The sequence below is a fragment of the Vicugna pacos genome, chromosome 15, assembly GCF_048564905.1.
Source record: "Vicugna pacos chromosome 15, VicPac4, whole genome shotgun sequence".
NCBI classification, from domain to species: Eukaryota; Metazoa; Chordata; class Mammalia; order Artiodactyla; family Camelidae; genus Vicugna; species Vicugna pacos.
Genome location: NC_133001.1, coordinates 11,170,140 through 11,230,166, shown reverse-complemented (window position 1 = coordinate 11,230,166; position 60,027 = coordinate 11,170,140). Strand labels below are relative to the sequence as shown.

Sequence of the window (60,027 nt, the reverse complement as noted above, 5' to 3'; positions counted from 1 at the left end):
CAAGCATTTGCTAATTTAGCTAAGTTGTTCAGACTTCTCTAGAAGATAAGGAGTAAGACTGGAGGGAATGGCTTGAAAATGTTCCTGGCAGCAGAAGTAATTTGTGCAGTGATTAAGCCCAGAAGCACTACAATCAAACTTGTTAAAATCCCCACTCTACCACTTTGGCAGGCGTGTGACCTTGGGTAAATTTCATAATCTCTTGGAAATGGTTTTCTCATCTGTAAAATGGGTGGAGGGAAGCAGGTGCTATCTCTTTGGTAGAGTTGTTGTGAGGATCAAATGAGATAATGCATATTCCAGTTCCCGATTCTAATATTAGCAATTATTCTTAAGTGGAAATGCAAATGGTCAATAAGCATATATAAGGACGTTCACCATCTCTAGCAGAAGAGCCAGAGGATGCAAATTAAATCAGTAACATTGAACTATTTGGCCTATCAGCTTGGCAAAATTTTAAGAGACTTAAAATTCACTGTTGGTAAAAATGTAGGGAAATCAGTGCTCTTAGAAGAAATCAGATGAATCTATTAAATTAAAATCAAAATCAAAATCAAATTAAACTACATATATATCTCATCAGAAATCCTACTTTTAAATATGTATCCTTCAGAAGAAGTAAAAGCATCGTTACACTGTATATAATTGTAATACAGGTGTTTATTGTAGTGTTGATTGTAAAGATCAAAACCAACCATAAATTGAAGGTTAACCAATAAATAAATGGCTGAAAAAAATTCTCATATACCCACACTATAGAATTTATGCCACTGTTAAAATAATAAATTATACGTTGTATTGGCAAACATGTATGCTTAAAACTGTTAATGATAAAAGTGGGGTGGTTCCACAGTGGCAAGTTGTGGAAACCCAAGGCCAGGTATTTTTGCTTGTGTTGTTCATTGTTGTACCCCCAGAGTGCACAGAACAGTGTGTGCCACACAGGAGGCACTCCATAAATATTTGTTGAATTGAATTTCTGTCCTTGCTTTAAACATGTCTTTATGTGGTTTTTCTGCATATCTTGAAAAGTAATTGGATCCAAATGATTTATCTGGAACAATGTTAAGAGGAAAAAAATCTAATTGTAAATAATATCTATGGTATGATATTATTTAAAACACATATACATTTGTTTATGTTTTTATTAGCACTTTTAAAAGAATCAGAGGGTATATAGCACACTTAATGTTGGTTACGCTGGTGGATGGGGACTAGAAAGAAAGTGATACCCTTTTGGAATTGTTTTAAAGTCTTTTTGAAAATGTCATTTTTTCTCAACTTTTTGAGCAATCCTACAGTCTAGTCAACTTCCAACTGTGTATTGAAGACAGTGTTGGACATCTAGTAAGATGACTTCAGTTTGAGTCCTGGCTCAGCCACTAATTGGTTTTTTAATGCAAGGCACTTACATCTTTGCATTTCAATTTTCATTATTTGTAAAATGGGAGTGAAAATACTTCTTTCTCAGTGTTGTAAGAATTAAATGAGAAAATGGAAAGCATTTGAAAAAATATATTACTTTTCAAATACGAGGTGTTACAAATACTGGGCAACTTGCATTAGGACTGACCTTTTCAGAACAAGTAAATGCAACTTCTTAGAATGGAATAAGTAGATGTCAAAGTAACGGGACAATTTCTCATTATTGATACAAATGTGCAAAGGATACAGGTATAGTGTCTAATGGATGTGTTTGTGTCCCAGTTCTGTTGATTACAAGCTGGGTGACCTTGAACAAACCAAGCTACTTAGCCTCTCAGAGCCCTGGTTTTTCTGTATTTTCAATGGTAATGGTAATATATACAATGCTCATAGAACCAAATGAGATTATATAAAACACACAAGTATCAGTCATATATAGACACTCAGTAAATTGTAGCTATTATTGCTTATATGACAATATATTACTACAGTTTTAAGGTGTCTAGCAGTATTACCTCAAATTGGTGACCTTAAATGGCAACCATTATTACCATTCTTTTGGAAACTGGTAAATTATGCCCAAGTAAATGGTGGGCTTGGCAGAGGAACTGGGCTAACATTTCATGTTCACTGTCCCAGTCGCAGTGCTGAATTCATGTCATAGACTTCAGGAACAATCAGAATTACGACCCGGGGCATAGCAATGTGTGTGTGTGTGTGTGTGTGTGTGTGTGTGTGTGTGTGTGTGTAAGGCAATCCTAGCAGACACTTTATTGCGTTTATCATTCAATCTATATTCATGTGCAGCTTAACAACTGCTGGAGCTATTTCATTCTTCTTTTATTTATTTTTTTTAAAGTGGGTTTCAATGTGCCAGATTCCTTCCCTTCTCTAGCCTCAGGATGCCTTGGCATCAGAGATTTTTAACTAGATCACTGTACGTTTATGTTAAGGCTTCCTCTCCTAGCTTCACTTGCTCGACTTGAAGACAAAGCCATCCTCCTGGACCAGTTCTGAAGAATCTAGGTCCTACCTTAGGCCTAGAGGATCTTGTAGCCATGGCAATGAGCAGCACACCTCCTGTTTGCCTGCTAGACTCTTGAGGGAATATGGTTACCTCCTCCTACAGTCACAGGGCAGACTCTGTCTCAGCAGTGTTGAGCTTAATACCAGTTCTTTCTTGCATTTGTTCTGGACCAATTTAGCATAGAAATTGACATCCAAATAAAACTCCTGCTTTTTTCTGCCACAGATGTTATCTGAACAACCAGGACAACAGGACTCACTTTTTCTCCACAGATGTAAATAAATATTCCATTAAAACTAGGTTCCTTGAAGGTGGCTTTCTATTTCTTCTGATACTTTCAAAAATAACATCTTGTTTTAAAATTGTAGTTAAAATATGCATAACAGAAAATTGACTATTTAAATCATTTTGAAGTGTACAGCTCTGTGGCATTAAGTACATTATTGTTGTGTGATCTTTACCAACATCCGGCTCCAGGATGTTTTCATCTTCCCTAATTCAAGGTTTTTAACTCAATGAATGCACAGAACAACGGCAGAATGTCTGGTTGTAACACAGCATTATAGGTTGTATCTCATTAGTGAGGGGTTTGTTTAATGCTAAGCATATGATCATAACTAATAGGTGTTGTGTTAATTTTTAATGATTTTTTTCACAAATGCAATATTGTTTTTATTTATTTATTTTTATTTTACTTTTTATGTTTGCAATATTGTTCTTTAAATGCACTTTAGCTGAAAACTACCTAAGACACCACCAGATAATTCATTATTATAATTATTATAATTACTGTATTATATTACTACAATATAATTATATATTATATATGTAGTGTATATATCATAATACAATATATGTATATTTAATGCAGTACATATACCGATATATTTATTATATGTAGTTTTACATATAATTATTATATTATATTTACATATAACTATTATGTACTACATATTGTACATAATAATTATATGCATTCACTTTCGGACATAAGTCTCTACTTTTTTACCTTTTCATATACCTTGTATTTCTTATTCTTTTATTTACACCACAACACCTAGCACAGTTGAATTAGCTGGGATTCATTTGCAACTGGTTGCACGTAAAATAACTCAGTTCTAACCAGTTTAGGGAAAGACTATCTGCGTATATAATGTAACAAAAGGAAGAATGGATGAGGCAGTATACAGTGGAGGGAAAGGCTCAGCTGGACCTCAGCATAACTGGAACTAGAAGTTTTAGAACCAGATACTTGGAGAGAATCATTTCCCCAAATAAGGGGGTGCTGGTTCCCAAAGAAGGACCAGGGAAGGTTCTGGGCAGGCAAAAGGAAAAATAAGAACAAAATAAGTGACAGAAGGGGATGTGAGCTGAAATGGTCCAAGTCCGGCACCTGAGCTCTGATTGCGGTGCCTGGCAACCCTGTCATCACTGAGAGCCCATCTCAAGTTAGTCAAATTTGGCTCCCATGATTCTGTTCAACTTCATAGAAGACATAGTTATGGGGTTTGAAGACCAGATGGGAATTTTTAATGAGCTCTTGTAGTTTATTCTGCATTTAGAGGTCCCTGATTAATTAAGAAACAAGTTGAATAAAGGAAGTTAGAACAACTGGGTATTTTCCAATTCCCACCCTTTGCCTCTCTTCCTCATGCACACGTGTGCCCACAGGCTCAGGTGCCTGAAACCCCTTCACACTGAGACAGAATGCAGAGATCCAGTCATTTTCTAAGTATATAGAAGGTATTTGTGGACAAGAAGAAATTTAAATACCCTGACATCACAAAATACAAGATGTTTTCATGCTAGTGATGACTGGCCCGGCTCTAAGCTTCTCTCAGGAGCATGTGACTGGCTTAGCAGAGTGATCACTATTTTCTTGCTTTTCCTGCCTTATGTTTTACAAAATGTGATCTCGAACATTCACAAGACCTTTAATACTGATGAGAAAGAAGCAATAAACAGTGGAATAGATTGTTCATTACAAAGGAAAATCAGGGGACTAACTGAAAAACAGAACACAATTCTTAAAAACAAAATTGTCACTCAAAGCACCACATACTGTCTGGAAAGACACTGGAAAGTTAATTGAGAAGAGATAAGGTGTTACTGGGCAGGTTAGGAAGCAGTGAATGAACATTTTTTTTTTCTTTAGAGGGAAAGATGCAATTAAACCACAAGTTTCAGAAAATCTGACCAGTGTTTTATGGAAAATAATGTGCAGGAAAATATCCCCCTTCTTTTACTAGTTCCATATGTGACACACAGACATTCCAACGGCTGGAGTTAAGTCTCTGTTTCAGGGAGTGTTTTAGTACAGCAGGGTTCATAGACGGGGCACCCAGACAAGGGATTGGGTTTTGAGTCAGAACAGCAGTATGTGAGGGGTTAGTGTTTGGAGTCCAACAGATCTGGTCTAACACAGGTGCTGTATTAATGATCTATGACTGTGTAAAAAATTACCCCCGAAACTTAGCAGTTAAAAACAACACACATTGATTATTCTACAGTTCCTGTGGGGTTGGGAGTCTAGGGGGGTAGAGGGTGACTTTGTTGCAGAGTCTCCCAGGAGGTTGCATGAGGCTGCAGTCATCTGAAGGCTCGATCGGGAGAGGAAGATCTGCTTCCAAGCTCACTCACATGGGTGTGGTCTGGAGTCCTCGGTTCCTCTCTGACTGTTGGCTGGAGCCTTCAGTTCCTTGCTGTGTGGACCTCACCACACAGCATGGCAGAGATCCGAGAGCGAGTGAGCGAGCATCCAAGACAGAAATTGCAGTTTTTACGACCTCATCTTAGGAAGGACATCCCATCACTTCTCCCATATGCTACTGTGATGTGAGCGGGGACCACACATGGCCCTTGAACTGAAAATGATTTTACATTTTTAAATGGTTAGAGAAAAAAAAGTAATTATACTTAATGAGTTGAGAAGTACATGATTCAAATTTTAGTGTCCAAAATAAACTTTAACTGGAACACAGCTATACTCATTTATTTAGGTATTGTCTAGAGCTGCTCTCATACTAAAACAGCAGAATTGAATAATTGCAACCAAGACTGTATGGCCTGCAAATTCTAAAAGATTTACTATTTAGCTTTTTGCGTAAAAAGTTGTTACTTGTAATGGTAAAAGAATATAAGGAACTTTTAAAATTGATACTGTCTTAGGGATGAATATTTGTGTAATGTCACTGGGATATTATGTTAAATCTTATAGACACCCTGATATTGCTGTATTCATATATCCAATTCAGATATTTACTGAATAATGTGGTGTACTTTAAAGATAATGGGAGACATTATCAAACACTTCTGTTGTTTGATGAGAGCAAATTCTCCTTATTTCTTGTATTTAACAGATATTTAACCTTTAAATTGTCATCTATTTCATATAGATTTTTAACTTTTTAAATATATAAGTTACAGAAAAATCAGAATATAGTATCAAAATCAGAATATGATATCAAGGGTGGTCAGAATACAATGACAAACAAAAAAAAAATGTCTACAGTTCCACTTACCCCATGGAATATAATCATTGGATATTTTAGTGTATGTATTTACACATTAAAGAGACAGCGTGAGCAAAGGAATTGCAGAATTTCCTAGAGCCTTTAGTTTGATACAGTGTATTTTGCATATCCAAAAATATAACGTAGTATGCAATGTTTCCCAAATGTATTTTGGCTGCCAAAACTCTTTCCTCAAAATTAACAGTAATATCACTGAGTGTACTAGCGTTCTATAAATGAGTATTCCCATAAGTACTAAGAAACACTGCCTTAGATACGCATCTGAGGATGTTGCCTTTATGTCTCATTTGCTGAGGACATAGCACAGACTCACAGCATCTACCAGTGATTTTTAAAATAAATACTGCCAGCCTTTATTTTGCTTTAATTACATGTAATGCACTTAGGGGGATTATGGCCTCCTGTCCAGTGTGGACTCCTTCTTCTCTCTCCTCTGGGCCCCCCAGCAACCTTTGGTGGGACAAGGGGCAGGAAGGGCACAGAGGCAGCGGAAAGCCAGTCCTCAGCGATGGGCATCTGATCAGGAAATCCACCAGAATGAGAGTCAGCCTGGGGCTTCCTTTTCATAGCAGCATAAATTCCTGAACAGTTGGATGTGACCATACAGACAGGAGAAAAAGCAGATGGCTCCGTGGTCTGAACCACTCCTTTTTATCTACACCATTTTTATGGTAACAGAATCACCCCACGCTCATTTGCACTGGCTCCCTGGCCCTGCCCCATTCCTCGCGGTCTTAGTGGGATCGCGGAATGCGGTTTTTCATCCTGGCAGGAAGAAAAGCAGTTTGGAGATGAGTCCTCGAGAGATTGTGATTTTCATTGCTGGGGGCTGAAAGCTACTAAGGTTCCTGTGCATCCTGAGACCCGGGCGTTCTATTTGAATTATGGGAGCTTACGAGTAACCTTCTAATAAATACTTTTTATTGTTTAAGTAACTGAAGGGTAGTAGAATTTGCCACCCCCCATATATGCCACGTTGGCATAACGGTTAACTTGAGCTGAAGGCAACTGAGAAGAGCAGATACAAGAGAAGCTCTCTGCCCTCCCCTATTCGCCTACAAGCAGGACAGATGTAAATTTGTAAAGATGTTCCCCACTCCTCTTTCTATCAGGAAGGTCAGAAGTTAATCATCAAGACTGTGCTAGACCCTTATCAACCCAGAGAAGGCACCAGAGGGATCCACATAACGAACTTTGCTGACATTAGCCTTTATCTACTATTCATGTCCCCGGACGTTGGTCTTCCCATAATTTGCTGCCCCTAGAAACTCAGTCTTTTTCTTTTGTCTTATTAATTCTCCACAAAATTATTGTTCTCTGCTAACATGCTATATAAGTTCACTGGAGTCTCCCAGGTGTAAATGTGATGCACCTGTTAATAAACCTCTATTTGTTTTCCCTCGTTAACCTATCTGTCGTCAGTCTAATTTGCAGGGCTGCACTCAAGGAACCTAAGATGTATAGAAGAAAAAGAAAAACTCCCTTCCCTGCGTAAGTCAGAGTCAGTTTTCCTTTCTGGCAGCCAAATATTAATAATAAAGCTGGGGTGGGGGTGGGGCTGGTATAACCAGGGGAATGTGCATTAAGGCTTCAGAAGTAACAGTTGATTTTTTTCCATATTTTTGTGTCTATATTTCCTACAATGAATAATGAGTATGTATTACTTTTATGATACAATATGGCAGGATGATCAAACTACTTTTACAAACAGAATCAGAGACAGAGGTGAGACCAGAGGATGCACTGGTTACCACAAGTGAGCTTAGTTTAGATCTGACTTTTTGGGGGGTTAATGAAAAAAGTTGAGACAGGAAACATATGGGTTATTTAGTCTGATAAAAAGAAGCAAACATATTTTTCTAAAAAGACAATGTTTTTCCTGGCATTGAATTTAAGGAAAAATTTGGTATGTGTGGGTTCTTGTTTAAGGTACACTGAGGAATTTAATACATATCTTAAAATGTGTTTTTGCAAAAGACAGAATGTTCTTCCGTTGAGTTTCTTATATTAGTATTCTATAAAACTATGAAGCTTACATGACATCTTAATATAGTGAAGGCATTTCTGCAAGAGACCAAAATAATAAGATTGAGATAAGTTTCATTCTCCAGATATTACCTAATGTAGGTAATACATCCTGTCTCTCACTCTCACCTGCCTCAGAGCCAAACACAGACATTCATTACTTCTTCCAAAACAGATCCAAATTCACATTATTTTTTTTAAACGGTCATATTTGTGAGTCACATTCCTCACCAAACAGCAAAAACTTAATCAAACTCACCCAGTAGAATTGGTTCCTCTTTCCAGGTACCCCTTTTTCGTCTTCCTTTTCTCCAAATTACTACAAGTCCTCTGTGGTCTAGATTCAGCTTTTGTCCTCAGCCGAGGACAGTCCAGCTCTTGTCTACTGTATTCAAGAAAACCAAAGCCTGGTTTGGTTAGTGGAATAACTTTTATTGTTCTCAAGCAAGACTGTAATGCCTTACCAACCTACCAAAAAACGTCATCTGAAGGTCTTCTGCTGTTGCCGTGATGGTGGACCAGAGAGTCTCCACTTACAAACCACCTAGAACTTACATAAAACACAATTTTTTATTATATTGCTTGTATCACAGCAAATAGGGAATTTTCCAAAGGAAAAAACCCAAAATCCCAATGAATCTCATGCCTCTGAGAAGGTAGACTTGGACAGGAGGCGAATGAAAGTACAGTATCCGGCCTGTAATCCAGAAACAAAGCTGTTAGATCAGGGGCGAGATGGAGGTGGGGGGAGGGGGGAAGGGGTGATCCTGGGACTCCTGATGCTCCAAATATGGGTTAAAAGTTGTTCCAGGTTTGCAGCAGTCCCAGGCTCCTTGTAGATGTGAATAGAAATTGTATCTGGAGGAAGCAGCCTCAATTTGGACCACAGATTTTTTAAACAGGTGAATTTCAACCAAATGTCAGCTTACAGTCAAAGATCACCAAACCCACGTAGAGAAGAGAAAAGAATGAGATTCCACACAAACAATAAACAACAAATTTAGACCACCAAGAACTTCAGAAATTAGAGTATCAGACAGGCACTATAAAATAGCCATGAATGAAATGCTTAAAGAAACAAAAGGTGAAATCACAATGATGTAGTAGGTCACAAGCGACTGTAAAATAGACCCGTGTGGCTACGAAAAAGGATTTAAAACTCAATGAGACTAAGTAGCAGCAATCCATTTCCAAAAAATAATTGGAGAAAGAATCAAATATTCACCAGGAGTAGAATGGATACACTTTGGACAATAGAATATTATACTTCAATAAAAGCAGACTCTGCAACAATGTAAATGTATCTCTCAGTGCTAAACAAAGAAACAAGATCCTCAAGAATACAAATAGGGTTGTAATAAAAGTTCTAGTTCTAAACTAGTTCTAAAACAAGCACAATTAAGCTACAATAATCAAAACCGTGTGGTACTGGCATAAAGACAGACGTATAGACAGATGGGATGGAATAGAGAGCCCAGAAATAAACCCTTGCATATATACTCAGACGCTTTTCAGTGGGGCGAAGAACAGTCTACAACAAATGGTGTTAGGAAAACTGGTTATCCACATGCGAAAGAATGAAGTTGGACTCTTAACTGACACAATAAAAAATTTAACTAAAAATGGGTCAAAGATCTAAATGTAAAGATCTAAAACTATAGAATCCTTAGAACAAAACCTAGGGGAAAAGCTCTATGGCATTGGATTTGGCAATGACTTCTTGAATATAACACCAAAAGCAGAGGCAGTAAAAGTAAAAATAGATTAATTGGACTACACCAAAATTAACAACTTCTCTGTGTGAAAGGGCACAGTCAACAGAATGAAAAGGCAGCTCAAGAAATGGGAGAAAATATTTGTAAATCATATATGTGATAGAGGTTCATATTCAAGATATGTAAAGAACTTGTACAACTCAACAACAAAAACTCAAATAACTATTACAAAATGGGCAAATGGCTTGAATAAACATTTCTTTAAAGAAGATAGAAAAATGACCAAAAAACATATGAAAAGATGCTCAACATCACTAATCATTAGAGAAATGCAAATCAGAAACACAATATCATCTGATACCCAGTATGGTGACTGCTATTTTAAAAAGAAGGACAGGAAATAACAAGTGTTGGAGAGGATGTGGAGAGATTGGAACCCTGTAGGAGTATACAATGGTGCAGATGCTATGGGAAACTGTATGGTGTCTCTTCAAGAAATTAAAATAGAATTAAATTACCATGTGGCCCAGTAACACCCCTAATGGGTTTATACCCAAAAGAACTGAAAGCAGGGTCTTGAAGAGATAATTGTACAACCATGTTTGTAGCAGCATTAGTCACCAGAGCCGAAAGGTGAAAGCAGCCCAAATGCCTGCTGACAGGTAATTAGATAAGCAAAATGTGATTTATACATACTGTGGAATAATATTTAGCCTTAAAAAGGAAAATTCGGACACATTCCACAACACAGATGACCCTTGAGGGCATTACGGTATGTGAAATACACTAGTCACACAAAAGACAAATATTGTATCACTTCGCTTACTGAGCTATTTAAAGTAGTCAAAATCATATAAACAAAGCATGGTGGTTAGCAAGGGTTGGGAGAAGGAGGGGATGCGAGTTGTTTAATGAGTGTAAAGCTTCAGTTTTGCAAGATGAAAAATTCTGGAGCTCTGTTGCACAACATGTGAATGAAATAGTTAAGATGGAGGGTTTTATGTTACTTTTTATGTTACTTGTATTTTACCACAATTAAAAATTTCAGAAGACAAAGTTACTATACTGGCTAGAAACACACTTCTACACGTGCATTACAAATGACAAAGGAAAACAAGAAAGTTATGTATCGTGCAGTCAAGATCACGGTGATTTCTGGGAGAAAGGAGAAGGATACGATCTGGAGGGGCATATGGGGTTTCTAGGCTGCTGGAAATATTCTATTTCTTGACTTGGATGGTGGTTACACAGTATCCACTTTGTAATTTTTCTTTAAACTGTTTATATGTTTTATGCATATATATAAAAATTTTAACTTTTTCTTTAAGATGTGTGTATACATATATACATATATGTGTGTGTATATATATATACACACAGAGTAGTGCATAAAATATATAAACAGTTTAAAGAAAAATTACAAAATGAATATGTGTGCATATATGTATATGCAGGTATCTACGTATATGCATATGTATATATACATATATCCATGTACATATATAAGTGTGTTTTTTTTTCTTTTTCCTGTGGTAACAAATTATAACAAAATTAGTGGCTTCAAACAATATAAACTTATAATCTTACAGTTTGGAGGTCAAAGTATAAAATAAGGTGTTGACAGGACTGCGTTTCTTCTGACGACTCTGGGAGGGACCCTTCCTTGTCTCTTCTAGCTTCTAGAGGCTGCCTGTACTCTTGGCTTGTGTCCACAACATCCTTCTTCAAAACCAGCAGCATAGCATCTTCCTGTCTCTCTGCTTCTGTCATTACATTGCCTTTTCCTGATTCTGACCCTCCTGCCTCCCTTTTATAAAGACCCTTGGGATTACATCGGGCATAACTGAATAATTCAGGATAACCTCCCATCCCAAGATCCTTAGTCACATTTACAAAGTTTCTTCTGCCAGGTAAGGTAGTGGTACCAGTCACAGGTACCTGGGACTAGGATGTGGGCATCTTTGGGAGGTCATTGCTCATCCTACCACAAAGTGGTGAATTTTTCCCCCAGCTTCTGTATTGGCTTTCTTTATTACTAAATTCTGAGAGTTCTTCATATATTCTAGATATAATACAGAATTGTTATCTGCAGATATTTTCTCCCCATATATGCCTTGTTTTGTCATTTCCTTAGTGGTGCCTTTTGAAGAGAAGCGTTGTTAATTTTGAAGAACTCCAATTTACTTTTCTTATGGGTCATGATTTGCTGTCATATCTAAGAAATCTTTGCCTAATCTAAGGTCTCACAAATTTTTTACCTGTGTTTCTTCTGCAAGTTTCCTAGTTTTAGGCTTTGCATTTAGAGCTATTGTCCATGTTGAGTTAATTTTAACATAAAGTGTGAGGCATAGGTCTTTTTACATCATTTAAACATTTTTTGGGATTTAAATCTTGAGTGAATGAGACAGAGACTGAACTACGGTGAGAATTCATCAGCTGCAATGGTGGTCAGCGCTGGGTATTCTGTGCTGGTAGTAGCCTCTCGGTCATGGCGCTCCTCCCAGAATACCCTTAATTTCTATCTTCAAGCATGACAGGGCAACTAGACTGAAGATAAAAATTGCATTTGTGTTCAACAAAACCTAAAAAACCCCTAAACAAACAAAGTCCGCCAAATAACATCAACAACAAACAAAAACTCCTTCCTTAGAAACCAGTTTGTGATGGTAAATATCCTTTTCTTCGCCACATTTTAAAATGTTTTGATAAAAGATTTTTTTTATTATAGATCCTGACCCAGACTAATTTACATTGTACTCTTTGTTCGAGGAGTTATATGAGGAGGCCTGAATGAAACGGTGTAATTTTTATTTAGCCCGATGATATTTAAATAAATAGATTGATGTCTTAGAATATTGCTTGCTTGGTCCATCTCTTAATGCAGCTCTTTGTTTATGTGTCTCTTCTCAGGTTTCTATGATGGAAAGAGATTTCCCCCTTGTTATTATATTCCAATGTTATGCTCTTATTTGGTTGAAATTTGGGAGAGGAGGGAAATGAAATATGAGTTCTTATGTGTACCTTTGCCTTTTTGATATGGTCCATTGTGTTCATTTTATAAGTGATGACTGACCGGTTTACATGGATAATTTCTAGATGAGCGCTCTCAGATGCTGAATGCTACAGGATCAGAGATGGGAGAGCACGGGCCCTGGCACTAGGCAGATGGGGGCTTCAGTCTCCGCTTTGGCTCTGATTAGACTTTAGAGACTTTCTTCCTCTCTCTGAGCCTCAGTTTTCCCTTCTGTAAAATGGAGATAATGATACTTTCCTTGAATGCAAAGACTAGCTGCTTTATAAATGTAGTTATATAGAGGAGGCCGTGGTATAATAGGGAAGAACAAATCTGACTCCATATTAGATCTGTTCCTCCAGCTCTAACCCCGTGCTCTGTCCCCTGTGCTTAGTCACGCTGGTTCTGCAGCTTTTGCAAAGAATGTTGCCTATAGCCTGAAATAGACAGGATGGCCCATCCTCAATGCTCTGATCTTTAAAGGTGTAACATTATCCTATTCTTATGGAGATAAAAAGTTGCAGAACAGAGAATACCGTTTGTCTTGCTGGAGGTTTTTACAGGAACATCATGACCTGACCTACGTGGACAGCTGCGAGAACAAAGGATCCAGACACCAAGAAGTTTGCAGCAACCAACCACATTCCTTCCCCTTTTAGTATAGAAGGAGCCTGAATTCTGACTCGAGGAAGATGGCTCTCCAGGACATTAGTCTGCCATCCATCTTCTTGGTCTGCTGGCTTTCTGAATAAAGTCATTATTCCTTGCCCCAACACCTCGTCTCCCGATTTATTGATCTGTCCTGAGGAGAGCAGAATGTGTTTGGACTCGATGGCAATGAGGGTTGAGCGGAGACAGAAATCTGGGCTGAATATGGAGGAATGCACAGGCTGCTTTCTCTGACTTCTGCTTTTCACCAGCTTTTTTGTCTCTGTGACAAAGTAGCATCCGTCCTGCACTGCCTGCCTTGGCTGTTGCCATGGTGATCCAGGTTCTATTTAGCCAGGGTTTGTGACAGGACAGATTGGTTTTGCGATTTGTGAAATCGCACTCTCTAAAATAAGGACCAGGCAGTCACGGCAGCAGGAACAACATGGAGCTGGGTGGAGCTCCAGCCACCTCTCAGTCACACGTGTAAGTGGAGAAACTATTGTCAGCGTGGCTTGGTGCCAGGTCCTGGATACCTGGGTTGATCAGGAGGGGCTGTCGTCTGAACTGATAAGATACAGCAGTTGAAGATGGCCATTAGCTTTTCAGTCTCCCTTTCCTTCAGTTTCTTTTTTACATCGCATGCCTTCATGTTCTGCCCTTTCTACCATCCAAGGCCTGCCCTGAGATTATTTGTTCTCACCAAGCTGACGTAGTAGAAGTCGTGTTGCGGGCATTAAACATAGAGGGTCTTAGCACTGATTTCAGAAAGCTTTTTATTATGGAAAATTTCAAACATTACAAAGCAGACAGCACTCATCACCTAACCTCAATGTTATCAATTCATGGCCAATGGTTATCCTGTTGCAAGTCAACCTCACCCATATTTTTGAAGCAAATACCAGCAATCATATCACTTAGTCCTGAAATACTTCAACAGAATCCCAAAAAGAAAAGAATCAGAGTGTGTGTGTTGTTATCTATGATCGGAAAGCTTAATACAAACTCCTTAAAACTTGTTATTTTTCAACCAGCATCCCTTCCCTCAAAACCTATGGACGGATATTCAACAACTTCACAGGGAACAGCAACATGATTAATTACTTTCGGCTGTGTTACTTTGTTTTGCGATTTGTGAAATCTCACTTTCCAACCTTCTGTCCTGGTGGGATCAGTATGATCGTATGTTGCTTGATATCTGCCTGTTTCCTGTCTACCACTCCCAGCTTTGCCCAGGGCCTTTTTTTTTTCTCAGTGTGGCATGAGAGCGTCCCTCAGAGCGTCTAGAACACTATGCTTCTGAAAGCAGACAATGGAGCTATTTCAGTAATGTCTGTTTGATACTTTTCTAGTTCAAAATCATTGCCTATGATTTACAACATTGATGAATCATTCACGTGTTTATAAATATGGCAGTGCAGACCAACACCTGTTATCCAAGAAGAATCTCCATCCTTGTGTAAAAAAATCTTGTAACCATCAAATGCAGAAGTGGGATATTCATCTATTGAGGTGTGAATTATTTGTGCATTTGATCAGGGTTAGCCTGTGCAGATGCAAGCAGTATGATCTCTTTACACAAATGATAACGTGCAGTGTCACCCTTGTGTACCCTGCTGTGTTCCACTTAACAATATATTCATTCACCCATTCATTCATCACTTAAATACAATTGATAGCGTTCTCAATGTGTGCCAGGCATTGCTGCACATGCTGGGCATGCAGCCTGCCTTTCGGTGCTTTGTCCTGTCCCCTGCAGTAGCTCCAGGTTCAGACGGGCAATCCAACTGGCAGGACTCAATGGGACTGAGTCTGGTGCTTAGTTTTCTCTGTATATGGAAACGGGTCATGGAGAGCAGCACGCAAAGCATCTCGGGGCTCATCAGGGATCCAGCGACTCCATGCAGGGAGCACGAGCATAGCTTCCACGAACAAGGTCACGGTACGTGTGATTCAGCTTGAAACAGAGAACGTGATGCCCTAGTCCCCCGCCTGTCTCCAGTATGTTCCCCCAGGGCTTGAGCGCCCATTCACTGCTTTCTCAGTAAACAAGACAGATGAGAAAAACGTAGTATGTGATAGTGCACATTTATGCAAGGAAGAGGGGCTTTGAGAAAGCAAACCCAGGGTTATGTTTTCAAGCAAGCCTGCTGCTCACCTCGTACTCACATGCACACTCTTGAGGGGGAGACAGACAAAACAAACAGAACGTCGTAAGGACAGTATTGGTAAGTGATGACCGGTGAGAAGGAAGAAGTGGAGAGTAATGGAAGGTACTACTTTATGCTTTGATGGGGGAAGTCCTTGTACATTTGTTTTATGCACACAGGTAAGTACATTCATAGGATTTCTGCTCAGAAGCACCCAAAGGATATGTGATTTTTATAATTTTTGATAAATATTGCCAAATTTCCTTCTGTAGAGTTTACTATACGTTGCTTCCAGCCACATACCTATTTCCCCACATCTTCAACACAGGGTGCAATCTAGGTTTTGATCAGAGCCATCTGATGCATAAAGAATAGTGTCTCATTTGTCTTTTTGTGACTCCTTTTATCACAAATGGGTTCATGCATTTTCCCGTAAGTTTAAGAATCATTTCAACTCCCTTTCCCGTGAACTGCTCAAGTTCTCTGACCATTTCCTATTGTCTTTCTCTTTGTGTGAGTTTTTAGTGCATCAAGGGAATAAGTCTTTTGTCTAGAATATGTAACACATTTATTTTTCAGTTTGACTCTTGTCTTTTTGCTTTGTGGTTCTTTTCTCATAGTTTTATTTTTGTTTTTGTTTTTAAACTTTCCTGTAATTTATCAGTTTCTTCCGGCATCACCACTCTGGGATTATAAAACTAATTTTACTCACATTTTCTGATAGAACTTTTCTGATATAATTTTTAATATTTACATTTTCAATCCATCTGGAATTTATTTTGATATAAGGTGTGAGATGCAGAATCTAAATACATCTGGTTTTTTCTATATGGTTATCATCACTTTGTTTTATTGAATAACAACTTGATATTATTTCAGAGCATATGTATCTGCTCTTAATTGGCCACCTAGAACATACACACTTTAAGCCTTTGCCAAAGACTGACCTCAAATTTTCACTACTCAACTTTTATCTTAAGCACTGTGATGGAAGATAATTTACATGGAAAACTGTTTAAAGGCTATTCATCTGAGATTTTATGTGTGTGTGTGTGTGTGTGTGTGTTTTCAAGTTTTCTTTCTGGACTAAGACAGGGTTTTATCTATAACTCCTATTGTTTTAACACCTTTTGGAAGGTGAACACTTACTTCCTTTCGTCAGATTTGTTGAGAGATTTTAACAAATTTCTTTACAAAATCCAAGATTGCATTTATTTCAGGGATATTTTATTCAGTGACTTCTATATAAAAATACACAGTAACTTTTCATGTGCCTATTGACCACCTATATGTCTTCATTGGAGAAATGTCAGTTTAACTGTTCTGCCCATTTTTTGATTGGGTTGTTTGTTTTTTTGTTATTGAGTTGTCTGTGCTGTTTGTATATTCTGGAAGTTAAGCCCTTGTCAGTCTCACCATTTGCAAATATTTTCTCCCATTCCTTAGGCTGTCTTTTCATTTTGTTTATGGTTTCCTTTGCTGCGCAAAAGCTTATAAGTTTAATTAGGTCCCATTAATTTGGCTTTTATTTCTGTTGCCTTGGTAGACTGACCTAGGAAAACACTGCTAGGATTTATGTCAGAGGATGTTTTGCCTATGTTCTCTTCTAGGAGATTTATGGTGCCCTGTCTTATGTTTATGTCTTTAAGCTATTTTGAGTTTATTTTTGTGTATGGTGTGAGGGAGTGTTCTAACTTCATTGATTTACACACAGCTGTCTAGCTTTTCCCTGCATCACTTGCCAAAGAGACAGTCTTTTCTCCATTGTATATTAAAGCCTCCTCTGTCAAAGATTAATTGACTGTACCAGCAATCCCACTCTTGGGCATATGTCTGGAGAAAACTCCAATTTGAAAAGATACATGCACCTCAGTGTTCATAGCAGTACTATTTACAATAGCCAAGTCATGGAAGCAACCTAAATGTCCATCGACAGATGAATGGATAAAGAATATGTGGCATATATATATATATATATATATACACAATGGAATACTACACAGCCATAAAAAGAATGAAATAATGCCATTTGCAGCAATGTGGATGGACCTAGAGATTATTATACTAAGTGAAGTAAGTCAGACAGAGAAAGATGAATATCATATGGTATCATTTATATGGTGAACCTAAAAAGATGACACAAATGAACTTATTTACAAAACAGAAACAGATTCACAGACGTAGAAAACAAACTTATGTTTACCAAAGAGAAAAAGGTTGGGGGAGGGATAAATTAGGAGTTTGGGATTAGCAGATACAAACGACTATATACAAAATGTAGAAACAACAAGGATCTACTGTATAGCACAGGGAACTATATTCAAAATCTTATAATAGCCTATAATGAAAAAGAATATGAAGAGGAATATATATATAATTGAATCACTATGCTGTACACTAGAAACTAACACAACATTATAAATCAACTATACGTCAATAAAAAATACACAGCATTTTTTTTAAAAAATGAAGAGTCAGTGAAGCTTTTTTTTCTTATGTTGAAATGGTGGCTCTTTTGAGGGGGTTGATTTGAATTTAATGATGGATTTCTCCTGGCTGCCAAGCGCCAGAGCTTAGAGGGGACTGTATGCCAGGTGTTGTGTGGAGCATGCAGGCTCTGGAATGAGACAGACCTGGATCAAATCTCAGCCCATTGTCCTTATGACCTGAGCCACCTTGGGTAAGTCATTTAACTTCTCTGTGCTTGCTGCCTCAACAGTACATCAAGGGTAATAATAATAGTTCATTAGATTGGGAGGATTAGATAAGATTAAAATAAATGAAGGATGTAGCACAATGCAAAAACATAGTAAGCATTCAATAAATCTTAGCTCTTCTTCTTATGGATTCATGTTGATCAAAGTGTAAAGGACCATTGCCGTTTTAAAAATGGTTGATGGCATTTGCAAGATAAACACAAGCCTTAGCTGCACTGCAATCCGTCTTTCCCATGAAGAGGTGAATTATTTCTCTTTTTTTTATTGTTGTTAACATCCTAGAAACTGAGGGCCTGAAAAAGATCAAACTATCAACAAACAAACACAAGGCAAATGTGACTGAATCTTACTCATTTCACAGAATTACAAAATCTAGGTGTTGGAAAGGAACTTAGATGTTACCTGGTTTTCCTTCCCAGAGTTATTTGCTAAATATTTAAACAAATCCAAATTTTAACTTTTTTTCCCTATAAGTGAGACTAAGGTGTCTTCTAAAGAAATAAGAAGTCAGTCTGAATCATTCATATTATTTCTTAAGTGTCAAGTATTTTCAGAATCAAATGATCATCCGATACTTCATTTGCTTTAAATTCTCTTGGGACACAGTTTCCTCCATCTGTTATGGGAGGTTAGCTGCTAGAGGGTGCGAGATCTCACCTTGCCCATGGCACCCACTCAGGTCTGGTACCCACCACTGTTCTGCGCAGTCAGGCAGTAACATCACTCTGCACCATGGCCACTGCCGCAGAGACGACGTTGTGCTGACCTGGGAATAACAGCTCTGAGCTGATGATGTCAGTAACTTTTAAAATAGCTCATTTAAAAATCTCTTCAGTGACCTCAGCTACACTCAATGCCACTTAGCTCATCTGGACACAGGCAGGAAATGTAAGAAGGATGGGTGACAACTGGAACTTCAAGCAGCTGTATCTTCAGAAGCCCATTTTAGGAAAGAACTTGTCTGAACAAGCTGAAGATTGAAGATACCCTTGGCATCCAGTGACCGCGGTGCAGATATAGAACTTGTGTATCCCCAGCCGAGCATGTCTGGGGAAAATCTAGTTACACAACGACAGTTGCACATGGTATTTCTCGAGCTCAGCACATACCTTCTGTGATGGGAGCTCTGGCTCCCTTCCCTGGTCCCCTGTGTATTTTGGGAATTCTGCAGGAGATGATTCACGTGGACCCATGGACAGCCCTATCAGTTACCATGGGTTTCCCCTGTTGCTGCCACCGCAGCAGGTGATGCCTGCCCATGTCTGCTGCATCCTGGATGCATGACGCCGAGGATGCTGATGTCTGGACTGAGAGCACATCCCCTCTTTGCAGAGCCCAGGTGAGGGGGCTGCTGCCAGCAGAAGTGCTGGTGGGTTTGAGCCCCTGAAAAACTGTGCTTAGTCTTCTGGAGCCTTCAGGGTAGCTGAAGCCACACCAACAGTGGAGGGCACTTTGGCATTTGTTAATGCTATTCATCTGGACCCCGAAGCTATACACTAAAATCTCTAGCACTCTATGCCTGTTACTACCGAAATCTTTAGACCTTTATCAAACATGCTCTTTTAAAAATTCAACAATTGACACAACGTCATAAACTGACTATTCTTCTATTTAAAAAAATTCGACGGTTTATTCCACAGCACCTAGATCATCAGAGAACTCAACACCTTTTCAGACTAATAAAAAAGTTTCAAGTTTGTTGTGCAAAAATTAGCACATAAACTTTTGAACTGGTTCATGTCCTAATTTTTCCACTTATTTCTATCTAGTGCCTTTATTTCAGTCTATACATGTTTTATAATTTATTTAACCAACTTTTTATTCTTGCACATTTAGATTTCCTTCTAACTTCTCATTACAGTTGTTCCTTGGTACCCACAGGGGACTGGTTCCAGGACCCTCTCAGATACCAAAATTAGCAAATGGTCAAGTCCCTTATATAAGATGGCATGGCATGTCATTTGCATATAACCTATGCATATCTTCCCTTATAATTTAGATCATCTCTAGATTACTTATAACACCTAATACAATATAAATGCTCCTGGTGGGAATGCAGTTTGGTGCAGCCACCATGGAAAACAGTATGCAGATTCCTCAAAAGACTAGGAATAGACTTACCATATGACCCAGGAATCCTGCTCCTGGGCATATATCCAGAAGGAACCCTACTTCAAAAAGACACCTGCACCCCAATGTTCATAGCAGCACTATTTACAGTAGCCAAGACATGGAAACAGCCTAAATGTCCATCAACAGATGACTGGATAAAGAAGATGTGGTATATTTGTACAATGGAATATTATTCAGCCATAAAAACAGACAACATAACGTCATTTGCAGCAATATGGATACTCCTGGAGAATGTCATTCTAAGTGAAGTAAGCCAGAAAGAGAAAGAAAAACACCATATGAGATCACTCATATGCAGAATCTAAAAAAAAAAAAACCCCAAAGCCAAAAAACACATAAATACAAAACAGAAACAGACTCATAGCCATAGAATACAAACTTGTGGTTGCCAAGGGGCCAGGGGTGGGAAGTGACACACTGGGATTTCAAAATGTAGAATAGATACACAAGATTGTACTGTGTAGCACAGGGAAATATATACAGGATCTTGTGGTGGCTCACATCAAAAGAGAATGTGACAATGAATGTATGTACATTCATGTACAACTGAAAAATTGTGCTCTAAACTGGAACTTGACACAACATTGTAAAATGACTATAACTCAATAAAAATGTTAAAAAAACAATATAAATGCTATGTAAGCACTCAGCAAAGCAAATTTTACTTTTTGGAAATTTCTGGAAATTTTTTTTCTGAATATTTTCTTTCTGTGCTTGGTTGAATCCTCAGATTTGGAACCCGTAGATTTGGAGGGCCAACTGTATTATATATAAACCACGCAGCAAAAAACATCCTCATGGTTATACTTCCTCCCCACAACTATAGTTCTTCTCAAGGTGTGGGGGATCCTGACTGCTGAGTCAAAGGAGTTGTATATTTTCTTTTGTTGGGGGTAGGGTGGTAATTAGGTTTGTTTGTTTAATTAATTAATTAATTAATTAATTATTAATAAAAATACCATATGATATCTCACATGTGTAATCTGAAAAAAAGTGAACTTATTTACAAAACAGAAGCGGACATACAGACATAGAAAACTAACATGATAACCAGTGGGGAAAGGGGAGAGAAGGGGTAAGTTGCGACCATGAGATTTGCAGATACTAACTACTATATATGAAATAGGAAAACAAGTTTCTTCTGTGTAGCGCAGGGAATTATATTCAATATCTTGTAGTTAACCTATAATGAAAAAGAATATGAAAACGTATATATGTATGTATATGTATGACTGAAACATTAGGCTGTAGACCAGAAATTGACATAACATTGTCAACTGACTATATCTCAATTAAAAAGAAAGTCACTTTAGTTTCTGAAAAAAAAAATGCTACTTTATGTATTTTGTTGCCCAACTTTTCCCAGCTTTGGCCACTGGGACCTCTTTCAGCTGGCACCTGTGTTCCTTCGACATAACCCATCATTGTGGTTTTATTTATTTATTTAGCACTTCCTTACTTTCTGACACTGCAAGACAGGCTCATCTCGTATATTTCCTGCCCCAATCCTAGAATCATCTCACTCTCCAAAGAGCCCTAGTTCCTTTCATAGGAGATGGTGTATCAAGATCTGGGGCACTGGGTGTATGTCTCAGTCAGTTTAGGCTGCTGTAACAAGCTACTGCAGACTGAGTGTCTGATAAATGACAGAAATTTGTTTCTCACAGCTCTGAGGGCTGCAAGTCTGATTGGGGTGGAGCATAGTTCGGTTCTGATGAGGGCCTTCTTCCAGGCTGCAGACTACCGTCTCCTCATTGTGTCTCCATGTGGCAGGAGAGCAGAGAGAGAGGAAGCAAGATTTCTGGTGTCTTTTCATTGGGCACTAATCCCATTCATGAGGGCTCCACCCTCATGGCCTCATTACCTCTCAGAGGCCCCATCTCCTAACACCATCACACTGGGAATTAGAACTGCAACCTAGGAATTTTGGAGCCACGTACGTCTACAGCCTTGTGCCTGTTGCTATCAGAGAGTTGTTGCTCCTGGGCCTTCTCAGCTGATGAAGGAAGGAAACAGATGTGTGGAAATGCTTTCATTGAAGAAACTGGGCACATGCATGTGCACACTTTTATATTTCTTTTTTCATTTCCACATGAATTTTGTGTCACGTGTCTGTTGGGAGGAGCGTCTTAGTATGTGTGCTTAGTTACCTATTTTGAGCCGGTTGCCCATTGGGCAGCAACCAGGTATTCTCTAATGGATTTAAATAAATGAACAACTTAAGGCTTTCCTCTGGTCAGGAGATAATTCTTCGTGGATCGCCTGTGTTTCTCTACAACTTGCAAGAGGAAGCTCTATCTTTTCATGGACGGTTGTATAGTGAACAACAGCCTTGGAGGGTAGAGATAGTGTCTCTCTGCAGAGCACGGGCAGATTTGTGTACTGGCCAGTATAATTGTTACTGAAGTCAACTTGGGGCCGTGCACCCACGTGCAGTAAAGGCAATCTACCACCACTGGGTTGTGGTGAAGGGAAGTGCAGCATTTACTGTAGCATCAAGCAAGGAGTATGGGCGGGTGGCTAATACTCAAAAGGCCCTGATGGCTTTCGGGGAAAGGTTTTAAAAGACAGGGTGAGGGAGAGGGTTGTGGGGTGCATGATCGGCTCATGGACATTCTTCTGATGGGCTGGTGGTGAGGTTATCAGGAGCGAACATCATCAACCTTCTGGTTCCAACCAGTCTGAGGTCTACGTCCTTGTGGTCAGAATGCAGTTAGCTTCTTGCACGTGGTGAGGGTTTCAGTATTGGCAAAACAGCTCAGAGGACATGGTCCAGAATGTTATCTATAGCCCTTGAGGAGGAACTAAATGTTCTTGACTTTGTTTAATGGCTAGACTATGATTATTTTGTCTCGCTTGACTGTTTTCCTGTTTCTGCATTTTCTCACCTCTCTGATTAAATTTTTTCTTTGGAACTCAGGGAACACTGAGAAGGCTAAATTTTTTCTGCAAACAAGAGGCAGGCAGAGGACATGGGGTCCCCCATGGGGTCCTGCTTGGTTACATAATAAAGATAATATCTCCCAATGAGGCAAAGTTCAAGCAGGTTTGCTTGCAGTGCATGACCAAAAATTTGGATTCCCTATTCTCGGGGATCCTCAGCTGTGATGCGAACCTTCTGCACTTGCAGCATCCTTCTGGACTACTTCATCTTGCCTCACAGCAGTTGAGGCAGGAGGAACAACACAAACGTGAAGCTTATCTTGCCCATTGTGTTGTAACAAAGCTCTTCGTCCCATTGTAAGTTCCGGAAGTCTGGTGTCTTCTGGTAAGTTCCACAAAACTGTGCAGACTGCTTGTTAGTTTGCATGTAGGTAGACCTCAGACTCTTCCCTGGTTTATTCCCTTTATTTAGGTTGAGCATGAACAGTATTCTGATATTTCTCAGCCAGACATAAGACCTTTTTGGAGTTACCAACTCTGAAGCATACCTTTTAAAAAATTTAATTTAAAAAACAAATTAAAACATGTTTAAAAATAAAATCATGACTCACATATAATATAATGAAAATTTTTCTTAGCTCATGATTTGAAGAGGGACCTTGTTAGAGATCACAACTGGTTCAAAGGAGAAGTCAAAGACAAATTCATATGGAGTAGAGGAACATAAAAATCAGTTTCCAAATGGGCAAACAATTTGGCTTTTTCCATGGGGGGTGGGGTAGGGTAGTGGAGTAGCATGGAGTCTATTGAAACTTCATCAGACAGAATTTATTTGCATGTTCATAGACAAGAATTATTTGCATTGGAATCAGTTAGCCACAATTTATAGGGTTGTAAAATAATTCAAATGCAAGGAAAATCGTAAAACTACATAGAATCGGATAACCTGGAAAGGTGTGAAAATGATGCATAGTCTTCTACTGGAGATGCACGTAATCCTTTTTTTTTTTTTTTAACTAGTTCCAAAGTCTTAAATTTTCCTTACACCAATAAAATGTACTATACGAATGTTTTCAAGGTATTGACCCGATGTGGGAGAATTAAAAGTAGGAAAGTAGGACAGAAAGGGATTTTTAAAAGTAAGCCTACACACATGCACATAAAAAAAGATATTGGAAGAGATCTAATGATTTGATCTGGGAATGGGAGCTGCCAGAGCGGAAGAGCATTTTTTGCTCAAGACTCTCGTAAGAGAAGGGGAAAGTCCTAATACGTCGTTGATTCAGACAGGTCCCTCTACTGACCAGTAGGGGTCGCTAAGCAGGCGCGAGACCCCCCCCCCCCCCCCCGGCAGGAGGAGGAGGAGCGGATGTGGCAGCGTCTAACCCATCCATGGTAAGTTGTTTAGCTGATTAACACATTTGGGAAGCTCCTGAGTGGCAAGGCATTTTTACACTGTAAGCATTCAATACGTATTTCTTGAAATGAATTCTTCAGAACGCGGGGGATGCTTTTACACTGTCAGCATCCAAGAGTTAAGGTATTTTGGAGTTAGGATTTGTTAAGACCTCTGGTCATATGAGGATAAGGAAAAGAAAACATAGATTAGAAGTCACTAGGTTAATTAAACAAAAAGAGATACATTTAGCCGTGAAATTAGACTTGGTAAATCTGTGAACGGTTTCCATTGCCTGTCCAAACACAAACATAGCAAGATACTTGTTTCAATGCGGACATGACAAGTTACCCTTTATTTGATTCTCTTCTGCCCAGTTGCCATCAAATGTTGACTCTTCCACTCTTACCCTCCACAAGTTTCTAATAATTTCTTATTAATTTTGGTGCAGTGAGAAACTGATGGAAAGCCATCTATAATTTTTACACCATCGATTAGCATAAAATACAAAGTGGAGAATAGAGGGCAGTGACTGCTGGTTAGATCCACAGCTGGGAGGAAGGAGAAGCATGAATCAGGAATCTCTTAGGAAACCCCCAAAACAGAGGTTCTTCCTGCCCTTGACTTTCCTGGTTCCTTTCATGCTGTCTTTGTACATCTGTTGGTTTTGCCTGCATAGGAACATTTCATTCTTCTACTGTTAATAGCATCTTGGTGGGGAGGGGAGGGTAGAGCTCAGTGGCAGAGCACATGCTTAGCATGCATGAGGTCCTGGGTCCAATCCCCAGTACCTCAGTTAAAAGCAATAAATACATGAATCTAATTATCTCCCCGGCTAAAAAAATTTTAAAGTTAATTTTAAAAAATAGTACCTTGATTTCTCCCCTTGGGGATGAACGCTTCCCACGTTGGGCACTACCCTGATGGGGCTGTCAGTTCACATGCTCCCCCTTCGGATGGCTGATGGGTAAGCACTAAGCCAAGTGAGGCCAACCAAGAGCCCAGTCCCTGGAAACCCTTGGGAAGCCTGAAAACCACTGGGATTCTTTCAGCTTGGTGTCTCAAAGAGATGGGCCGTTAGTTCTTGTTTCCTGGAACCCCACAACTGTCCTAGTTCCTGTTCTTTCAAAGACCTGGGTCTTTCCTTTTTCCTTCAAGTCTATGAGCCACCCCACTCTCTTCTAGTAAATTCCTATTTGCCTAGACAAGCCAGAGTTGGTGTCCATTGGCTGCAGTCAAAGGATACTGACTGATGTAATGCAGAAGCGGAACTAATCAAAAATCTAGTCCTATGTTACGTCTTTAATCTCTGCTGGGCTTATTGAAAAGGACTAGCCATAAAGAAATGGAGATTCCTTGAAAATGAGGCATTACTAACATATATGGACACGTACTGGGCTCCAGACACTTTTCTAAGCATTTACCTGTATTCTTATTTAATCTTCCAAATGACCCCATTGAATAGATGTTATTACTCCCATTCTACAGGTGAGAAAACTGAGGCACAGATGATTAAATAGCCTGCCCGTTTTCACACGACAAGATTAACACTCTCGAAGTCTGTTCTGTAGAACACTAGGTTTTCCAAAGTGTAGCAGTGTCCTGGGGCTGCTCTGGAAAAATACCATAAACTGGATGACTTAGAACAACAGACATTTATTGTCTCACAGATCTAGAGGCTAGAAGTCAGAAATCAAGGCATTGGCCAGGCCACGCTCTCTCTGACTGCTTTAGAAGGGAATCCTAGCCTGCTTCTTCTAGCTGTTGGTATTTGCTGGCAATCCTTGGCATTTTTTGGCATGTAGAGAAATGCTCCAATCTCTGCCTCTGCTGTTACATGGCCGTCTTCTCTCTCTGTGTCTCACTCCTCTTCTTTTTTAAAAAAAAAAAACACAACAGAATCATTGTTCTTTATTCTCTCTAAACCACAATGGAAACAAAAATCAAACAGTAAGATTTTTTTTCTACTATAAACATTTTAATCAAAGTAATACATAAAGAAAATGGCACAACTATAAAGATACAGCTGGATAAATGATCAGAGTGAACACACATGTGTAATCACCACATAGTTCAGGACCTAGAATGTTTCCAGTATCTCTCCATCACTAGCCTCTCCCATCACATCCCATTTTTAATCACTATTCATTTTTTCCTCTCCAAAGGAAAGAGCTTTCCTGACTTACAACCCCATGGGTGATTTTTACTTATTTTTGAATGAAAATAAGTGAGTGATACTGCACATTTTTGTTTCTGTGTATCTTGCTTCTTTCCCTCAGCTGTATATGGAGATTCAGACATATTTTACAAGGGACCATGCTTTTCACTGGTGTATAATATTCCACGGTATGATTATAAACTTCCCTCCTCTTCTTCTAAGGACACTAGTCATATTGGATATTTAAGGACCCACCTACTTCAGTGTAACCTCATCTTAACTGATTACATCTGCAATAACACTGTTGCCAAATGAAGTCACATTCTAAGGTACAGAGGGTTAGTAGGACTGTTGTAGGGGGTGGGGGAGGAAACACAATTCAACTCATAACAAGAATGTTCATAGAAACTGCTCAAAAAAGAATTCTGCGGTCAAATAAATTTGGAAAGCACAGGATTAAACACCATTACAATAGGATGCTCAGCCGTAGTATCTTGGGAGGGTCTTTAATTTGTTAATCTGAGAGGGGGGCCACCAAACTGGGGCTATAGCATACAATTTGTCTAACATGCTTGAGTGTGGACTTCTTTTCACAGTCCTGTTGTGGGGTTAGCGTTCTGTGTGACACTCGGATCTCAGGTGCGATGGGAGGCAGTGCCACCCGGGTGGGGACCCTCCCTACGCTTCTGTTCTATCTCTTACCTGCAATTTCACCTTAAGACAACTGCTTTCTTCTCTGACCATGAGATTCCTTATGTCTAAGATACAGACAACAATGTACCTTCCCCTGGGGGTTTCTTGTAAGAACTATGTTAAATGAGGTCGGCTGAGAAACACCAAGCAGAATACCTGAGATAGAAGCAGGTGTTCACTTACTAGCTTGTGCCTTTGTTATGCTAACCAGACGGTTCTGAATTTCTTGGCCTTTTTATTAAGCGTTTCTGGGATCTCAGGACCAATTCCTCAGCCAGGGCCATTTCCACCAGTAGCGTTTTCTTGTTCATTTTCCTCTTCCTTTTATCATATATTTTTTATTTTTTAATTTTTTAAAGTATAGTTGATTTACAAGATTGCGTTTTATTTTTTGTTTTTTATTTTTCATTTTTTCTTCTCTTCAGGAGAATGATTTTTTTTTAATGGCCATAAAAATTTACCTTGAATAAATATTCAACCCGGTTGTACTTTCAATGTTTCCAACATTAGCAAAGAGTGGGTTGTTTTGCTCTGCAGTTCCTTTTTCTGATCTTCCACCCGGGTGAGGGGAAGAGGGTGTGATCACGCGGTCACCAGCCTACGGGAAATTGTGAAAGGGCTGTGGCTCTAGAAAAGCCACCAACATCGGCCCCAGCTCTCAGAGGAGGGCGAGCTTCTGGGACGACGTGTCTGAGACGGGACCCGGCCGTCTGTTTGTCCATCCGACATGGAGCCGAAGCGGATCAGGGAGGGCTACCTTGTGAAGAAGGTAAGCGGGGTGCCACCTACAGGGGCGTCCCTGGAGGGAGGGTTGGGGACGATTGGGGTCCAGCTTGGCACTCACTGCCCGCTGAACCTGTTGGGCTGAAACAGGAGCGCATCGCAGCACGTAGAGTGTGAGGTTGGCTGGGAGAAGCCAGCACGTGTTCCACTGCTTTTTGGTTCTTAAAGGTGAACTAATCCAGCTCAGGTGCCAGTACAGCTTGATTTTGTGTGGCTGAGAATTCCAGGCGGCAGGGTCTGGAAGGTGAGGTCCTAGGCAACGTCCCCCATGACTTAGAGCATCCTTTGTAAGAGTCACGCAGGTATGTTATGCTCCAAGACTCAGACTGGTCTGCTAGAGCGGTTACTCCATGAGACCATTCATTCGTGATTTAAATTCCCCTCCGCCTCTTTTTATTTTATGGAGAGGAGGAAGAAGAAAATGATAAAAGATGAGCTAACATAGTGATACAGTAATTGTATCTTCTTTATCTTTTCTTTATTGGACTGAAATCTCTTCATTCACAGTTCATAGTCAGTTTGTACTGTGTGCCGTTGAGATGGCAGGTAGAGGTACCCTGTTGAAGATTAGAAAACAGACATGCGTTTACTCGTAATTGCTGAGTCTCACTGGCGTGGCATCAGGAAATTGAATTTTGGTAGCACTGCTGGTTTTTATCCTGACGCCCAGTGAATGTGGTGTTGCTGTAAGACTCCCACTAGGGTGGGTTCGCACGCCGCTTGTTGGCATCCTGTGGACAACACCTATGTGAACACGTACCCTCACATTGACCCACGTGATGAGCTCAGGGTGCCAGAACTGAGCTAAATTTAGTCCGTTCCTGCAGAGGTTCAGCTTTTTAATTAACTGAGAGTGTCACGGGGCTCTGTTTCAGGCCATTCATGGTTTAACATTTTAGCCTGAAATGTCCTACATATGAGGGGGTTAAACAGCACGTATGGCTGCTTGAGTCTGTGTTGATTTACCTCTGGAAGGGACCATGGACCATCTGACCTCATTCCGTCATTTCCAGAAGCTGGGGGACTGCTCGAGGTCACAAGGCTGTGACAGACAGACTCCCCAACTCCTGGCCCTGAGTCTTGTTGGTACACTGGGGTTTCCTTAAAGTAAATTCAGTCTAGGTCAGGGTTTGTAATGTGTCTATGGCTGTGAGAGTTACAGGCAGATGCCAGAGAATAAGTGAGCCCTCAGCTGGTGTTCTCTCTAACTGGCCATATTTTGAAACATTCTTTGGAAAAGACACATGTATACACAGAGACGTATGCAGATTCTTTGCAATAGACATTCATACTCTCTTTGAAAACCAATAATAACTAGTTTTGACATTTCTTCCCTGACCGCTTAGGCTAGTGTCCTCTGAGAAGAGTAGGTGGATGGAAATATTTTCTGCAAAGGCTGCAAAGGTTTCTTTTTCCCCTCAAAAAAAAAAATCCCAAAACAACCTAAGCATCTTATAATGCAAATTGTTGTTGCTAAGTTTGTATACTCATATTTTAAACTCTATAAATTACAAAGAAATTGAAGTCTAAATCTCTAGTAAGTGAGTCTGCCCACTAGAACGTGAGGATGGAAGAGTTAGGGTTGTCAAGTGTATAGGCTTAAATTAAGAAATAGTTTTTAATTAGTGAGAGTAATTCTCTCAGCTTATGTCCTGTGAATGTCAGTTTAGAAAATGCACCTAGGGAAAAACATATTGAAATTTCATATTGATTTTTCCACAATTTACATTTCCCATAATTTGCATGTCTACAATTTACATCTTTCATAGTTTCTGCATTTCTCTCTGGGACTTTTTGAACACTGGTTGTTATCATATATTAAGGTCCACTAATTTGTAATTTTAAAGAAACGTTTGCTGTAGAAATATTTCCTCTGTCAAAAAAAAAAAAAAAAGAAATATTTCCTCTGTCAGCTCCAGAACTACACCTGAAGCCAGAATTTCCCAATAAGATGTTAAAGTTTTTAGCTTATTTAGATGTCGCACTTATTTCAGCTTCTTCCAGGTTAAAAAGTATATGTCAGGACCCTAGCACACAGTAGGTGCCACATAAGTGACAATGATTATTGGTATCAAGGGTGCTGTACATGTCAGTAGGTTGGGAGTCCCCTTCTAGATGCTGATGGGCATACGTCCTGCTTCCTGGGTTGGTTGTCAAGCTAATAGTGAAGAAGGAGCTTGGAGATCTTTCTGACAAGGCTGTGAGATGCCTGGACTGTGGGAATTGATGCTAAACCATGATGGACAATGATATATAAATCTGCCTCCCGTTCACCTTTTCTTCTTATGCAGTTTAAGATACCTCGGGGGTAATAAAGAATATCTTTCTCCTTATTTTTGTTTTATGAAATATTCTTTTTATTGGAGATAAAGCTATTTGAGGTGGAAAAAATATACCATTAGAATATACTGGTGCAAGCGTTTTGTCAAGTTAGAAATCTTGGGGTCAGTGGTCAATGGCACGGGCTGTAAAATGTTTCTGCTTTTCTTCTGTGCAAGATAACCATCCACATTTCACAGTTCAGGTTTCCTTCTTTGCCTCCTGCCTAAGATCTTTAAATAAAGATGATGGTTAAGAGCAGGAGGGGAAAATACATGATTTGGTCATTTTGTAGCTTTTTCATTTTAAACAAGATCCAGATTTCCTTGCCTCAAAGTCTTGCCATTTTGACAAAAAAAAAAAAGAGTACATAGAGCTTAATGTATAGCAGCTAGCCATTGTATTAACTTCACTTCGTTCAAACTTAACCACCCCGTGCCATGGTATCTTTATTCCCATCTTACAGATGGGAAAACTGAGGCTCAGAGAGAATACGCGACTTGCCCACAGTCGAACAGCTGTAACAAGATGACCTGGGATTCAAATCCAGTCATTCTGAAAGGTGGGCTCCCCAGGCCAGCAGAAGGGCAGTTGGATGAAGTCTGCAGAGCCAGAGTGGGGCCTGGACAAACTGCACTGTGGGCAAGGCTGGGGGTAGTGACCTTGTCAACTTTCCTTTCTCTCTGATAAGGGGATTACTTCCAGCCAGTCAACATAAACATACATTGGACGTTCTTGAAAACGTACTACTGATTTGGATATGTTGAAACTCAGAGCTTAAAAACAGAGAGAGGGGCAGGTTCCATGCAACCAATCACCTAGACTCTACCAAGTCACATCCCAAACCAACCTCATTCCTAGAGGTTTACGGGGCCAACCGGCATTTCTGCGACAACCAATCCAGCAAGCACGTTGAGTGGCGGGGCTGCTCCAAGGAGTGTATTAGGGATTTCGGTGGCTGGTGAGGCTGGGAGAAAGCACAGGGATTGGGGTGGTGAGAAAGCGAAGGACAGGGGGCTTGGCCAAGAAATAGAAAGACTGCAAAAAGCTGATGCAGAAGATGGAAAGCCTGGGGGGAAACAGAGAGCAGGACTCAGGGGTCCCGGCCCAGCAATTCTGCCACATGGCACCTGTCTTCTGGACACAATGAAATAATAATGCGCCTCGATTTACACCCACTGTTCACTGTCATCACTGATTCACCATCAATGTACGTGGTTCTTGCCCCGCAGCAGGGGCAAATCTGAGCATTTAATGCGTCAGTGCATTTAAAAACTTATGACAACCCTATAAAATGGGTACAACAATTATCCTCACTTTACAGATAATGAAGTGAGGTACAGAGACGCAAAGGGCCTTGCCTGAGGTCACACAGCTATTAAGTGGCAGAGCTGGACTGGAACCCGCTAGCGTGGCCCCAGTTTCACAAAGAGCCGCGCCTAATCACATTGCACGTGGCCTTCATGGGCTCTTATTGAGGGGATCGTCTTTTCCAAAGCACTGTTGTTGTGATGGGTGGTACCCAGGAGAACTGAACACCAGGATGACTTCACGGCATCGCCTGAAAAACTGTGTCATTCTATCTGTGTGTGTGGGTACCGTATTTTGAGAACCAACTGCAAGCTGGGCATAGAGATAGGCCCTCTAAGAGTATTATCTCATTTAGTCTTTATGACAATGGGAACTGTATTAGTTTTGTTTTACAAATGAAAAGACTAAGGTTTGGAAAAACTAAGGAACTTGCCTAAGGCCACACAGGCCCGAAGAGGCAAAGTTGAGATTTGAACCCAAATCCCTAAAACTCCAGACATCATGCTGGTAAGCACTCTGTGCCATTTCTCTGTTGCTTACCTAATATGTTTTTACTGAGGAATTGTCCAAACCGGAAGAGTTTATTTGTGTAAAAAATATACTAGTGAACAGATTCATTTCCTCGTCTTCCAAGTATTTAAACAGGCCCCCGATGGCCATTTCTTGAGGCTGTTACACAGGTGGCGTCATGGATCACGCGGCAAATGTGGATGATGCAATTTACGATGCAGCAGAAATAAGGATCTCATTTCATGCAGCACCAGCTTCAAATAACACGTCCCACGAGTGTGGGAGAATGGATGAGCATAACTCACAGTTCTGCTTTGCTTTAATATGTAGTTCTAACCATACGGTAGCGTTCCTTAGAATTCTAGCCGGAAACGTGTGAAAAGGGAAGTTTGGGGCAAAGGAGAAGTGAAGGAAGGTGTCTTCACTTGGTGGGAGGATCCGGGGTGGGGGTTCGGCACCCCACAACCGAGCTGCCCCTCCCTCAGAGATGAGTCATGGCTTCTTTCTGGGAAACTGCACTCCCACAGGAAGGCTTGTCCCAGTTTGTGTGTTCATCACACTGGTCTGGAGTCGCTGGTCAAGGGCACTCTCCCCCGTTGGCTCGCGAACCTTTTGACAGCAGAGATGGCTTCTTGTTCATTTTCCTACCCCCTCCCCCAGGCCAGGGTCCGCGTGTAGGAGCTGATCTACCATTATTTGTTGTATGAACATATCTCAGAGAAAGAAACTTGCCCAATAGAGGCTCAGGGAAACCAAAGAATCAGGGCTTCATATCATAGTAACTTAAAAAAAATTCTAATGGAGTCATTTTTAGCTATTCATGCTAAATGTCTTTGAGGGTTTTTTGGGTTTTGTTTTGGTTTTTTTTTTTTTTTTTTGCTTGCAGATGAGGCCCAAAGTTCCATATGAGGACAGGGGCGCCTGGAATTAGGAGACTGAAGGAATAATATGGACAGTGGGTGTTTGTAACTGATGTGCAGAATCTGAGGGGTGACAGGAATGTTAGGTATTCTGATAAATATTGAATCGAACTTCTCCAATGTGGCCTGCATTTCTTTCGCTGACCCATTCGCCAGCATGCTTGGAGACCTCTGGGGTCAGGAAAACTCACTAATTCAACTTTCTTCCTGAAATGATGCAGTAACTTGTTTGAGTTTATTTTTTCCCTGAAACTTTCACCTCCTGGGACTTCAAAACAAGCCATGGCAACGTTTCACCCCTCTGAAGACAGCAGTCATCTGCTCTGCCTGTCCCTTTTTGGGCTAAAACTTAGCAGTTCCTTCAATAATTCCCCACCAGAGATGCCATCCCGTCACTCTCTGTTGAACAGGCTCCACTTTATCTGCAGCATCGAGATTCTAGAACATCCTTTAGGTGCACAGAATTACAGGGAAGAGGAAGTATTTATTGAGGGCTTCCTAGGTTCTAGATACTGCCCTAAGCAGCTTTTACATGGGTTATTTTATTTAATCTCTCAGTAATCCTAAGAAATAGTAGCATTATTCCCATTTGCCAGATATAGAAAATGAGGTTTAAAACCTTCCTCAAGGTCACATTGCTGGAATGTGGTAGAGCTGGGGTTTGGGCCATCCAGCTCCAGGGCCCATGGTCACCCACTGGTTATGCTCCATTTAGAGTCAGAGCATTACTTTCTTCCATTTAGAGTCCATGTTTCTATTTATCTAGCCCATGAGTGATGTTAGTTTTTTGACAGCCCACTTCAAGCTGCTGACTCATAGAGCTTCTTGTTTTCTCCCCCTCCCATACCCATTTCTCCAAATCGTCGCCTAAATATTTTATAAACCTTTTTTATAAACCTTATGAAAGAGTAAGACCTTGCCTTATTTAATTCGCATTTCTTTGAATGCTATTGAAGATGTCTGTTGTTCTGTCTGTTAAACCCAGCTATTTCTTCTTTTGAGAATTGCCTCTTTCTATTGTTTGCCCACCGAAAAAAAATTGAGAGGGTTTGTATATTTCTTGCAAATATATTTGATCTATAAATGTATTTGTAAACTTGTGATTCTCAAGAGTTTGAAAAGTGTAGTAAGAATATTCACCTTTAATTATACGACAATACGTTGTGAATATCCACACGGTTTCATTTGCTTTTCAGTTGTTCAGGTTTATTTTGTTCTTTTTTGTTTTTCACTGTAGAGAAATTCAGTTTTTTAATATGGTCAAACGGCTTATCCTTTCAGATTTCTTCTTTTGGTGTCAGGCGATGTTCACGCACTTAACTATACCCTTTCCATGAGGATGTACAGTGACTCACTTGGAAACTTTAAATCTGACTCAACATCTAAAACCTGCCCCTTCTGACTGTAATTGTATAGGTTTTGACTTATAATGAAAGAAAGAAGACATATGCTATATATATATATACATATATATATAAAACCTTATGCATATATATATGTATAATATAAAGTGTATCTATTATATATAATCATATTATGATGTGATTTATGACTTAGATATGTTTTATGATTATATATATACACACACATACATATATGAGGTTATACGTATATAAAATACATAATTATAGCTATGTAGATAGATAGACAGGTAGCTAAGTGGCCTAAAAATTGATTTAGATTCCAGAATTACTCAAAGTTACATGAGAATCAAAAGGAAGATGGCATCTAAGGGGAAGTGGAAAGAACACACAATTGGGAAGACCTGGATTTTAATCCCAGTTCCACATCACCTGGTCTGGTGTACTAGGCTCAGTCACTTAACTGGTCCCCAGCTTTCTTACTGGTATGATGAGGGTGTTGGTGGTTGCCTGTCAATGCCTTTCTAGCACGGCACTCAGTGATTGCACTTCCGGGTTGTTCTTGGGTGAACATCAAGAGGGTTAAGGATGGAGATGGGTAGATATAGGGGCAGCAGAAGGGAGATGCTGTCGGGTTACTCTAGTGGGAAGCTAGCAGGTGCAGTGATGGCTGAGAGGAGAGAGATGACCCATCATTCCATCACCCAAACCTAACTAACCACTGCCAAGAAAGTTTCCCTTTGTGAGCTACTCAATTTCTCTTGTACCGTGAATCAGCCTCCTCAGTGTGCATAATGGCCCTGAATCCCAAATGATACATCCTTCTCCGACTGAGCCAGACCCTGAGGCTATATTTGAATTAGGAAAGCACAGACTCACTTTGAACTGTTGGCTCCGTAGAAGGTTTACTTTAATTGTCCTCAGAAGGAGGGCACTGCTGGCTAACCTCTTCCAATTTATCCCGATTCCAAGGTCAAAATCCCTGAGTGACTGTGGCAGTTATAAATCTTTGATAGATCTGAGGTGGAATATAGAATTTTAAGTTTGAAAGGCTTTTTAACAGTCATTTAGTCCAACTTTTTACACCTAGCTCTGCGAATATATCTTTTATTACTTTCCATTATTTAACTTTTTTATTAGACTTATCTACATATTACCCTAAAAGCGCATCCCAAATTTTAATATATAGTAGTTTCATGTGTTGTTCATGTATTTATTAATTTTTCCCAATTATTTTGAAAAATTTCACACCCACAGAGAAATGGAAAAAAATAGTAAGACTACTTATATACATTTTCCCTGTATTTATCAACTGTTAACGCATGGATACATTTGCCTTGTCTCTTCCTATCTCTATATTTTTCTTTCTTTTTTTTTTTGGAGTTTGAAGCAGAGTATTTTAAAATAAATATATGTACATATTTTTATGCTGAGATATCTGAGAATAAGTTTCACCCTTCATGCCTAAATACATCAAGATATATCTTCTAAAAATTAGAACATTCTCTACCGTTTTCCAAATTAGATGTACCCGTTTGCATTCCTGCCAGTCACGTGTGGAAGTTCCAGTTACCATCCTTGCCAAGTTTTGCTTTCCTCAATCTTTTTAATTTTTAGATTCTCTAGTGAGTGGGGAAAGGTATTTCATTGTGGTTTTAATCTGCATTTCCCCAATGAGTAATGATGTTGAACACCTTTTCAGAGCCTTTCTGAATATCCTCTTTAATGAAATACCTCTTCCAGTCTTTTGCTGTTTTAAAGAACAGATTGTATTTTTTCTTATTGATTTGCAGGAGCTCTTTATATTCTGAATTTATCTCAGATAGACATTTGATTGAAATTATTTCATGTGTTGGCATAATGGCTGATCTTGCCCATTTTTCTAAAAATGGAAATAACCCAGTGTTGGCATGGATAGTTATTCCATTTGTATAGAAAAGAGATAGTGTGTTTTAATTAAAAAAAAATTTTTTTTAGTAACTAAAAGGAAATGCTTGGACAAGCAAAATGACAGTCCCATGAGTATTTATCTTCTTTGTGTAAATAGTCTTCCTTTTGGGCAACTGGACCTTTATATAGAGGCTGTTTGTATTTTCAGATAAACTTCAGGATCTTCTGGGAACTGGATGATAATTCTATTTTGTAGTAGTCATGACAGTGTGACATCGTGGGTTCAAAGAGGAGAAGGAAAGAACCCTATTCTCTTCCTCTTCCAAAGCCCTCTCAAAGTATAGACAAGAAAGAGACTTGTCTACTCTTTCCTTGATGTGGTCAGAATGGTTATCTGTTGCTAAAGGAGGAGTTGACATTAACCCAAACTGAAAATTAATTAAGTAAGGATTTTCCTAAAGGCCACGTTGACACGACAACATCACTCCAGCATTCTGCAAGTGTTTTTCATACCTCTTAGTCATGCCTGTACACAAGGCTGTATTCTCAGTTTCTTCTTGACATTTGTATTCAGATAAAATCTGATTAGAGCAAAGAATGGAAGTAACTGCAGCTAGTCATGTATGGCCTCCACGCCCATGGTGGACATTATTGATGGTGGACACTAGCTACTGATGGTGGCCCTTTTCCAGAAAGTCCAACGTCAGGCATCAGCTACTGCACAGACTGAGTTGGCACTTGAGGGAGAACCTATTTGAACTGAAGGCAATGGGTAGGGTTGGGGACAGAAAATAAGCTACAGAAAGTCAGCCTGAAATGCACAAGGAGAGTCCCCTTGGTAACGGCCCATGAGATGTGTACACATTGCATCTTAAATCTACTTTTTTTAAGTTCCAGCAGAATGTCATTCCCTTCATCCCTTGAAGGCTTCTCTTCTAGCAGCCTGGTCACACAAATGTGGGTCACCTGCGTCCACGCTGGCCAAAGCTTGGCTATTCACCAAGTCCTGTGCCATCCATAGAAGAGCTTTAGAAAACATTGTTACTCAGCTCTTTTCATTGTCATGACAGGGGAGCGTGTTCAACACCTGGAAAGCCATGTGGGTTGTGTTGTTAGAAGATGGAATTGAATTCTATAAGAAGAAAAGTGACAACAGCCCCAAAGGAATGATTCCCCTGAAAGGAAGCACTCTGACTAGCCCTTGCCAGGACTTTGGCAAAAGGATGGTGAGTTGATGTCCCAACGAACACCTTGAGCCCATGCAGAGCCTACACATGAGTGGTGCTCCCTGGGCCGGTCCTTCTCCCCACCACTTAACTCCACCCTGGCCATTTGGGTTTCTCTTGGCCAAGTGTGTCCAGAATGTGGTTGACTCAACTACCATGCTTCCTAAGGCAGCTCGGCACCTTGAAAGGAGTCAGTCCTAATGGAATGTCTTTTGATTTCAGTTTGTGTTTAAGATCACTACGACCAAACAGCAGGACCACTTCTTCCAGGCAGCCTTCCTGGAGGAGAGAGATGCCTGGGTTCGGGACATCAAGAAGGCCATTAAATGCATTGAAGGAGGCCAGAAGTTTGCTAGGAGATCCACCAGGAGGTCCATTCGACTGCCAGAAACCATCGACTTAGGGTGAATTTCTGTGTTTGCTTCCCTTCACCCCTTCTCCTCCCATCTGCTTGAGGAAATGTCACAACATATCCCACTCTAAACCTCGCCTTAGTCCCCTCGGAAGGCTGTATCCACCCTTCCCCATCCTTAGTGCTGTTGCTTGATATACTAAGATGTTTATCTGAGTATGGAGGAGAGATCATGGCTTCTCCAAGTCCCAGCAGCTGAGGATCAGAGGCTAATGGAGATTAAATACCCTCATTTTGAATAATCTTGGCAGAGAGAAAGGGGGGGGCGGAGAGAGAGACAGAGAGAGATGAGAGAGGGAGAGAGAGACAGAAATAGAGAGAGTAAGAGAAAATGCATCATTGCATTTATGAAGTAGCCATAATAAGTTCATCTTAAAAGACACCTTCAGGATCTATAGGTAGGAAAAGGCAGGAGCTATGTGTCCAGGTAGGGAAGGTTTCAAGTTCAAGTTCATGTATTCAGCAAGGGTGAACACCCATCCTGGGCAGAAGCCATTTGTGCCCTGACCTAGTTTAATGACCTCTGATGATAACTGGCCTGGAATTGCAGGTGATAAGTTGTTGCCTCAAAGTTGTTATCACATGAGCCCCTTTCCCTAGGAGTCTCTTTACTTTTTGCTAGTTTTTGCTTTTATGGGGAACATATCCTGAAACAAGAGCCATGCCAGGAGGAATTCTATGTTGGCTACTTAAAGTGTCTAACCAGAACTCTGTTTACAAAATGTGGGAGGCGGGGAGTCCCTAGAAGGGGACTCTGCAAGCTTAACACAGGACTGGGCAGGTCACAGGAGTTTGGTGAAGTTTGTGCATCGAGCTTGGTGAGAATGAGCACTTTCTCTTATCAAGGATGCTTTTTGGTAAAGACCCAAGAGGAGGCACCTACTCTGGGTGGGGTGGTCAAGTGACCACATTCTGTTTTGTTGCTTGAAGTGTCCTCTTGAAGGACACTTAAGGAGCTGGCACATGAGGACTGAGGGACCTTAAAGATCAAGAATATGTATAGAAAATCGGCTGGAGAACCTTTAATGTTTGGCGCCTAACTGGGACAACTCTCCATCTCAGGCACTAGACGTTAAATCAACAGAGTTGAATGAATTTGAGACATTAAGTAGCTTCCTAGTACATTTTGCTGAATGCTGTGCAGGCCACAGATGTGTGCAAGTATGAACTCTACCCTTTAACTATTTATGATCTAGAGGAGAGATTAGGCTCAGGGGTCACCTGGGAGGGGAAACCTTGTGCTCACACCCAGAGCGGACTGGCCGTTCTGGAATGTTCCTGCTTATCTGTCTGTTTTTGTCTGTGCAGTGCCTTGTATATGTCCATGAAAGACACCGAGAAAGGGGTGAAAGAATTGAACTTGGAGAAAGACAAGAAGATTTTTAATCACTGCTTCACAGGTAAACAGCCCTGCGGTGTGAAGTGGGGTGGCTGGGACAGGCAGTGTGGGGTTCTTGCTCGGCCTCAGGTGTGGGTTGGGGATGTGGAGTGTGGTCGGAGGGTGGGGTCATGGAACACAGACAGGTGAACATGATAATTGAACTTCCTTAGCATGGAAAGAGAAAGAAAGGTAGGAAAAAAAAAAAACCTTGGTTGTTCAAGATAAAATTTCTGAAGTTCCAGCTGTATCAGTCAGAGTCATTCCCCCTCCTGCCCCAATAAATGACGGTACGTAGAAATAGACACAGAGTTGAATAAGATGATGCGCAGGCATCAAGATACACACTGTAAGGTCTAAGTGACAATATTAGGGATGTCTGAGGCTGCACAGGGTCAGGCATGATGTGCTGTGAGTTTAGGTAGGTGATATAGGGGTTACAGACATGTTCTTTGGAGCCAGACTGCCTTGGTTCAAATCCCATCTCTGCAACTTGCTAGCTGTAAAACCACAGGCCAATAACTTAGGCTCTCTGTGCTTCACTCTCCTTGTCTATATCAAATGGGGCAATCATAGTGCACCTACTTTAACGCTTGCTGTAACTGTAATGTGCTTAGAACAGTACCTGGCATAAGCTACGTACTATATGGTGCAAGTTCTCAATATGGTTATTATGATTAAGAAGTCACATGTCTGCACAGATGATCAATTCTGTGAGGTCAGGAAAGGGAGAGAACTCAGGGGTAGTCGAGATGCGTAAAGGTGGTGCCTAAATTTTACCTTGAAAGACGGGTAGAATTTCACTTAGTATTTGTGGGAAGGAATTCTGATCAGGAGGCTGAGCAGAGGATGGTGAGGACAAAGTTATGGGGCTGGGATTTCTACAATATTCATTATGGAAAGAAAATGACCAGCCTGGTAGGGTTGCAAGTTCAGTGGGGGTGAAAATGGGACATACATTTTGGGGCTAGTTTGTCAGATGTCAGACGTGGCTGACCTATGGTGATAGTAGAGGTCAAGGGAGGAAGATTCTGAGAAGTTGCAACAGACACAGAATCCGAAGGGATGCTCAATCAACAGACAATTCACCAAAATGGTAGAAGTCGAGCTCAGGAAGGTGGCGGGATACAGGGTGTGACCTGGACGGAGCAGGGTGGTATCCCGGGGGAATTCACCCTCAGCCGAGGCAGCAGCCCATTAACATCGGAGAACTCAGGGCTGAGATTTGGGATCAGGGTACCACGCTGTGGACCGTGTAAGGGAAACCAACAAGAGCGCACAGGGCCCAAACTCTAGCAGGACTGAGGCCACCAAGACAGAGCCTCTGGAAAAGGAAACAAGGGCGAGGTTCTGCTGTCGATCTGGGCACAACGTCCAGGCGAGTCTTACTTCCTGTGAAACCTGTTACTGAGTCCTGAGTGTTGGACTTGAACTTCTTAAGTCCTTTCCATTGAAGGTCAGAGTGGGCTCTAGAAATTGAGGTGGAGTTGAGCCTTGGTGTAGGAGTCAGGCCATCTCAGCAGAGAGACAAGTCTGTGGCAGAGACTGGGACTCAGGCATGTGACGGAGGACCTTGAGTGTCAGGTGACAGGGAGACTAGATTGAACTTGTCTTTCAAGCTGCCAGCACGCCCAGCTGAACAAATATGGAATGCAGGGTTAGAACACTTAAGTGAAGGTCCATTGCAGGTGTAACTCAAGCCAAAGATCACAAACCCTCTGAGTCTTGATTTTCTCATTCTTGACGGAGACATATAATTCCTGCCCTACATCCTTTACAGGGCCACCGCAAGGATTTAAAGCTGAACTGCAGTATAATTAGTTTATCCTTCTAGAGAAAGGACGGTGGGCAAAGCCTTTCGTATATGAAATTCATGGAAGGTGCACTCGTCAGCCTCTTTCACTCTTGTTTCAAGGATGGCTTACCCTACTGCTCTTGCTTTGAAGACCTGGGACCTGTTATGTTGTCTGGTTGGCTACATTTGTGCAGAATATTTGTAATACAAAGCTTCATTTTAGCCTGCTAACAACCCGGTTGATGGGTCAATGTCCTTTTATTCTCCTTGCACTCCTCTCTGATCGAATGACTTCTCAGGGTTCCTGCTAGCGCCTGCAAAGATGTGACATTTAGGGCAAGGGATGTCACCCATTTCTAACTTAGGACATAAACACGTACGAGCATGTTGTTTTCTGCTTAAAAACTTGCAATGGCTCCCCACTGCCAAATTTCTTAATGTGCCATCAAAGCTCTCCCCCCTCACCCTGTGTCTTCCTCTCTCTCTGGCCTTCTTTTGCCTTCTCTCCACCAACTCCTCCCTCCACCTCCCAGCGGGACGACTTCATGCCTGTGTGTAACTGTTCACACTGCTGTTGCCTCAGCTCCTGCTGGTTCCTGTCAGCCCCGGCCTGAGTAGGTGCTCGGCAAACATCTACTCAGTGTCACTTCCTCTGTGAATCTTTTCCTGATGAGTTATGCATAGTACCCTTCCCCCTGCGCACCCCCTCCACACCTTCCTGCAGATTTGACCCAGCAGCCCCGCTGCACTGACCCACAACAAAACACCCGTTAACAACACTTAACTTATCACCCAGATCTACTTTTAGCTTCTCGGGGGGAGCCCCCTCACACCCACGGCAGTACTTAGCACTTAGCAGATGCTCAATAAATGCTCACTTGTTAATGGGATAAATGAGGGGGCTAGTAAAAACGATTTCTTTTTTAAATATATTTTTATTGAAGTCTAGTCAGTTTACAGTGTTGTGTCAATTTCTGGTGTACGGCACAGTGCTTCAGTCATATAGGAACATACACATATTCGTTTTCATATTCTTTTTCACCATAAGTTACTACAAGATATTGAATATAGTTCCCTGTGCTATACAGTAGAAACTTGTTATTTATCTAATTTATATATGGTAGTTAGTATCTGCAAATCTCAAACTCCCAATTTATCCCTTCCCAGCCTGCTTCCTCTCCCCAGTAACCATGAGTTTGTTTACTATATCTGTCAGTCTGTTTCTGTTTTGTAAATAAGTTTGTTTGTCTTTTTGTTTTTTTTAAGATTCCACGTATAATCTACATCTTGTGGCATTTTTCTTTCTCTTTTTGGCTTTCTTCACTTAGAATGACATTCTTCAGGTCCATCCATGTTGCTGCAAACGGCATTATTTTGTTATTTTTTATGGTACTGCTAACAACTATTTCTTTATGCATGTCTTACTCCTTAAGGAGCATGTAGATGGTTGGTTTGTTTGTTTCTTTCTTTCTCTCTTTCTCTCTCTCTCTCCCTTCCTTCCTTTCTTTCTTTCTTCTTTCTTTCTTTCTTTTCTTTCTTTCTTTCTTCTTTCTTTCTTTCTTTCTTTCTTTCATTCTCTCTTTCTCTCTTTTTTCCTTTTGTTCTTTTTTCCACATGGTTCCTTTTCTTTCCAGGTATCTATCTCACTGATTCCATTTTTCTTTCTTGGAATAGCAGGGAAGATGAGACAAATCAGATACTTGGGTGCTGTGAAGCTGTCTCCAGAGGTGACTGTCAGTGACTTGTCCTTTGGTTCAGAGAGTTAACCTTCCCTCTGATGGTCCTTTCCAGGTAACTGTGTCATTGACTGGCTAGTTTCCAACAAGTCTGTTCGGAATCGCCAGGAAGGCCTCATGATCGCCTCCTCCCTGCTCAACGAAGGGTACCTGCAGCCCGCTGGGGACCTCTCCAAGAACGCTGCGGACGGAATTGCTGAGAACCCTTTCCTCGACAACCCCGACGCCTTCTACTACTTTGTAAGTGAGGGAGCCACCCGTCCACTCCTCCTGGGATGGGGGCTGCCTCGGGCAGGTTCTAGGTTGATTTCAGTTCATATCTGCATTGCAAAAAAAAAAAAAATAGAGCTTAGCCCTACAGAGTTGTTCCATGTCCCTGACCTGACAGTTGTCCCCTTCTACAATGCCTGTCACATCCAGTGAGTCCATTCAGAGGAAAATATTATTTACTTGAACGGTTTTCTTTATTTACTTAAAAGATGCCATATCTATTCTTATTCTAAGCAATAATTCATTTATAAAAATGTATTAGGCCCTAGTGCATGGCAGGCACTCACCAAGACAAAGGGGATACAGTAGTGGAAAAAAAAATAACAGGCAAAAATGAAGGCTCTCTGAGAGCTTCCTTTCTGGAGGGAGGTGTGCAAAATCACAATGTGCTAGCTGTGTGTTTCCACACAGACATTAGAGCACGTGACTCCATACAAAAGTGTCCCTCTGTGCTCCCTCGTCCAGCCCTCCTGCGTCCCGTGGGTGGCACGCTTACCGCAGACTGGGAAACGCGATTTTATAGAATATGGACCTAATCTTGGGTTAACATGAGAAATCCGGCCACAGTGGATCTCTAGGGGGATTTTTGGTAGTTTTGATTCTATTTGAGGTCAGAGCACAAAAGTAAGGAAGCTACTTACAAAATTGAAGTGAACGTCCCTAAGAGAGTTTCATTTCACTTTGGGGGAAGTTCCCCTGTCAGAATTTCTTTTTTTCAGAATTTTGATCTGGTTATTTATAACTATTTAAATGTGGGATTCTAAAAACACCCAGCACAGCGGCTCCTCTTCCTCTGTGCAGTTCATTGCTCTCTTCGCTTTGAGCAAGTCCCAGTTCCCTCCTGCCCTCAGAAGAGGTGGCCGGGCACATGCTCTTGGTCTTCTCAGAGTGGAGGAGCTGAGGGGCCGAGGTCATCCCAGAGACTGGGTTGTGCAGTGTCGTAAAAGCTAGCCAGCTCTGCTCTCACGGATGTGGCCATGAGGTCCCAAGAGAAGGAAGGGTTTGAAGGAAGATAAGTGCTGAGCTTTAAGTAAGGCTCGGAGACCAAGAAAATGAAAGGATATTGACAAGACTGCACTGGAATGGAGACAAGAGAGCCTCTAACAGCAAGAAACAAGCCTCTAGAAATAAGAAATGAGGGGAGGGGAAGCGAGCTACCCAAAGACAACTGTCAAATTGTGGTTGGGGTATGAACCATAGAGGGAAGGAGAAGGCGCCTGCCCCAGTGGCTGGAGGGGAGGGAGAGGTGTAGCCTGTAAAAAGAGCCATTGTGTCTAAGACTGGGAAAGTAAACTTGCTGTTTGGTTTCCCAATAGCCAGACAGCGGGTTCTTCTGTGAAGAGAATTCCAGTGATGATGATGTGATTCTGAAAGAAGAATTCAGAGGGGTCATTATCAAGCAGGGATGTTTACTCAAACAGGTGAGTGACACCACTGTTTCCTTCTAGCCTTTCTCCCTTCCCAGGTCCCTTTTGTTTCTAAATTACCAGACGGTATTTTGTTTGGCCAATAGTCAACCAGAAAATGAAACTCACTGAGTGAAAATGAGACACATAGCTAAGGAGGTGATCGCAGCGGCATCAGGTCAGGAGAACGGAGGCAGGCAAGGCGGGGAGCACCTCTCGATACAGGGAAACACCTCTTTTATCAATTCATGGGAAAATACATGTTTCAATGAAAATGTTGACCTTTTCACTAGCTGGAGGATATCAACTGGTGAAGAGATGCCATCCAAAAGATGGAGATGTTTCATAGTAAAAGTATTTCCACCAGCCTAGCCCTACTTCACAAAGTAACCAGGAAACGGGCCACATCCAAAAGAGGAACACCATAAACCACTGAGAGCCAGGAAGTACCATTCCAGACTGTGGGAAGGTCACGGTGAGACCAAATTCAGGCCAACTATGCAAGAGCAGCAGCCGACAAAGGTCAAATCCAGCCAGAGGGCATGGATTCAGTCCTGGGGGGGAGTCATCACTAGGTATCCACGGGTACCAGCCACTGTTGGTCTGGGAGGCAGGGGCTGCGGTGAGCCGAAGAGCTCTGTAAGTTACCAGGCACCAACGCATGGGATTCCAAGACAACACAAGGGCTGGAGCTGAGTGAGGAAGCTGGGGCCAGCCCCTTGTAGAGGAAGAAGTAACAGGGGAACACGGGGATTTTCAGGGTGAAACAGCTAATGCTTGCATATGTTGTCATAGAAGCCAAAGCTGCTTTCTGAGGCCAAGGTCTTGCTTCGTGGCTGTGCTGTGCGCGGTCATAAAGGCACTGCTCAGTATACAACAGAAAGAGTCTGGTTGCTATTAGGAGATTTCTGTGCATTGTCTAAAGGTCCCATGGGACTGAGAGATTTGACTTGTAATAGGACCCTGAACTTCCAGGGTGAAGAGGGAAGACCCAAGGTTGAGCATGTACTTGCATTTAAAAAGGAGGACTTTGGGTTAATTGAGATTAAGTACAGATACGGGGAGGTGGGGCATTAGGGTGGAAAGCTTACCTTAATATCAGGTATTTTGAGAGAACAGTGTCCTAAGAAACAATCCTGCAAGGGTTTGGAAGAATTCACAGACTATTCTAATAACTCTTATGACAAGGTGCCCACTAACTAAATTAAAGGCCAAGCATAGAAGCTGCCTGTAGGCAGAGTTTGCCCATCACTTGCTTCCTCTTTGGCTCTGACGAACGTTCCAATGTTCCTAGCTCTTTGACTACAGGTGCTGAAAGGTGGCTGTTAAGGCAGAAGTAACTAGGGAGGACATTGCATCTTCTCCTTATTTTGTTCATTCCATCTATAATTTTAGATTGGCATCTGCTATTAATGACTTTGCCTGATGCTCTGACAAGGCTTAGGTTAGGGTAGAACCCTGAGGAAACTGAAAATGAAGGTTGAAAAGGGGGTAGACAAAGTCCAGGCTGGACTGGAGTCACGTCTGGGCAAAGGACCTAACGGAGATGCTGATGGTCAAAAGTTGGATGAGGTAATGGGTGTGAGTGTGGGTTGAGGATAATGGGGGCTAGAAGCAGGCGTACTTCCGTGTTATCCTTTGCCTTCCCTTGCGTGGCCTTTGACAGGCACAGTTTAGCCTTACCTAGCCCATTGGTGTGTATTTTAATCCAACCAGGGTCTGTTAAAATTGCATCCCAGGCCAATTAAATCGGTCTCTGGATTTTACGGATCCCAAAGAGATTCTGATGTCTGGTCAAGGCTAAGAACCACAGAGTTAACCTTTTTCTTAAATGTTAATTTATCCTGTTATCAAAATACCACTCTGTAAATTGTCATCTTTATAAGCCTCCTTTTAACACGAGGAAAATGGAAATCTTTGTGTATTGAGGAATTTTGTTCTTTTTCAATTTTCTCCCCCCTGATTTTGAGGGGAGGGAGAGGGGACAAAAACCTCTTTGACTTGAATTGACAGCCCCCTTTAATGTTTCCCATCTCTTATCTCAGTGGTTTATAACTCTGGTTCATATCAGAATCACCCAAGAAATTTTCAAAAATCTCCTTTTTAAGTACCACAAAACTAAAGCACCTTGTGTCTACTGCTGGGAGTCAGCCAGGGTTAACCCGTGTAAAAAGCTCATCTCAAAAAAGGACACCTGTGCTCCACACCTCACAGGTGGGAAGCAGCTGCATCCAACTGGAGGTCAGTCCCCGCTCTCTACACTAGTTCTCCCCACTCCTCCCATCCCAGAGGAAATAATTCTATTTGGGGCTGTAGCAAGTTTGAGGATGAATGATATTGGGTTATAGTCAATATAATTATTTTTTCTGTAATTCATTCTGCTATGATGCTGAATGAAATATCTAGTTCCTCTACCACGTGTAGATTCTCTGATGAGGAGGGACACTGTGTTGTGTGTGTTTTTCTTGTATCTGCTGCGGAGTTCGGCGTCCTTGGTGGGTCTGTAATAGGCAATAAACATTTGTCGAGTGAATTGAATTGAATATATGTACAGTTGTTTCTCAGTATCTGCAGGGGATTGGTTCCAGGACCTGCCACGGATACTGAAATCTGTGGATGCTCAAGTTCCTTACAGAAAATGGCGTCGTGCATAGATGACTTGACAATTCTGGAAAACCCCAAGCATGTGTGCATTCCTTAAAATGCCTCAGGAAATACTCACTCAATGAAAGATAGCTCTTCAATGCATCACACTGTGATGCTAGTGAGGGCTTAAAGGTGATATGGCAGTTGGCCAGGGTTGGCTGATTTCACATCCACCAGTCCTTTCCTCTTCCATTGACTCATGAGAACTTGATATTCACCTAGTGATTGCATAAAAGAACACAACTTGTGTGTCAGTAGATCAGGAGGAAATGGGGTGGGGCAGAAACCTTAGTGTCCTCATCCTATGGGCAACATCAGCTAAGGCAAAGAGCAGAAACACATAATAAGAATTTTAGAAGTTGATGCTTTACAGAAGCCATTTTGGATATGATATTGCAGCTAGAAATATTCTCTGTTCTCCCATATGACTCTGTAGGGTTCCTGGTTCTACCCTTCAGGCAAGTAAAAGGTTCTTTGGAGATGAGCTCCTTGACCAAATGCTCTGCCAAATAACTTAGATCCATTCTTTTTTTTTTTCAATTTTTAAAATTTTTATTGAAGTTTAGTTACTCTACAATGTTTTATTAGTTTCAGGTGTACAACACAGTGATTCTTTAATGTACACACACATATATATATTCTTTTTCATATTCTTTTTTCCTATAGGTTATTACCATTGAATATAGCTCCCTGTGCTATACAGTAGGATCTTGTTGCTTATCATTTTATATATAGTAGTTTCTACTGCTAATCCCAAACTCTAAATTTATCTCTCCCCACCCACCTTCCCCTTTGGTAACTGGGTTATATGGTAACTCTGTCTGTGAGTCTCTTTCTATTTGGTAAAAGTTCATTTGTCTTTGTCTGATTTACTTCACTTGGTATAATCTCTAGGTCCATCCATGTTACTGCAAATGGCATGATTTTATTCTTTTTTATGGCTGCGTAGTATTCCATTGTGTGTGTGTGTGTGTGTGTGTGTGTGTGTGTGTGTGTGTGATTCATCTGCCAATAGACATTGAGGTTGCTTCCATGTCTTGACTATTATAAATAGTGCTGCTATGAACATGGGGTGCATGCATCTTTCCGAATTAGAATTTTCTTCTTTTCTGGATATATGCTGAGGAGTGGGATTGCTGGATCATAGAGTAAATCTATTTTTAGTTTTTTAAGGAAATTCCATACTGTTTTCCATAGTGGTTGCACCAAGTTACATTCCTACCAAGAGTGACGGAGAACTTACACCCATTCTTTTTTTAAAATTAATTAATTTTGTTTTTAATTGAAGTACAGTCAATTACAGTGTGTCAATTTCTGATTAGATCTATTCTTGAAAGCTCTTTTTAAATTCCTCTGACCTGGCATTAGGAAGGAGAGCGTTTGCTAAAATCACAAGACTTTTAGAAAATTTGTATATGTGTGTCTCTCAGTGAGTGTTGCTTCAGACTTAACAAATAATCTTCAGATTGGCAAGATAGAAATTACATATTTTCTAATCTAACTTTGGGGGCTTCTGGGTTATTTAAGCCTTTCGAATTTACTGTGGGAAATCATAGAATCAGGTTTAACATAACATTTTTAAAAAACTGCTATAAGCTAGTTAAAATAACTGGGCAATTCAAAGCAATTACAAACAGATGTGAGGTGGCTCCCTTGTGCTGGGCACAGCGCTGGGTATTGGAGGAACAAAGATAAATAAGACACAGATCTTGCCTGAAGCCCCACAGTATAGACAATGTCGTGTTTCATTCTACGGGGAAGGGCCACGTCCTGTTCTCTTTCATCATGTCTGTCACAACCACTGTGGCTTCCCATGTCCATTGTTGCATTCTATTGTCAGTCCCGAATAATTTTATGCTGAGATTGTTGCAATCATTTCCTGACAACTTCCTTTCTATCTTCTTATCTTTCCCCCTGGCTTATCTTTAACTTAGCCAGCTGGTCCATCCTGTAGGTTGTCCCCCTGTTAATCTTCGTAAAAATGTCCTTGTAATCTTTCCGCTTCCAACTCAAAAGCCATCAGTGACAACAGCCCCCATGTTTTGTTTCTGCTGAGTCTCTTTCCACTTTTCCAGCCTTGCCTCTGCTGTTCCTCATGAACCTTGCCTTCTAGCCTGACTGGTCTGACTCGTCAGCATCTGATTATCCTTGTATATTCCCACTGCTGCTTTTTTCTTGTCGATGGTCTGTCTCCCCACTCACCTCTTTCTCTCCCATCCTGCGTGTCCCATGTGGGTAGGTGGGGCTCTTCTTGACATCCCAAACCCACCCACTTCATTTAAATCCTTTGAAACCCATTATCTGCACACATGATTTGATTTGGACATTTGCTATTTTATATTTCCACACAGCTTATCAACTCTTTGAAGATCAGAGCCATGTCTTAAATCTCTCTATAGCCCGCACATTATCTAACATAGTAACTTGTACAGATGACTAACTTCTATCAGGCTCAAGCCGTGAGACGATCTTAGAAATCATTTAATCCGTAATTTAACAACATTCAAATTGTTCACTGGCTCCAGTGCTGTCTCTGACAAAGACCTGGCCTGTGGTCTGGTTTCTCCTGAAGTTAGTATTTCATTCTTTTTCTTTTTTCAATTCAACGAAACTTATTTGGTAGGTACTCGGAGTACAGAGTGATGCTGAAAACTCATCATTCCTTTTTCTGTGTTGATCCTGGACACAGGGGCATAGGAGGAAGAACTGGAAAGTGAGGAAGTTCGTTCTGAGAGAAGACCCTGCGTACCTACACTACTACGACCCTGCTGGGGTGAGATGCTGTGGGCGATAACTCTGTTCCCCCAGAAGCTTCTGCTGCATCTGTTGACTGGGCTTCCCAGCCCTCTTTCTGCTCTGTTGACAGTCCTTCCCTCTTTGCCCTCCCACTTCTTTTCCTCCCGCCCTCCTCTACCTTTTCTTAGCCCCTCTTATTTCAGAGATCTGAGATATTTGGCTTGGAGGCCAGCAGAACCTAAGGGAGCAAAGATGTCACTCTATAGTCATTTATTTGGTCAACTCAACATAATTTTTAACATACATATATATTTTTTCAGATTCTTTTCCATTATATATTATTAAAAGAAACTGAATATAATTCTCTGTGCTAAACAATAAGTCTTTATTGCTTATCTATTTTATGTGCAATAATGTGTGTCTGTTAATCTCAAACTCCTTATTTATCCCTCCCCTGCCTTTTCCGCCCGTGGTAACCATAGTTTGTTTTCTGTCTCTGTGGTCTGTTTTTGGTTTGTAGATAAGATTTGTATCATTTTTTTTTAGATTCCACATATAAGTGGTATCATATGATATTTGTCTTTCTCTGACTTACTTCACTCAGTATGATAATCTCTAGGCCCATCCATGTTGCTGCAAATGGCAATATTTCATTCTTTTTTAACATAATTTTTTTTGTTTGCTCCAATTGGATATTTTCAGAGGAACTCAACCAGTCCAACACTTGGATTTGGTTTAAGACACAAAAAAGTGGTAATTCCTCTTCTAGGCCAACTGGGATGAGACCATTGCTTGAGTCCAGCCATTTGGGCTGTTGATTATTCAGAAAAGGGCTTTTCCCAGTAAAATGAAGCCCGTGGGTCTGATCTGGGTCCTCAGCCTCTGCTTGCAGTGCAGGCTCTTTGATTCCCTCCCGTGATGTTTTACTGTGACGTCAGTTGCGTGGGGCCAAAGGGCTCTGGAAACATGCGGCTCTCCTCTCACGGGACGTGGTGATTCAGCCTCACCACCTCCCCTGCCCCTTTTCTCCAGATCTGAAGCACAGACTGACTTGTGTCTCCTTATCCAGCTTCCACCCCGCCTGCCCTGTCCCCCAGGGGAAGTGGCTGGTGGAGGATCCGGAAGGGATTTCCTTTTGTCTCCTTCTGCTGTTATCTATTTGAGAGCCCTCGGTCTATCCCAGAATGAGTCTGTGTGGCTTTGCACCAGCAGGACAAGGTATACCCATTCATCGTACTTTGGAACCATGCTGAAGGACTCCTCTCTCCTCCAGGGGGAAGATCCCTTGGGAGCGATTCACTTGAGAGGCTGTGTGGTGACCTCCGTGGAGAGCAACCCAGATGGTAAGAATGACTTTTTGTGGGAGGGAGGTGTGTATACGCAGGCTCCCTCCCCACACCTGGTCGTTCTGAGCCGACAGCACTCCCTCCCTCCCTTGCTGACTCAGGCATGAATGAATTTACTGTCTGAAAACTTTGGAGAGACCCAGACTTCTTGTCTCCCAACTGCTGCCCTGGATCTCTGGGCCCCAGGGAGCTGGAGTGGTTGTGCGGGCACCTCTGAATGAATCCTTGAGCAATGCTGAGTCAACTCCATCATCTCAGAGCCAGCTTAGCTGGAGAGACTTGTTACCTATGGACGCCTGTGACTGAGCCATGGCAGTCCTTCAAAGGGCCTTTACGTATCCAGACCAGGAACCCCCCCCCAACAAAAGGGACATTTGTGAGGTTAGGCAGCGTAGGGGGTGGGAAGTACTCCTGGGTTCTAGTTAGAGCTGTGCTAGTTAGTTAGTGGTACGACCTTGGGTGAGTTCCTTAACTCCTTTGGGTTTTAGTTCCTCCTCTGAGAGTGATGGAGTCTTACCAGATGACCTCTGGGTCCTGATCATAAGTCTGTGATTCAGTGATGGAGTAACCATGTCAGTGTAGACTTGACTTCTCAGGTGCAGGGATGAGTGTGTCAGTGGGAGGAGATGGTTCAGACATCTGGACCCTGGCTTTGCCTTGTCATTTGGGGTTTGTGATGTTATAGAGGTTGACAGGGAAACACCACAGCTGCAAACCCCAAGAGTTTTACTATGCCCTGATCCGCCCACCCCCTTCTCCCTGAAGAGTTATCTTTGGTGTCAGGGTGGGGAGCGTGCTGTTTTTTGATGTGGGACGGGTGTTTTAAGTCTTGTCACAGTATTGGCCAGTTTGCTGCCTTCTGATCTTTCAGCAGAGACTCTCACTTAGCCCTCTATAAACAGACAAACAAACAAACAAAAACCAGTTCAGGTTATACTGGTGGGACTGGCAGTGTACCTGTTTTTTTGATTGTTTGTTTCTTGTTTCACTTTTTTTTTAAAACTCTATAAAGTTCAGCCCTTGGTTTATATTATGAGCAGAGAGGAAAGGTATTCACTACACACTGTTGTAAGATACTCATTAAACAGCATTTGTACACAAAAGTGAGAATTTTAGTTTGCTTATAAACTATAAAAGAAAACGTTTCTCCTTGAGTGTTTTACTTATTTCTTAAACACACACACACACATACACAATCATACTTTGTACCTGTCTATATAAATACTATATATAAAATCACACAATGAACATATATGATTGCACAATGATGGTAAGTTTGAAAGCCACGTATTTAATTTTCTTAGAGCACTCAAAAAAATGGGGATTTCATTACTTGCAGAAGAGGGGTGGGCTAGGTGGCCTTTCGGGTACCCATGTGCACGGTCATTCACTTTCTGTCTCACCAGGCAAGAAGAATGAAGAAGAGAACCTCTTTGAGATCATCACGGCTGATGAAATTCACTATCTCTTGCAAGCGGCCACCCCGAAGGAGCGCACCGAGTGGATCAAAGCCATCCAGGTGGCCTCCCGGACCGGGAAGTGAGGACGCACCTGCAGCTCGACACCCCCGTCCCGAGGGGACCACACGGATAAGCTTGGTCCAGGACCTGTGGCCACTTCTAGGATAGATCAATGAGAAAGGGCCCAGGGGCGGGACGTTGTCATCCCTGGGGGTCCTGAATGTAACTAACCACATGCCACGTGATGTTCACCTGCACCAACCACATCGCTCGCTGAAGGCTCTCGGCCACTCTCCACGTCACCCAAGCAGATGTGACAAGCTGTGTGGCCTGGGGACATCGCTTACTCTGCCCAGGTCTCAGGTTCCTCCTCTGGAAAACAAAAGAGATGAACCAGGAGAGCCCTGAGGTCCTCCCTAGCACCAGAACCCAAAGCCCTGTGCTTCTAATACCCATGGCAGTGCAGCCGGAGTCCCTCCGTGACCCAGTCTTGGTCTTCAGAACCTGAAACAACTCCTCCCTTTAAACTGTTTGCCCATCTGTCCTAAGAGCATGAGGTACAAACTTCTTTGGTTCCCTTTGGCTGCCTTTCCTTGCTCTTGGCCACAAGATCATGCTTCAGCTCAGTGAAGAAGAACTCTCTTCTTCCTTCTTTGCGCTGCCCAGAAACTCCCTGAAAGCCAGCCCTTCAGGGGTGGCTTCTAGCTTGAAGCCTTGTGACTGCAGCCTGGAAAGTTGTGTCTTCTGAGACGGGGACTGGCGGAAACCAGAAGTAGCCGAGGGTGCCAGTCAGGCACGTTCCACGCCTACCGGAGGCTGGTCTGACAGGCGGCTGTCTTTGTCCCTTTCCAGAGCATTGCTCTGTCATGTATTCTGGTTAGGGGTGGGAACCCCAAGTCTGCAAGACTCTGTTTCATTCTAGTGTTTACAGAAAAAAGCAGTCGGATGGGTTTTCCCTACGGGGTCTCTCCATGGGTGAGGGGGCTGGGCTGACGTGTCCCCCCACCTCCAGCGGGTGGGAGGGGCTGGATCACAGGCCAGCTGATTGGATGATGGGTTTATACAAAGACAGCACTGAAAGGACTTAATGCGTGGGTGGAGGTGGCCGTCACACTGTGCCATCCCTTCAGTTCTCCAGTTAACGATATTGTGGGCGTGCCTGAGCTTTAAACCCAAACTGTCCCAGCTCCTGCTTGGCCTCCGAGGGGCCTCACAGCCCATTATCAACCAGAGGGATCCGATCTACACTCAAACTGTGTACCTGTTTCCAATTTTTGACCCTGTCCACTAGTGATGAGAATCCAGACTTGAGAAAGAAACTAGGTATGGGCGTGAAGGTGTATTTTCCAACTTCAGATTTTTAATTCTACGGACCTAGTGAGGAAAAGGAAGTAGAAACCTCTCCCTGACTTTGTCGGCTCCTGCCTTTCCCTCCCCCAATCACGCACAGCGTCCTTGAGGCTGTTCCTACTCCCAGGTTGTTTTCTCAGTGGCTGAGAGGTGAAAGACTACTTTTTCCCTGATTCTTTAGTGACCTGTCTTAGAACGTGCACAGTAGTTTTCCTACATACAAGGTTAAAAGTATTTATTAACATAGAGCCCACTTTATGTTTTGAAATAAATTTTACTGTGTATGGTGTCTTCTTGGTGTGATGACTGATGTTTTTCCTGCTGTTAGTGACATTCCTTTTCTACAACCTACTTCCACTTGCTGAGGATAAAACCATCTCTCATGTCGCGAGTCATGTCAATGATTTTATGACTTTTTTTTTAAAAACAAAGTGTATTCTGTTGTAACAATTCTACCTAATAAAACTGAAAACTGAAAAACCAAACCAAGCCAAACCAAAACCAAATTGTATTCTAGGGAACAAGAATATGAGGAAAATAAAATATGGGGAAAATAAAGATGAGGCTTAGGGAACAGGAAGCTATATGGGCAGCATATCTTTCTACTCCCTAACCCTTTATCACTAATTTTTAATTTATGAAACCTTGATTATAATGTTTAGGCAAGCAAAAGAATCCATAAATGGCTGTTATTTAAAAGACTGTTAAGACTGCAGAAAATGATTTACATTAGGGGAAAATAAGTTTCTAACTGAAAGGCCGCTAAGTATGGTTGAGCAGGGTGTGCACTGTTCAACTCCAGGGGGCACTATTCTCACTGTAGTCCAGGTGATTGTCACTCTATGGGATTTGTATTACTTACACAGTCTTCACCACAGTGTACACAACTTGTACACAATTCCAAGCATCATTATGACTTCCTAACCGGGGCAATCAATTATTCCCAGTGGAACGAAGGTGTCACTTACCAAAGTGGATGTTTAGAATCTAGGGATAGACATTACATCTGAACCTCTCTGGCTTAGAAATCATGCTCAGGCCCTTTCAGCATAGTAATAAGCAAAGTCACAAGGGGCTGAGCCCCAGAGTGACAGACACTGTCCTCAGTGGCGTGGATGACGGAACGTAGAAACTGTCAGTCCCATTTGAAGGACATGTGAAGCTGGAAAAAAAGACTGCTTGTCATTTACCCAGGATTCCAATTTAGAGTGGGGAGAAAAAAAACTGTAAAAGAACCATTTGTGGGAGAATGAGGAAAGTATATATAAAGGGGGGAAATGGCTTCTTGCATCATGTGACCGACAGCAAGTCAGGAAAATAAAGCATTAAATCTGAAAAATCTAACACTCCTTCGGTAAAAAAAAAAAAATAGAAGGAGGACGGGTAAGGTGAGAACCTTACACTCAGGTGGAGACCACAGTACTAATTTAAGGAAACTTGCTAAGTGTCTCTTGTAGACACACGCAGACATAGACCCACATACCGTGGCTGAAATCCTACCAATGGGAGATGGCTTTCAAAAACAGAATGGGGAACTTGCTTAGATTAAAATAACAACCAGTTTCCCAGTGCTAGTTAGTGGATATTAGAGAAAGCTAAACAGAGCATCCACATAAGTTCCAGTGGATTTCAGGTGAAGCCTATTATGGAAACGCCCTCCTCCACCCCTAGGTGCCACCCCATGTCACTCTTAGGGCAAAAAGAAAGCCACGAAAGGAATTATTTAAAATTTCAGGTTCCACTTCGTGTTCTCCTCTGAATAAGGAGTTTCAGACCTGCTTAGGGTGCTGCTCCCATGTTCATTGCAGCATTATTTACAATAACCAAGATATGGAAGCAATGTAAGTGTCCATCAATGGATGAATGGATAAAGAAGATGGGACACACACACACACACACACACACACACACACACACCGAAATACTACTCAGTCATAAAAAAGAATGAAATCTTGGCATTTGTGACAACATGGATAGACATTGAAGGTATTAGGCTGATTGAAATAAGTCAGAGATAGACCAATATAGTATGATTTCACTTATATGTGGAATCTAAAAAACAAATGAAAAAAATGAACAAGCAAAATAAAACAAAAACAGACTCATACAGAGATCAGATTCATGGTTACCAGAGGGGAAGAGGGTAGGGGGATGGGGGAAACGGGTGAAGGGGGTCAACTATGTGGTCATGGATGGTAACTAGCCTTGTGCTGATGGTCACTCTGTAAGGCAGAGAGAGGTTGACCGATAAGCTGCATGCCTGAAACTTAGAAAAACAAAACAAAACAAAACTGCATAGTGTGAGTTAGGAGACAGCACAGAGGAAAAGGTGGAGGGAAAAGGAAGTGAGAAGAAGTTTGGTAACAAAAATAAACTCCACTTCTAATGATGGCCCTCAGTGATTTTGGCTCAGCTTCAGGGCAAAAGGAAGGTAAATTTAGATTTTACTGGAGGTGAGAAATGAGGGTGGGAGGAGAGTGTTCATGATGCCACATTTGCTACTGGACTTGGTTTGAGTCGCATTAAGTTTCAGAGGAAAGAGGCACAAGAGTGTTTCTGGGGAGGTTGGGTGATACGGCCCGTCTGTCACTTACTATGTTTGCAACACATCTGAGTATTGGCTTCTTTGTCCCTAAAATGAGAATCAGAATGTCCATCTCTTAGGATTGTTGTAGCACTCGATGGAAAAATACCTGTCAGTCCCCTGGCCCGTGTGGGCACTCAACAGATCCTAGTTTCCTTTCTTCTGACCCCTAAAATTAGCCTTGCTGATTAGAAGTCCCCATCATGCACTGACACCACAACACTTCTGATCCAGACTAACTAAGGACAAAAATCCCTCCTCCCCTCAAGAAGGTGGAGCTGGGATGAAAATCAGGGAATATGACCCCTAACCCCGCCCTCCACAATGATTATTCCTCCCATTCACTTTTACACCCTATATAACCAACTTGCCAGAGATATTCAGCACAGCTAATCACCTGAGTCTGCCCACTCTCCCTTTGACAGCGTACTATCTATAGCTTGATAAATCCTCACTTTACTTTCTTGACCTCCATGTCTCTGAATTCTTTCTGTGATGAGACAAGAACCTAACCACTGGCTGCGAAGGCTCTGTAGCAATGGCTTTGAACTTTTGGTCTGTGTCAGAACAGCCTTTGGAATCCTTTCCCTGAACATAAGCTTGAGCCTCAAAGTCAGGGATTCTGACTTTGGGTATTTTTAATCAACAGTAAAGTTAAAAACCAAAAACTAAAAACTAAATACTACCAATAAACTGTGTGAATCCCCACTGCCTCTAGTGTAGACATTGAATTAATAGCCATGTTTAAAGGCCTTTCAAGAACCGGCCCCGACTTGCCTTTCCTAACTGATTTGTCCCTTGCCCCCTGACCACTCCAGACATCTGCCCTCTCCCTGGTCCTTGGGAGACCGGGACACTTCTGAAGCCTCCTCCTGCTCATGCATCCCCAAGTTCTAGAACCCTCTTGATTCACTGTCTCTTTGGCTCCCTCATTCTTTTTCCTCCTGGGCCCAGCTTTATGCCTTGGCTCCCTGTTTCTCTTGTACGTCTCTCCACATCCGTGGCAGACCTTACCCCTCTGAACTTCTCCATCATCAATCTGCAGCAAGCATTTATGAATAATCATACACCGTGTTGGTTGAAGCTGTCCACCATGCTTCCTGTTTTAGGGTTTGTGTCCTTTGGGGTCAGAAAAATATCTGTGTTATACAATCCTTTCAATCCTTCTTAACACCTAGCTCAGTGGTTGTGTGTGGCAGGTGCTCTAGAAATAGCTGTTGCTGGAGTGATGTGAATGAGGTAATTAGTAGTCACAGTCAGGAGGCTCCTTCCACACCAGCTGGAGCTTTGGGGGACCACCATGGCTGTCACAGCAAACACTTCCTGTCTGCCCCCACCATTCTAAGTTCTTTGCAGACATGAACTCAGTTAATGTTCATAACAACCCAAGGAGATTTATAGCATATTATTCTCATTTTGTGGATGAGGAAATTGTGGCACAGAGAAGGAAAGGGACTTGCCCAAGGACACACAGCTAAGCATTGTCAGCGCTGAAGGTCTAGCTGGGTCTGGCTGGCTCCAGAGTTCATGCTCTTAACTACTACTTTTAACTTCCCCTTTATAATAAGAGCCGGAGATTAATGAGCGCAGACTTTGAGTGCCAGGAACTTTGCTACGTACCACACAAGATTTTCACCTAATTTGTTAACAGTTAACGCGAGACTTCTGCATCCACACTTGACAATGAAGAATATGAGGTTAATCAAAATAACCTAAGAGCCCCAAGCCCACGACTTAAGGACATTCAAACCCAGGTCAGCCTGGCTTCTAAATCCAAGTGCTTAAGTGCCCTGCTCTGTCGTACATATAGCTGGTTCTAGCCACCTTTTGGCTGGCTCTCTTGTTGCCATGGGAACACCCCCGCTTGCTACACCCACCGCGCATGCTTATCAGCTTCCACAGCACTTCCGGCTAGGCCACGGCCAACTCCCAGGCCCTTCTTTATCTAAAAGGAAACCTCTATGGTCAGATATAGCTATGCAAATAGCTCTGCCCTGCCGTGCTCATATTGGTTTTGAGGCTTCTGAATATATATATATATATACACACTTGTGCCTTTGTGTGTGTATTTAAACTTTTTTAACCTAACTCTACTGATATCACTGGGTGCATGCAAAGGAAAAAAAAAAAACAAAAAAACAAAGCTATGTGGTCAAAAGTCGTGTTTTGTTAATAATAAGAAAACAAAACCTAATGAAAAGGAGGGCCATTTTACCGAAGAAGAAGTATGGGTGGCTGATTAAGCACATGAAAAGATGCTCAATATCGTAAGTCATCAGGGAAACGCAAATTAAAACTGCGATGAGATGCGAGTGCTTGCCTAGTAGAATGGCCAAAATTAGAAAGACTGACCACCCCAAGTGTCAAAAAATTGCGAAGGAAGTGAAACTCTCCTACGCTGCTGATGGGAAAGCAAAATAGTTACAACCACTCTGGAGAACAATTTGACAGTTTCTAAAGAAAGTTTAATGTGTACCAGCCAGCCCACTCATGGACAGATACTCAAGAGAAATGAAAACATATGTCTATACAAAACGCATACTTGAATGTTCCTGTAACAGCCATAAAATGGAAACAACCCAAACATACAATAAAAGGTTAATAGAGAGACAAATTGTGTATATTCATACAAAGGATTATTATAAAAATAAATGGACTACTGATACATGCAACACAGATGAATCTCAAAATAAGTATGCTGAGTGGAAAAAGCCAGACAAACAAGAATACATACTGTATTAATATGAAATTCTAGAAAATGTAAACGAATCTATAGTGACAGAAAACAGATCAGGGGTTGCCTGGGGCTGGAGAGGAGGCGGGAGTCGGGGGAGCGGGTGGGAATTTCAAAGGTCTGGACATTTTTGAGAGTGATGGATGTGTCCATTTATCTTGATAGTGGTGATGGTTTTGCAGGCATATACTTACGTCAAAGCTCATCAAGTTGTATGCTTTAAATATATGCGGCCTTTTGTATGTCAGTCGTATCTCAATGAAGCCATGCTTTGCACATAGGAGGCTTTGTATCTGGGGTCCGGCGGACACCAGTGCCCCGTAGCATGGGTAGCTGCT

General features: G+C 41.5%; 1 protein-coding gene and 2 long non-coding RNA genes across 4 annotated transcripts; 1 reads left to right on the top strand and 2 right to left on the bottom strand.

Annotated features, from left to right (window-relative positions):
• Positions 1-26,301: 26,301 nt before the first annotated feature.
• On the bottom strand, positions 26,302-52,163 carry LOC140685660 (uncharacterized). Of its 2 annotated transcripts, none has more exons than XR_012058921.1 (3): positions 52,079-52,163; positions 47,556-47,697; positions 26,302-26,537 (listed from the first exon to the last, which is right to left on the bottom strand). It is a non-coding gene; the product is annotated as an uncharacterized lncRNA (long non-coding RNA). The 2 variants fall into 2 exon arrangements; XR_012058922.1 differs by lacking the exon at positions 26,302-26,537 and adding an exon at positions 42,344-43,477.
• PLEK (pleckstrin) lies at positions 28,160-53,104 on the top strand. The gene is made up of 9 exons (XM_006201532.4): positions 28,160-28,285; positions 37,681-37,836; positions 38,059-38,240; positions 39,557-39,648; positions 43,213-43,397; positions 44,744-44,848; positions 50,169-50,252; positions 51,489-51,558; positions 52,968-53,104. The coding sequence occupies exons 1-9, from the start codon at positions 28,244-28,246 to the stop codon at positions 53,102-53,104; spliced, it is 1,053 nt and encodes a 350-aa protein (XP_006201594.1). The 5' UTR covers positions 28,160-28,243.
• Positions 52,832-54,079, bottom strand: LOC140685661 (uncharacterized). Its single transcript, XR_012058923.1, has 2 exons — positions 53,587-54,079; positions 52,832-53,393 (listed from the first exon to the last, which is right to left on the bottom strand). It is a non-coding gene; the product is annotated as an uncharacterized lncRNA (long non-coding RNA).
• Positions 54,080-60,027: the final 5,948 nt, after the last annotated feature.

Bases quoted from the DNA above. Each gene is read 5' to 3' on its own strand.
- PLEK (XM_006201532.4), top strand. From the start codon at position 28,244: ATGGAGCCGAAGCGGATCAGGGAGGGCTACCTTGTGAAGAAG. The intron at 38,241-39,556 runs GTGAATTTCTGT...TTGTCTGTGCAG, and splicing joins CCAGAAACCATCGACTTAGG to TGCCTTGTATATGTCCATGA. The intron at 50,253-51,488 runs GTGAGATGCTGT...TCTCTCCTCCAG, and splicing joins ACTACTACGACCCTGCTGGG to GGGGAAGATCCCTTGGGAGC.